Source organism: Amphiura filiformis, chromosome 18 (assembly GCF_039555335.1).
Source record: "Amphiura filiformis chromosome 18, Afil_fr2py, whole genome shotgun sequence".
Taxonomy (NCBI): domain Eukaryota; kingdom Metazoa; phylum Echinodermata; class Ophiuroidea; order Amphilepidida; family Amphiuridae; genus Amphiura; species Amphiura filiformis.
The window spans coordinates 37,733,210-37,805,298 of NC_092645.1; the positions used below are offsets into that span (position 1 = coordinate 37,733,210).

Consider the following 72,089-nt stretch of genomic DNA (forward strand, 5'->3'; position numbering starts at 1 on the left):
TTCATCAAAGACAACTATTACATTCTCTTATCAAAGACAACTTTCTTTCTTAACACTTTTATCTGTGGCTTTGTGGCTGATATCATGCAGCTCTTTTTGGTGGCCATTTTGAAAGGCGACCTCAACTGTGACCCCCGGTATCTTCCTATTATTACATTGACTTAATTTTACTGTACTGGGATCAATATTAATTCAAGATCTGGTCAATTATACCTCTTTTTAAGTGACTATTATTTTTAAGTTTAACGGTGTACTATGTTGGTCCGACATTTTGAAAAGTGCCCTCAGCTGTGACCTCCTGGCACCTTCCTATTAATATCTCGACGTAGATTTACATTACTGCTATCAATGCTTAACCAAAATCTGGTCAATCATAGAGTGGCGTAGCACCAGTTATCATATGGGAGGGGGCACGAACCAATATGGGTGGCAGTCCGTTTTTTGGCAACTTTCCTATGGGATTTTTAAAATTCAGATCGATTGGGGGCCATGTAACCCCGTGCCCCTATGACGTTACGCCACTGCAATCATACCTCATAAGTGACTATTTTAACCATAGGCTTTTCATTGGATTTTGGCGGCCATTTTGAAAAGCGTTCCCAACTGTGACCTGTTGGTACCATTCTATTAATACCTTGACTTAGTTATACATTACTTTCATCAATACAAATCCGAAATCTAGTCACTTTTATCTTTTATGCGATCTTTTTAAACGTATAGTAGCTTTTCATTGGATTTTGGCAGCCATTTTGAATAAAGCACCCTCACAGGAAGTTCTCAGGATACATGGTTTTTATTTTTACCTCATAAATTCTTGTTGCTCATGAAAAACTGGTCCAGAAAAACTGTCCGGAACGTTTGTGTTTTCCAATGGCAGCAGTGGGATGTAAATAAGGTTTGCATGTGAGAATGTTTCCTTTTATGTGTGGTAACATTTTTAACCTGGTCTAACTCTTATTTTATGGAAAAATACCTATCTTTATGGCAACACTGTTTGCCTATATTAAAATTGCCAAATTTTTTTTAAATTTATTTGGGTACAGTACTATTTGGTCCAGCCACACTGAAAAATATAACATATAAAAAGCACCACTTTGGGGGTTACAGCTCATTGAGTATTGCTATATTTCAGAAAGTCAAAAATTAAGAAAAACACCCCTATTTGAAACAATGGAATATCCCAAGTAGGACAGACTGTTTGTTAAAACAACTGTATTTTTAGAAAGCTTAGATGTTGCCAATTATGTTGTAGAAGTCACAAGGTTTACCTCTATTTTTCCTTTATATGGCGAATCCTGAAACTTGTTATTTTTTTAGCCTTGTAAAAGTGCCGAAATAGTCTAAAACCTGTCATTTTGATGTTTTGGCCGTTGCTATGGTAACGAAGGTGCAGTGATGAAATAATTTTGATTTTTGTAGGCTTTGACCAAAGTTGTATCCTGATATAAAGTAAGAAGAAATTCCATTTTTTGAAGTCTGCCAACTATTTTTGATTTTCTTTGACTGGTACGCAATACTACTCTTAATAGCATTTAAGTGTCGGGTTATATAAAGGTCATGAAAACATTTAAAAATAATTTATATAATAATAATAATAATTTAAAAAAAATACAATATTTTATAAATGTTGTCAAAATATTTTGCAAAATATTTTGTCCACACTACACATACATTTTGTGCAAAAAACATTATGTTAGAACATTTTGCATCAAGTTTTCTGACTGTTATTAAAATATTTTAGACCCTTATATAACCCGACATTTAAACGTTTTGTGTTTCTTCCATAAATAGATGTCACACCACACAAATGGACGCTTTTGGGCTATTTTAAACAGTTAACCATGAAAACTTTTATTCCCTGTTCTAGTAACAATTTCTTTTTTTTTTCGTAACTACTGGGCAATTTCTGGGTTTTTCACAAAACTTTCATGCCTAACGGAAAAAATAGTAATAATATTCTATCAGGCGGGATCTTATGCATTAAACATTTTCATTACATTTGTACTTATTTCTATGTACATCTGTCTAGTCTGGGTAAAGATAATATTTTACCAATAACATTTTCAGCTAAATATATTCATACTTTGTTTAATATGTATTTATATATTAATTTATTTTGGTTACTGCCTTGGTGTTATAGTACCCAGCAAAGATACAAACAATGTTATTCACACGTTATAATCAACTGTTAATTTTTCCCTGGGCAATTTTTGTTCTTTCACAAAACTTCCATGCCCCCCGGAAATCTAATGATCCGCCCCTAACGGTAAAAATGGTAATATTTTATCAGTCGAGATCTTATGGATTAAACATTTTCATTACATTTGCATCTTATTTATATATACATCTGTCAAGTCTGGGTAAAAATATTATTTAACCATATTATTTAACCAATAATATTTCCAGCTAAATATATTCATGCTTTAATATTCTTTTATATATCAATTTATTTTGGTTATTGCCTTGGTGTTATTAGTACCTAGCAAACATACAAACAATGTTTTTAAAACGTTATAATCACGTTTTGATTTTGGTCATCACGACGTTTTAATAACATTATAAGTGTCGGGTTATATAGAGGTCATGCAAACATTTTATATGAAAGAAACAACAATTTAAAAATGTTGTCAAAATTTTTTTTTTGCAAACATGGTTGCAGAATATTTTGTCCACCCTTACATTGTGTGAAAATAACATTATGTTAGAACGTTTTGCATCAAGTTTTCAAACACGTTTTCTGACTGTTATTAAAATGTTTTAGACCCTTATATAAGCCGACATTTAAACGTTTTGTGTTTGCTTCGGAGTTGTATTAAAATTATAATCAAGACCTTTCTTGTTGTCTGTCAAGATCAGGCCTGTAGCCAGATTTTCTTTGCGCGGGTCCAGGCTTCCAAAATGTGGACCGTTCCAAAAAAAAATCGATTGCTTCCATAAAATAGATTTCACGCCACATAAGTGGACTCTTTTGGGCTATTTTAAAAAGTTAGCCATGAAAACTTTTTTTATTCCCTGTACTAGTAACAGGTGGATGGTGAATCCTGGTTTTTATCCAGAAAAGTATACCCTTTTGCCGATTTTGTTGGAAGGGTACGTCGCACTCCGCACCCCCTGGCTACGGACCTACCCAAGAATCACACTGACCATCGTAACAATCTCTAATGTTAAGGGCTCACCTTTAGATTTTATGGGGGTGGTATGGAAGTTTGGGTAGGGGGAATAATATTGTTGCCACATATTTTTGGTTGAGGATCTTTGCTTTTACTCATGAGCATGAGTGTGGCAATTTCTATTTTTCCAGCCTAACTACTGGTCAATTATTGTTCTTTCACAAAACTTCCATGCCCCCCCGGAATGATCTGCCCATAACGGTAAGAAATGGTAATATTTTATCAGTCGAGATCTTATGCATTAAAACATTTTCATTTTCATTACATTTGCATCTTATTTATATATACATATGGCAAGTCAAATCTGGGTAAAAATATTATTTAACCAATAATATTTTCAGCTAAATATATTCATACTTTAATATTCTTTTATATATCAATTTATTTTGGTTATTGCCTTGGTGTTATTAGTACCTAGCAAACATACAAGCAATGTTTTTTTTAAACGTTATAATCGCGTTTTGATTTTGGTCATCACGACGTTTTAATAACATTTAATTGTCGGGTTATATAGAGGTCATGCAAACATTTTATATGAAAGAAACGAAACAACAGTTTAAAAATGTTGTCAAAATATTTTGCCACCTTTTCATTTTGTGCAAATAACATTATGTTAGAACGTTTTGCATCAAGTTTTCAAACACGTTTTCTGACTGTTATTAAAATGTTTTAGACCCTATATAACGCGACATTTAAACGTTTTGTGTTTGCTTCAGAGTTGAATTAAAATTATAAGACCTTTCTTGTTGTCTGTCAAGATCAGGCCTGTAGCCAGATTTTCTTTGCGCGGGTCCCGGCTTCCAAAATGTGGACCGTTCCAAAAAATCGATTGCTTCCATAAAATAGATTTCACGCCACATAAGTGGACTCTTTTGGGCTATTTTAAAAGTTAACCATGAAAACTTTTTTTATTCCCTGTACTAGTAACAGGTGGATGGTGAATCCTGACTTTTATCCAGAAAAGTGTACCCTTTTGGCGATTTTGTTGGAAGGGTACGTCGCACTCCGCACCCCCTGGCTACGGACCTACCCAAGAATCACACTGACCATCGTGACAATCGCTAATGTGAAGGGCTCACCTTTAGATTTTCTGGGGGTGGTATGGAAGTTTGGGTAGGGGGAATAATATTGTTGCCACATATTTTTGGTTGAGGATCTTTGTTTTTACTCATGAGCATGAGTGTGGCAATTTCTATTTTTCCAGCCTAACTACTGGTCAATTATTGTTCTTTCACAAAACTTCCATGCCCCCGGAATGATCTGCCCATAATGTTAAAAAATGGTAATATTTTATCAGTCGAAATCTTATGCATTAAACATTTTCATTACATTTGCATCTTATATACATTATGTCAAGTCTGGGTAAAAATATTATTTAAAGCCATATTATAACATTTGCTGAGGAAGACGCCCTCACTGAATTTTTAAAATTCCTTTTTTTACACGATTAAATTGTACTTTATTAAACCAATATACCCTGCAAAAATCAAGACTCTAAGTGCTGTAGTTTGGTCAAAATCCGTGATTTTGAATTAAAGGCTGATTCAGCGCTTTATTATTACGATGGAATTATTAGTCGAACGCATACACGATGTTCATAACACACAGTACGTCACGGCGTGTGGGACGGTGATATACACAACAAAGGGTCGTACCACAACATGACCGAAGCCGTGGTACGTATTGGCGACATGTGCGCTGGTAGTAAATTCCAATTTTCTTTGCTTTGCCGTAGTTGTTCGGCTCAAAAATAAAAGGGATATATCTGACAGTAAAAGCTAACATTTTATGGCAAAGAAATGCTAATCTATTTTGTTTGAAAATGTTATAATATTGCTTTAACCAATAATATTTTCAGCTAAATAATTCATACTTTAATATTCTTTTATATATCAATTTATTTTGGTTATTGCCTTGGTGTTATTAGTACCTAGCAAACATACAAGCAATGTTTTTTTAAACGTTATAATCGCGTTTTGATTTTAGTCATCACGACGTTTTAATAACATTTAATTGTCGGGTTATATAGAGGTCATGCTAAAATTTTATATGAAAAAAAGCAAAACAACATCTTAATAATGTTGTCAAAATATTTTTTGCAAACATGGTTGCAAAATATTTTGTCCACCCTTACATTTTGTGCAAATAACATTATGTTAGAACGTTTTGCATTAAGGTTTCAAACACGTTTCCTGACTGTTATTAAAATGTTTTAGACCCTTATATAACCCGACATTTAAACGTTTTGTTTGCTTCGGAGTTGTATTAAAATTATAATCAAGACCTTTCTTGTTGTCTGTCAAGATCAGGCCTGTAGCCAGATTTTCTTTGCGCGGGTCCATGCTTCCAAAATGTGGACATTTCCCAAAAAATCGATTGCTTCCATAAATTAGATTTCACGCCACATAAGTGGACTCTTTTGGGCTATTTTAAACAGTTAACCATGAAAACTTGGTCTTTGCTTTTTTATTCCCTGTACTAGTAATAGGTGGAGGGTGAATCTTGATTTTTATCCAGAAAAGTGTACCCTTATGGCGATTTTGTTGGAAGGGTACGTCGCAACCCGCACCCCTGGCTACGGGCCTACCCAAGAATCACACTGACCATCGTGACAATCTCTAATGTGAAGGGCTCACCTTTAGATTTTCTGGGGGTGGTATGGAAGTTTGGGTAGGGGGAATAATATTGTTGCCACATATTTTTGGTTGAGGATCTTTGTTTTTACTCATGAGCATGAGTGTGGCAATTTCTATTTTTCCAGCCTAACTACTCGTCAATTGAAGACTGTAGTGGAAGAAGTGCTCACGTGCCAAAATACTAGTTCTGAGAAAATGGGGTCTAAAGTTTTGAAATTTATCTGCTGATCACAAACTTTATTATTTTGTACTAAAACTTGCAGGAGTAATTTTATATTCACTATTATTCTTTTACAGCTATAAATTAATACACTGTTACTTATTGATTTTCTATAATCAATAATCGATATCTTGCACTTGAGTCTTTTTTTCCACTACACTGTTCTTTCTCAAAACTTCCATGCCCCCGGAATGATCTGCCCATAATGGTAAAAAATGGTAATATTTTATCAGTCGAGATCTTATGCATTAAACATTTTCATTACATTTGCATCTTATATACATCAGTCTGGGTAAAAATATTATTTAACCAATAATTTTTTCAGCTAAATATATTCATACTTTAATATTCTTTTATATATCAATTTATTTTGGTTATTGCCTTGGTGTTATTAGTACCTAGCAAACATACAGGCAATGTTTTTTTAAACGTTGTAATCGCGTTTTGATTTTGGTCATCACGACGTTTTAATAACATTTAATTGTCGGGTTATATAGAGGTCATGCTAAAATTTTATATGAAAAAAAGCGAAACAACATGTTAATAATGTTGTCAAAATATTTTTTGCAAACATGGTTGCAAAATATTTTGTCCACCCTTACATTTTGTGCAAATAACATTATGTTAGAACGTTTTGCATTAAGTTTTCAAACACGTTTCCTGACTGTTATTAAAATGTTTTAGACCCTTATATAACCCGACATTTAAACGTTTGGTGTTTGCTTCGGAGTTGTATTAAAATTATAATCAAGACCTTTCTTGTTGTCTGTCAAGCTTCCAAAATGTGGACCTTTCCCAAAAAATCGATTGCTTCCATAAATTAGATTTCACGCCACATAAGTGGACTCTTTTGGGCTATTTTAAACAGTTAACCATGACAACTTGGTCTTTGCTTTTTTATTTCCTGTACTAGTAACAGGTGGAGGGTGAATCTTGATTTTTATCCAGAAAAGTATACCCTTTTGGCGATTTTGTTGGAAGGGTACGTCGCAAACCGCACCCCCTGGATACGGGCCTACCCAAGAATCACACTGATCATCGTGACAATCTCTCATGTAAAGGGCCCACCGTTAGATTTTCTGGGGTTTTGGGTCGGGGAAATAATATTGTTGCCACATATTTTGGTTGAGGATCTTTGTATTTACTCATGAGCATGAATGTGGCAATTTCTTTTTTCCCGTCTAACTACTGGGCAATTTTTGTTCTTTCACAGAACTTTCATGCCCCACGGAAATCTAATGATCCACCCCTAACGGTAAAAAATTACTTTTGGATTTGGATCCAGAAAAGTGTTCACTTTTGGCGATTTTTGTGAAGGGCTCACCATTAAGTTTTCTGGGGTGGTATAGAAGTTTGGATCGGGTGAATAATAGTTTGCCACCGAACAGTGTACATCTGGTATATATTAAAATGCGCTTCAACTGTGTTCTCTGTATTCCTTAAATCATGTCACTTGGGGATTATTTGAAGTGCCAGCCACTTTGGATGTACACAAATATGATTTGGGATATCGTATACAGGGTGTCCCAGAAAAAATTACCGGGCCAATAAATTTGGACGTAAGTCGAGAACTAGACATCAGAATCCAAAAATTAAAAAATCAGCGTGTAGCCCATCATATTTTGCATCTTATATGCTAATTTTACTGGATTCGGTTGACTGACTGCGAGAAATTGGGCGATTACATAACGCATGCATCAATTCACTTCATTCCAAGTTTGAAAGAAAGGTCACTAAACAAAGCGCACTAGTGATTAACTGTCAGCATGTTCAATGGGCTTCATATTTTGTTCGGTGAAATCCTTTTCGTTCTTTTTAAGGGTAGACAAGGTATTGTTGGTCGAAGCAACCTAAAAATCGATATCTAGATTAATATATTATTGAAAATTAACACCTTGATGTTTTGCAAAAGTTCATTCTACAAATCGTATACTTTGCAAACTTGCTTAATTTATTGTTTTTAATGAGTTATGTACGTTTTGTTGTTTCAGCCCCCTTTACAACGTAACTCAAGAACCGCAGCACCTATAAAAGTATATATGTGATATTTTAATTCTTCTACACGCTCGCTATGAATTGAGCAATGCAGTTTTTGCCAAAGCTCACTACCATTCATAAGATATTGAAAATGAAAGCTTGTATTGAAGATGATGCTCGGTGCTTGTAAATATCTTTTTTCATTAATGTTGATATAAATGTTGCATACAGAATTATTGCATAAAGAATTCTAGCTGACTTAAAATTTCTCACATGGCACATTAATGTCTTTGGAATTGTAATGCAAATTGTAATGCAAAGTGTAAATCTTATAAAACTTCAACATTAATGTTGCATGGTATCAAAGATCACACGTAAAGCTGTAAGCACTTGATCATTGTCATTCTTGGCTCAAATGTTTTTGGATAGTTAAAATATAACATATTTGCACGCACAACCTAAAGAATTAAAGTTGGAAAGCTTCCAATTGCCGAAATCAAGGTTTTCTCGGAAAAACTGTTATTCATCTTCGTCGGATTATAAAATAGATAATGTGGACTAAATTTAATGAGATACACAAACTTTAGGAAGTGGCGAGCGAGTATGAAAAACTCGCCTGTGGATCAAACTTGGAATGAACTGCATTGATGCGCGCATTATGTAATCGTTAATTTCTTCGGCAACCAGTCAAGCGAATCAAATACATTTTTCATATGTTATGCACAACAAAATGGGCTATACGCTACATTTTAATTTTTTTGATTTTGAAGTTTATTTCTCGACTTACGTCCAATTTGATTCACTCGGTAATTTTTTATGGGACACCCTGTATCAAGAAGGCAGCCACTGTACCAAGATGGCCGCAATAAAAATTAAAACCATATTTTTTAATAATTTTAAAATTTGTGATGTGCTAAGGGGAAAAAGTGTGGTTTGCAAGATTGTACAAAAATTGTCAACTCAACACAAGAGTATGCACTATTGGATCAGCTGACATGTACAGTATTTGGATTTATAATGTTGCTGTCTGCGCTCTCGATTTCCCGGCATCACCAAGTTTGATTAATTTAAGGTATCTCTGCATCAAACATAATGAATAGAAGCCTCAGGTAGCTATTCAATTTCATCGTACACATGGGACGAACATTGGTATGTCATTTCCATAGCCGAATCCCTGCCAGCCCCATTTACAGTAGTCATATATCCTGCGATAGTTGGTATCTGGCCACCTCGGATATCATGCGGCTGTTGCTCTCGTCGTGGATTCAAGTAACCCCCATTAAGTGATGTCATTTCCATAGCAGAATTCCTGGTAGCCGTATACCCAGCGACAGTTGGTATCTGGCCACCTCGGATATCATGCGGCTGTTGCTCTCGTCGTGGATTCAAGTAACCCCTATTAAGTGATGTCATTTCCATAGCCGAATCCCTGTCAGCCCTATTTACAGTAGTATCATATATCCAGCGATTGGTATCTGGTCACCTCGGATATCATGCGGTTGTTGCTCTCGTGGTGGATATAAAGTTAAGTAAGAATTTGGTGATGTCATTTCCATAGCCGAATCCCTGTCAGTCTTATTTGCAGTAGTCATATATCCAGTATTAGTTGGTATCTGGCCACCTCGGATATCATGCATTCGTTGCTCTCGTCGTGGATCCAAGTAAGACCTAAGTGATTCATAAAAGAATATGAAATTGTATTTGAATTAACTAAATTAGATCAGGGAGTCGAAATAGGGGAATATGGTTCCACTAACCCTAACCAAAACACAAATCTACCTCTAACCCTGTGTGTTCGACCAAACAAAAACAAAATTCCAAAATCGTTACATTTGCCCTAACTCTATTATATTTATTGAGGCCGCGTTCTCACTGAAACATTTAGATGATGTAGTCAGTAGCGTTCTGAGTATTGTAGAACTGGCATACCTTTTGATGCAGATGCATACTACGGCAATGATGATAATGATTAGTAGCCCTATGCTTGCTGCCAAGGCAATGATAATGGTTGGAGACAATAAACGCTCTGATCCAATTTCCGTATCTTAAAAAAACAACAACAAAAAAACAAACAAAAAAAAACATTCGAGCAATTGAATAGTAAATGCTTAAAGCTCATAGAGACTCAAGCACAAGCAACAAGGTACATATAGGGTAATACACCAAATTGTCTGTTTCTCTTGGTGATATAGTAAGGAGGCAAGTAGAAATCCGTAGAATTTTGATGATTAGAAGATGCCACCTATCTAGGTATGTTCTACACAAGTCTAGGAACAGGAAAATCTTTGTTGCCAATTTTGGAGATGCTGCAGAGGGCGGCCATCTTGGATTTCAAAATGGCCGCCATTTTAATTATATTTTGCCCTATATCTCAGCTCGTGAGCAACATACAAGGTTAAAAATGGTGGCAATACCTATGTTTGTGATACCAATGATTCCATTAAGGCCATCATCTTACTTGTAAGTAGTTTAGTTTGGCGGCCATCTTGAATTTCAAAATGGCCGACAAGTTAAACATACTTTCAGCTATATCTTGGCTTGTGAGTAACATAGAAGGCTAAAAATGGTGGCAATATCCATGTTTGTGATACCAAGGATTCCATAAAAGCCATTAACTTACTTGTGAGTAGTTTAGTTTGTCGGCCATCTCGAAATTCAAAATGGCCGACATGTTAAACATACTTTCAGCTATATCTTGGCTTGTGAGTAACATAGAAGGCTAAAAATGGTGGCAATGCCCATGTTTATGATATTGGGCTTTTGAAAATCACCATCCCATAAGCTATAACAATGGTCCTTTTGCTGCCACTTTGAATTTTAAAATGGTAGCCCTGGTGACAGCAATTCCAAATACCAGTTGTTTAATGTCCTACACATCTATGAATAACATTACATAGTCGCAATTTAACTGATGGCATCTAGCTTGTATGGATTAACATAAAGTCGTTGCAAGTTGCTACCTCTGCTAGGCTTGTTAAACATCATCATCACCACTGTCCTCTTCATTGTCACAATCACTTTCTGCTGGGAGGAGCATTGTCACATAACTCTTTCTCTTCACAGTATGTACAGTTCACTCATTTTACACTTGTATCGTTCACTGTTACATCTGCATTTAACGGCATTTGGAGCTGGAGGCAAATGTGTCATCACTGGTGGCTTCAGAAACAGTGTCTGTCACACCAAGTTTGGACCAATGCTATAATGATGTCATGGTTGGCATTCACATTATCTAAGATCTTTCAGCATGTTTATATTACCTTTACTTGCAAATTTCTCAGTAATGTCGGCTCTAGACAACGCATGCAACCCAGGAAGAGCTGCTGCATTTGATTGCCCTAAAGCATTGTATATTGGTCCTAGTTTATGTTTCTATGGCTCACTCCCGTACTTGTTACTATTCTTGTGTCAGCTGCAAGGTTTGGATATCGACATGTTGGCAACTCACAGGTACAACAGCAGGACTGGTATTCCTAATTTCATGTAAATTATTTACAGGAACAGTAGAAAATGTGTCATAACTGGGTCCTCGGGCAAGGAAGGAACACTGAGGCAAAGTGTTAGATGAACTACCCATGGCCTCCATATGTGCCTGAAGCTGAAGGGAGTAATTCAAGGTGCATCAAGTCACTCTTGGAGGAAGTGATGAGAAGTGATCCATCTGGTGCAAAGAGAGCTCTGGGTACTACAGAGAACTCATCTCTCGAGCTTTGGATACCACTAAAAGCCTCTCAGCTCGATCAATTTACTTCCATCCCTGACTTTCACTGCAATAGCACTTGATGACCATGGGCGGAGTTTCACTATATGCATGGGTGCCCGCAAATTGAACTTGCTGCTTGTTACCGTTTCAGACACAGATGTGGCAAATATATCTTGTCCTTTTTTGTTTCTTCTCTGGAAGTCTCGCTGAATCTTCTCAGATATGATTGCTTTAGTTACGATATTTATAACTTCATCACATCACCAAAGGGTCCACAGATGCTGTGAGCGTGTTTGTCAGGGCAGTAACATTCTGTTTCTGTCGACATACTTTTGAATCTGTGAGCTCGTGATGCTGCTTTTCTCTGTAGATTTTAGACCATCCATTTACCAAGCCTCCTTTGCAATATGAGACAGCTATAATGCAACAAGAAAGAAGTTCGTGCGACATTGAGTATTTTGAGAAATGCCAACAAGGCCTCTCCGCCAAGCCTACTTTCATAATTATTCACTGAAAACTCATTTAGGTTTGATTTTATTATCAGTGCATAGCTATGGACTATAGAACTACTAGAAGACAGAGCATTATTTGTCAGTTTCTGTTTCTGGAAGAACTATAATACTTAAGATGAAGTGTACCTAGTTTTTGATTTCTATTACTTAAGACATATTGGTCCAGACACCGGCGTCTTGGTACTTGGTCCAGACACCCGGCGTCTTGCTACTGGCTGTAAGGCGCTATCCTAACCTTGCAGCTGACACAAGTATGGTAACTCTGAGTGAGCCACCATAGAAACATAAAACTAGGACCAATATACAATGATTTTGATGGCCCTTAAAAGTGCCATCAAAAGTAGCAGCCCTTCCTGGTTTTCATGCCTTGTCTGGAGCCGACATTACTGGGAAGTTTGCCGGCAAAAAGGCAATAAAACATGCTGAAAGGTCTTGGATAATTTGGATGCCAACCATGAGATCATTATAACATTGTCCCAACGTGGTATGACAGACACTGTTTTTGAAGCCACCAGTGATGCCAGGTTTTCCTCCAGCTCCAGATGCCGTCAAATGCTGATATGGTCATATTTGGTGTACCAGTGTACGATGCATGTGTAAAATGAAGTGACTGTTTTGCACCAACTTCTGTACATGATGTGAAAGAACTATGTTACAATGCTACTTCTCTTAGTCATACAGAAAGTGACTGTGACAATGAAGAGGACCTAGATACCACCAGTTAAAATTACGACTCTGTATGTTATTCATAGATGTGCAAGATATTAAACAACTGATATTTGAAATGGCTCTCACCAGGGCTGTCATTTTAAAATTCATGGTGGCAACGATAGGACCATTGTTACAGCATATGGGATGTTGATTTTGCAATGTGCCCTGAGTAATTTAATTTATTTAATTTTGTTTACAATCTGAAAGTATGTCATGAGATGGGAAACCCCCTTGTACGTGCAAGATAATGGTGTGGAAAGTCATTTTGGAATTCTCCCTTCAAATTATTGTAAACAAAGTCAGATCTATGTTTGGAACTTGGAAATCCCCAGTTCAGTGTATTAAACCATAGAGAAAAAAACCCGGAAGTGATGTAATGAGAAAGGTTAATGTGTATAATTAATTTTGGGAAATCCCAAGCTTGCATCATCTGTGAAGATGTGAATGAAGCAGAGGTCTATTCATAGATCTTGGGTTTTCTGGAGTATAAAAATGTGAGAGCTTGAGTTTGCTGATTACAGAATGTCACTGGGTCATTGTATGCCCTGGTCTCTTACAATGAGTACTTTAGTTTGGATTTAAATTCAGTCCCAAATTTTGGGGTAGAATTCCAAAATGACTTTCCACACCATTATCTTGCACGTACAAGGGGGTTTCCCATCTCATGACATACTTTCAGATTGTAAACAAAGTTAAATAATTAAATTAAATTACTCAGGGCACATCACACCAATATTATAAACATAGGTATTGACAACATTTTGAACTTGTTGCTCAACAAGCCGATATATAGGTTAAAGTATGTTTAACATGTCAGCCATTTTGAAATTCAAGATGGCCGCCGCCAAACTAAACTACATACAGCTAAATTAATGACTTTTATGGACTCCTTGGTATCACCAACATGGGTATTCCCACCATTTTTAGCCTTCTATGTTGCTCACTCTTCAAGTCCACTGTCGAATCTATTCTCCTATACAGCTATGAGGCTTTGGTTATCACATTGACGCTTCTCACCGTGCCCTGATGCGCTACTGCCTTGGAGTGCATTTTCCAGATCGCCTATCAAACGACAATCTGTATGCCCGGGCAAAAGTTGCACCCGCGACATTGACACTCACACGCAACAGGCTACGGATTGTGGGCCATGCAATAAGGAGACCGGAACTGCCACTTTCCATCATCCTCCATCCTAACAATCAGGCCACAGAAGCCTTTTGCCGTGGTGGAGCACTTCGCCGCACATATCTAGCTCAGCTCATAGGCGATCTCAACGCCATTAACTTGACAATCAAGGACGCCTTCAGAGTAGCGCAAAACCGCACAGAATGGCAGAGACTTGTGGGATCTGTTAAATAACTGTATTTCATAACTCTTTTAGTCACAACGCCTCATGTTCTTGAACTTGAGTTGCGTCACCTTAGTAGTAGTATGTTGCTCACAAGCCAAGATAAAGGTGAACGTTTGTTCAACATGTCGACCATTTTGAAATTCAAGATGGCCGCCAAACTAAACTACTTACAGGTAAGTTAATGGCTTTTATGGAATCCTTGGTATCACAAACATGGGTATTGCCACCATTTTTAACCTTGTATGTTGCTCACGAGCTGAGATATAGGGCAAAATATAGTAAAAATGGCGGCCATTTTGAAATTTTAAGATTTTCCTGTTCCTAAACATGTGTAGAAAATATTCAGATAGGTGGCATCTTCTAATCATCAAAATTCTACGGACTCCTAGTTATGACACTTTGCCACCCCACTAATATTGAGATAAGGGTCAATAAACAAAATGTAAACAATAAGAGTCTTGAAAAATAAGGAGCAAATGCAAATGCAGATGCGTTATTCATTAATTATAGTCCGGTATATACGGGAATTTATTGATGACCCCCTACCCTCAGTACTCTACCAAACTAACCTTTTTAGCTTCCTTGTATGGTCCAATAACACATTCCAGATGTTAACAAAAATTATTCCCGGCACGCCGGCCATATTCACGGTTAAAGGACAACGTATTGGTTAAATTTCGAAGTTGTTCAAATCTTGTCAACAAGCACACCAAATTATTCCTCTCATTGCAAGCATTCAGAAAAATATCAATATTGTTGTGTCACATACGTAAAGATATGCGATAAATTTAAAGTGAAACTATTACGAAGTACCACTTTCGTTTGTGTCGCATAAATGACACGCAACTGGTTTAACACGTTTTTAATGGGTCATGCAAACATGCCACATAACATCTTAATGCCTTTTCCTACTTGGACAATAATTATTGTTCTTCATGCTTTTTTTATATTATATATAAAAGGCATCGTATTTTGGCCTCTGACATGGCAGTTACGTATTTCAATAGATTATATCTTCAGCTACTTCTCTACATGTATATACATAACATGGAAAAGTCTATGTTTTGCTAAATAACTACGAACGACCGACTTTTTCCACCCGTCTACTTTATAAACTGCCCGTCCGAAAGACGAGTGGACGGGTCTTCAATAATCGGACTTTTACTTCCGGAAAAGATGTTTAAATTTGGTTTATATTAACTGTGTATACATCTTCTTTTAATTAAATTTTGTCTTTAAATAGTAAGTACATCGCATGAAGAAAACTTTTGATTTTGTGATTTTGTACACATAAAATAAAGGGCATCTGAAAACAAACCACCACAAAAGGAAGTATGGTACATACAATTTTATTAATTGTGATGATTTTGAGTAAATAGTTAGGCATTGTTTTAAGGCAACTGGTAGTATCTGATAAGGTATGCGTATTATTTAAAACCTTAAATCAATAAAACAATATCATGTTTTTGCACCATATCTCAACAACATCAATTTATCCCATATTTCCTTTTGTCGTGGTAGGGCAGCAGAGTCCTGAACAAGACTAGAAAATTGATTGAATATCTGCGAAATAGAAACAAAATTTTACATTTTCCGGTACTTAAAAACGTACGTAAAACACACCTGTTAGCACAACGATAATAAAAGTGCATGACGCTATGTTCCCTGCTGCATCTGCAATGTTATATACAACATTGGTTGTACCGAGATTGAACATGTCTCCGGAAGTGTGCGACCTGTTTACAGTTAAGAGGGAAGATGGTGTAACATCGTCTAGAGCGGTTGGTTCAATCCAAAGCGCTGTAGCTGAAGTAGTGCCTTGTGGGACATCGACTGTATTATCTTGCGGACAGAAAGTCACCTTTGGAGGTGTCGTATCAGGTACCACTGCTAACAAAATAGAGACAAATGAAAACTTGAATATAGGTAATGTTGGAAATGCTACGATAATTAAGTGGTGCATGTATATATTGATAGGGGAGACGATTGTTATCCAATGGAGGTGTTTGATAGACTTTTGATAGGTGAGAGGTTCGTCAGCCAGCTAACAATTTGATAGACTTTTGATATAATCAGATTGAAAGTGTTTGATAGACTTTTGATAGGGGAGAGGATCGTTATCCAGTGGAGGTGTTTGATAGACTTTTGACAGGTGAGAGGTTCGTCAGCCAGCTAAAAATGTGATAGACTTTTGATATATAGAAGATTGAAAGTGTTTGATAGACTTTTGATAGGGGAGAGGATCATTATCCAGTGGAGGTGTTTGATAGACTTTTGATAATATAAAAGAGTGGAAGTGTTTGATAGACTTTTGATAGGGGAGAGGTTCGATATAATAGCCAGCTAACAATTTGATAGAGGAGGGTACATGCAGCTGCAAGCTGAATGACTTTTGATAGAGATGCATGACTGAAATATATTATATTTGATATGGTTTTGATAGGAGAGTGATAATCCACCTAAACATTTCATATACTTTTGATAGAGATCAGCTGAAAATCACATGCATCAATTTATTATATTCTATCAAATTCTATTAAATTGGGACACATTTGATAGAGTTTGATAGATTTATATCAAATTTCTATTAAGTATGGACTTTCCTTGTTTTTTTGCTAGAGTTTTGATAGATCCTATCAAAACTCTATCAAACGGTCTATCAAATCATGTCCCAATTTTGTAGAATTCCATTTGATAGAGTTTTGATATGTATCAAACCTCTATCAAATTTCGACCAGGGTATACTAATCAAGCCAACCACCTACTGCCAGGAACGATACTACTGCAACCCTCTATATTTTGTCTATACTATAATCTGTTATATTTGGTATTAATGTATAGCTAGTATCCCATATCCTGTGTATACCTTAAACAGTACATATATATTCCCCACGCAATTCCACTATGACGTAATAATGCGAGCGCGTGTACAAATCTATAGACAAACTTGACCCTTGACAGGAAACATTATATACTGCTCCAAGAAAGTATCCTTACACTTGGAAAAATAATCACAATTTCAAAACTAAACCATATTGGAGTAACTTTGTTTTTTTAATAGATGCACTATCTAATCCGGCACATTTTGACACCCCACTGAATCCAATGTGACTTCAAGTAGCAAAGTTACAAGCATTTGATTAGACGAAGGTCCAGTTTTAAAAGTGATACACTGGCCTATTCAAAACACCACGGACTATAGACATACTATAGAAAACTGAAACAAAGGGCTGACAAATAAAATGCAAGTTATGAAAATTACAGAGAAGTAAAAACTCAAATAAATATTGCTTTAAATAAGGCTTCATTGAAGAAACTGTGTAGTCTCTTTGTTGCGCTTGTTGGGATCTTTTTGCGCCGTGTATAGGCCAATTTGTCACTTTTAAAACTGGACCTTCGTCTATTCAATTGCCCCAAATTTACCCCAATATGGTTCAGTTTTGAAATTGTGATTATTTTTTCCAAGTGTAAGGATACTTTCTTGGCACAGTATACTTGTTTATAATAATAGACAAACCAATTTCACGCATTCCTACACCTTAAAGGCAGCCATAGCCGGGTCCCCGTTGGGTCTATCCCACCTGAAATGTGAATTGATGCGGCCTTGGCGGGAAGTTTTTAAACTGTACTCCATCCTACGTGTTACACATAGACAAAGGTCAAAGTTATTTATAATCTGAAAATACATGCTGTTACAATATTACAATGTTACCATGGTTACACCAATTATTGTTAACACCAAAAGTCTGGTTTTCCTCTCAGAACACAAGGAAAGTGTCAAATGAACACCAGCAGAGCCAAAGTAACATCCAGCAGTGTTAAAATTGGAAAGTGAATCTGGGAAAGTGTTAAATTAACACCAAACACGAGTCAAATTTGCAGTTAACACCCAACAGTGTAAACCTTGAAAATATTAGATTAACACCAGCAAAGTCATATTGAGGTATTAAAATACCTCACAGTGTCGAAGAGACTCCCAGAACACTTGCTCGGTGTTAAAATTAACACCCTTGGTATTACTTTTGACGTCGGAGTTTTTGCAGTGATTTCAGATTTAATAGTATGATGTTAATGCTGCGACCCACCCCAACACACCCCACCCTATTAGAAGAATGGTGACAAGCTTACCACACCAGTCTTGATTCTCATCTGACCAATCACCACAATCATTGAAACCATTACATCTCCATTCTGGGTATATACAAACTGCATTGTCTACTCCGGGGCATCTCTCCGAACCATTGGGACAGTCAACAAACGGTTCTGCATCATAAAAGCAAAATAAAGGGTTCAAATTCCATTTGAATTAGGGAAGTGAGCAAAAAGTTGTTTTATCGTTCAAAACTGGTTAAAATACAATTCACATAAAAGGTGCATATAAATGGAACAGGAAAATAGATTATACCAACATAGCAATATTATATATACATTACTACATTAATTGAATACATGCAGGTTAGAAAAGTGTAGAGAAAAATATTGCTCACACACCCCTAACAAATTGCACAAAAAAGATTGGACCAAAGAAAATAGTGAAACAATCTGATTCACGCATGTGATGACAATGGAGAGATTGCGATTTCCAAACGTAGGTATCGGACGTACGTTGATCTATTCACAACCACTCTCTAGTATCGAAGCGAGGTCACATATTTAGCCAGTTTTGAAGATTTTCCACGTCCGAAATAAACGTAGATACATCGTTAAAAATGCACACAATTTGTCCATTTTACAATATGTTAAAGACAGTAAATGACAATGAACATACGAAGGAAAATCTAATTACTATTTTGATCCTCTTTGTTGTAACAAATCATTATAATAAAGGTGCAGGGATGTGTTGAAAATCGACTGAATTTATACACGATGTCCATACGCAGAGATTTACATTGAAATGTGGGTGATACTTTGCGTACAAAAAATTACATTGCGATTTCCCATTTTGGATTCCAACGTAGTATAAAACGCAGATGCTACGTTGAATATGCTGATGTTACCTCATGTCGAAGCACATGCAACGCGCCCAATTTTCAGGACGAAAAAGTCTCATTTTGAAATTAAAGTCATAATATATGGATATAGTAATCTTTAATCTACCATACTATTATGTTTTTGGGCAACTATAAATTGGGGAGCACAAAAATACAATTAAGTTTAAGCAGCATGTTAAGTCAAATTTTAGTCAAAATCAAAAGCGGGCTGTTTGAATTAGGCAGAGACCTTGCTTACTGTTAATTCTTCAATCACTATGCCCTATATCGACCTAGATCAGATTTATAGTCTTTATTCCAGCTGACTTGTTCTCCTTCGTGACGAATGAGCACAATCCAGTTTGGAACCAAAACTAGCAATATTTAACACCGTATTAACGTACGTAAAAACGTACGTGAAAACGTACGGTCCATGTGCTGCGTTTGGAACATCGCAATCTTTCTAATGTCTGTTCTATGCCTCCAGTGAGGGACATATATTTTTTCGATTGTTTTCAACTTTCTAATACAATCCCTTTTAAATACCAATTTGGAGGGTGTATATAAAAAATGGCAAACACGCAAGAAATGTTTACCTAAACAAATTCTACACTGCAAGAACTCTGGTGTTAAATTTGCAACACTGATAGAGATGGTGTTACGGGTTCTGGTGTTAATCACGGTGTTGTATTAACCATGTTAACACCACCGGGTACTCTGCAAAAAATTGTTATGTTAAAAATATTGTAATTGTACTTGGCCGGACTGCTTCCAGGTCAAAGTTATTTATAATCTGAAAATACATGCTGTTACAATATTACAATGTTACCATGGTTACACCAATTATTGTTAACACCAAACACTAGTGGAAATTTATGATGAGAATTCTTTCAAAACGATGAGAATTGGGCAAAACTATGAGAATCGAACATTTTCTCATTTCTATGAAATTTTCTCATCCAAATGAATGAGAAATGTTAATTAACGTGTCAACCAACTGTCACATTGTTTTAAATGAGGAATTCATTTCTATAAAACTTTCTCATCCAAATGAATGAGAAATACTAATTAACATGTCAACAAGCTTTCACAAATGGTTGTTTTACACTGAAATTAATGTGAGCTTCATTTTCTAATACAAAATTATTATGATTACTTTGTTTTGATGAATCCACTACACTGCAGGAGAGCCGTTGTTAGCCGTGCTAATTTATTTATAAATTATGTATAACAAGAATGACGCAATAACGGTCTACCAACATAATATAACTTAAAAGGTAATATATTTATTTTACATAAATGATAGACCGTGGCAATTTGGCTTAAATGGAGGAATAATAACTTATAAACATATCGCACACAAAAAAGGTGTGTAAAGTGACCGTGTATAATCAAAATATATTTTAGATAAAATGCTGTATACGATTAAAACATTAACTTGTGGAATACATCAAAAGAGATGAATTCCACAAGTTAATAAGAATACACTGGAAATTTGATTAATTATGGGTTTATTACTCAGAAAATCAAAATTGCAAATGAGAAACATGTAATAATGACTCAGGCACTTTGGTTATGAGGGTGACGTTATGCATATTTCGCACCCTCGGTTCCAAAAAGCCGTTCATATGAAGTTCACCATAGGATATTTTATTTGTATAATTTCCAACCTATTTAAATTTTTTTATCCCCTCCCTCCCCACCAACCAATGTTGGAGCAAACATAGAGCACATTAAAAAATGCGGCGTTTGTTATACAACATTGAATAAGGGGAGCGGGGAGAGTCATTAAACTATGGAAGCATCCCAGCAAATTATCACTTGATTGTAGTTATATATAGCACACAAGGGTGACGGTTGAAACTTAAATTCCTCATTTAAAACAATGTGACAGGTGGTTGACACGTTAATTAACATTTCTCATTCATTTGGATGAGAACATTTCATAGAAATGAGAAAAGTCTCAATTCTCATACTGTTGTCCAATTCTCATCGCTTTGAAAGAATTCTCATTATAAATTTTCTACTAGTGAAAGTCTGGTTTTCCTCTCAGAACACAAGGAAAGTATCAAATGAATACCAGCAGAGCCAAAGTAACACCCAGCAGTGTTAAAATTGGAAAGTGAATCTGGGAAAGTGTTAAATTAACACCAAACATAAGTCAAATCTGCAGTTAACACCCAACAGTGTAAACCTTGAAAGTATTAGATTAACACCAGCAAAGTCATATTGAGGTATTAAAATACCTCACAGTGTCGAAGAGACTCCCAGAACACTTTCTCGGTGTTAAAATTAACACCCTTATGTATTACTTTTGACGTCGGAGTTTTGCAGTGTTTTCAGATTTAATAGTTAGGGATTCAATCATATTTCACCGTTGTTCATCACCGTTTAACAACGATGCGGTTTTGCGTGGTTTACTTCGCGAACAGCTTTAGCTGCCCGAAAAAAAACTCACGCAGGCGAGTTGTTAAACGGTGATGAACAGTGAAACATGATTGAATCCTTTCAACGTAACAAAAGAAGCTAAAGATCGTATACCGTAATTCACGATTATTACACGGGGAAATGTCAGTTAATCATTGTCACTAAGCCTTGTCAAAAACTTCGATGATTTCTCTGTTAATATCATCAATAAAACTACAGAATAAAACGGCAAAATTTAGCCGCTATCTGAAAATACTGAATTCAACTTGTAAGCTTGCATACGCACAAAGGTTCCAGGCATGACGAATTTTACGCGCTCTCGCGTAACGCGTAGTCTCGCTCGCGTTCGCGTATACGCTACAGTAAAAGTGTGGATTCATCACGGATTAACAACGGTTGGCTCCTGTACAAAGGTATAGGAAGAGTTGTTGAATATGATTTTAATGCTGCGACTGATCATATTTAACCACACCCAGCAAACAAAGAACGTTTTACAGACAACGTTACATACATTGTTAAACGTTTAAACTAAAAACAACAATTATACACAACATTTAGGGTTAGGAGCAGTGTACCTCCTAATAATAATACATTAATAATATAGGAAATGTGTCAAGGAAAAATCTTCACTCTGACCCGTCTTAATGAATCGAATATTTTTTGTGGGAGCTGAGAGTGCACCAGACATATCGAATTGCATTCTGAATACTAGGAATGTCCTTCTGATATCAAATAATTTTGAAATTCGTGATATTTACAAAAGCACACTTTAGCTGGGATGAAAAGCCGACAATCCTTGAATTATTAATGTTTCTCATTTGCAATTTTGATTTTCTGAGTAATAAATCCATAGTTAATAAAATGTCCAGCCGCATTCTTCATTAACTTGTGGAAAACATCAAAAGAGATGAGTTGTGGGAGTATTCACCCTTCTGTATAACTTTTTTTTGAAATTCCGAGTAACGACCCTTGGAGTAATGAAACTCTGGAGTAATAAACATTCGGAATAAATATCCATTGGAATAAAGGTCCTTTGGAATAATGATGCTTAATTAAAAAAAATAATCAACCTTAACTTTCAGAGCATAGACTACATTTACTTTTTAAATGCTATACTGGAACTTTTATCTTGTATGCCCGAAGAACATGCTCACGAAAAAAATGTAGGGGTTACTGATTTTCAGTCAGTTTGTTTAGACGTACCACAGGTAGGATGTATAGGATATTCATCAGTTCCATCTCGGCAGTCATTGTCCCCATCACATAACCAGGAAACAGGGACACAATTATTATTATTACATGTATGTAGATTTGGTGGACATGTAAAGTCAGCTGAGCCTGCATGTAAGAAAAGAAATTGTATTTGGATATTACTGGGCTAGATTATGTGTGCACTCATCCTGTGCATTATTATACCTTAATAACAGTGGCGTATCCGGCACTTTTTTCAGAGGGTGGGCAAGGGGAGGGGGGGGAGACAAATTTTAAGGGGGGGCAAACAAGTACAAAAAATGCCTAAAAATCTTAAATATCGCGGCGGACACCATTCTGCAGGGGGAAAGACTTTTAACAGGGAGAGGGTGCAGCTGCCCCCATTTGCCATTCCCCTCTTGGCTACGCCACTGCTTAATAAATCCCTCAAGTATAACCCCACTCTAGAAGATTTTGCACCAAAAAGAGAACAAGTGAAGGGGTTTATGGATTATGGCTCCATTCCATATATGTCGATGTATAAATCATTGATTGTGAACTTTTTGGTTCGATCTGTTAGAACATTTCACAATGGCATCTTTATTAATTTTGTCTAGAATGCTGCAATGGTCACTATCCAGTATTGCTAGGTATATGTTTCTTGCCATTTATTGTGACTTACTGATTAGTACTGTGGACATATCATACTTTTCTCAGCCTTATACAAAGTATTACCTAGGTATTTATGTCCTCATCCCATGTTATCATTCCTTCCTTCCTCAACGGACTAAAATCCATTGCACCAGGTTCAAAGTTGTGGATTTTGCACATTTTGTTGCACATTCCTACATAAATTCTTTATCGTTTATCACTCTTAACTCTTAGGCGTAGGTCCATGTAGTGGTTGTATGTATGCAGGGTGTGTGGCGTGGAGAGGATACTTTCATGTTGTGGGGTACTTCATTGTTGAAGTATTATAGGTATGTGCCGCCCAAGTGGGTCTGTTTTTCTCTTGAAATATCTGGACATCAGGGTAGATTTTTCACTGAAAATTCGCAGATTTGGTCACTGTTTCCAAACAAGGCTGGTGTTGGCAACATCATACCATGATAAATGGCCAGGGTTAGGTATCCCCGTGCTCAGAATGTACGGTACATTTCAGCATCAATACCCTTGTCGCCCCTCCTTATTTCCTCCTTCCCCTTTGAACATTTTGAACTCACCACAATAGTTTATTGGTTCATCGGATTCATCACGGCAGTCCGGAACACCATTACAATAGTAGTGGCCTGGTATACACTGAATATTGTCAGCACAACGATACCAATATTCTGGACATATAGTGCTTACTGTAGAATAATCAAAATTCAAAGGTCCCAATGCGGGGATTTAAAATTTGTTTTATCATGTTGTAATGTACCTCAAAAATTGTCCTCTCATTGCTAGGAATAAAACAGTTAATTATCATATTGCACTGGGGTGCTTAGTTCAGGAGTTATGAGTAAATTAAGTTAAATGTCAAATATCTCACTCACATGGGTCATATTTTCAAAATGCACCGATTTACCCGCAACTTCCTCCTCTTGGCACACGAAATAAAGTCTGCACAAAAAGTAACTCAGCTGTTATAAATACGCCTATAGATTCAGAACTACTAATTGTTTTCACAATAATTCAACGTAGAGAGAAGGATGATTTATTTACACGCATTATGATACCCCATTCGTCAAATGTCGTTCAATATTAACAACACAGTAGTGCTTTTATAGAAAAATACCAGAATTTAAAAGTTGCAGTTTACAGCGATCAATGGTTATAATGCCAGCACTGTAAACACGTAAAGCCCGCCATCATCTTCGCGCTTACTTCAAATCAATACAAATAACTGCAACTTTTTAATTCGGGTATTTTTTCTTTCAAAACACTGCTGTATTGTACAAATGGGGTATCAAAATACGCATAAATAAACCATCCTTTATGTTGAAATATTGTGAAAACAATTGTTAGTTCTGAATCTATAGGCGTATTTATAACAGCTGAGTTACTTTTCATGTTCACTGTCACTTACTCATCAGCAAAGTGCGACCTTTTGTCAATCACCTACGGTACCCAATTTCGGCATACTATATAACAAACTCATCATGATGATTGACAGAGAATACTGTAAATGTAGCTTGTACCGTTTTCTTGTGGCATCCTTCAGAAGTGAGCGGTCCGTTTACCAATATTTTCGGTCAAATCTCCATTCAATTAACACGGGGAGTTGGCTAGCTATGCCTTGCCCTCACTCATATTTTACCAAAGTGCAAATATTTCTGAACATCTAACCTAGCTGTAATTTTAGGTCATGTTAGAGAAATATATTTGCTAGAAGTTTGGAGAATACTTTAAATATTGGCCGGTTATTTTTCATACAGTGACGTTCACTAGGCAATTGCCTATACTTCTAATATACACTATTTGTAAAGGTCACACCTCAATTGTGAGAGCACTGTGTATTGTGTAATACCCAATACACAATGTGTATAGGAAAACGGACATTAACTGCAGTATGGATAATGCCAATCATATATCCAAAGAAACGAAACTTTTTCCCGTTTTCCCTCCTAAGAAAAATCATGCACATGCGGCGGAAATGCCACCCCTTATATCAAGTCATGGGACCCATACCATTTTATATTCCTCTTATGTTTCAGGTTTATTTGTCTCAATATTTGAGTGCAAATACCACTAGATCATATCCGCTCAGGACACGTCTTAAGCTTGTGTTTGTGTATGCGGCTGTGGGTTTTTAGCACAACAAGGTCTAATAAAGGTATATGAAACAAATTAAATTGCCAGAAAAAATAACGGATCAAAAATTGGAAGAAAATTATAACCGTCATACTTTAACCATTGTTATTAAACAGGACCATTTTTGTACCACGAACTACGAAAGGAGAAGGGGTGAATGTTGTTGTAACCGCTAGACATATTTTTCTATAGCAAACATTATATTCTTTTATATTTGATAACAGTGTACAGCTATGGGCTTTCACTATCTAGAGATACCAAACTAAGTACATAGGCAATAATAGGCACATATTATTGCACTCATGCATAAACACACATTTCCTGCGTTGTATGATATCCATTGAATGATTCACGATGTGAACATTTTAACATGACGATAATGGATTTCCTGACCCGAGATATATGTATTTCCTTGTAAAATTTTGCACAAATGAGTTGTAAACTTGAAGAATTGAACGACTTGCGAACAATGGCGGCTATTGATGCAGAAATTCATGGTTTATTTCATATTCTGAAATGCAGACCCAAAACAGCCATTTCGGCACTGATGATGATTTGAAGTAAATAGCACGAGCATTTCAGGCCCCACTTAGTTATTTTACAAAATCATTCTGTGTGATTTTTTTGTTTTACGTTTATTAAAAAGAAACAAATTTCATGTTTACAAGAATATCCCACGTTTAGAGGCATGGCACATTAAAGTAGGGTACACTTGCTTTTAAAAATGCTCTACTGGAAACTAGGGCTAGTAAATACTGAAGAGCTTGCTCAAAGAAACGACAATTTGTATCGACTTACTACAGGTGGGATGTATAGGATATTCATCACTTCCATCTCCGCAGTCATTGAACCCATCACATAACCAGGAAACAGGGACACAATTATTATTATTACAGGTATGCAGATTTGGTGGACATGTAAAGTCAGCTGAGCCTGCATGTAAGAATGGAAATCACGGATAAACGGTTCACATGTATTAGGATATTTCTGGGCTAGATGATAGTTGTGTAGTGGTTGTGTGGGGGTGGAAGGTAGGGTTGCGTGGAGGTGTGTTTGAACAACAGCAATAAGCTAAACCCAATACACGATACAACCCATGTACTAGGCCTTTTTTTTTGAATATTTGTATATTATATTCGAATATTTCTTATAATATTATTTGTTATATATCTTTTTGTTCCATGTGAAAGGGGCATGGTTAGGTACATCCGGGCCCTTGTAATATAATTTACGGAATATTTCAGCATCATTACTCTTGCCGTCACCACCATCTTCCCTCTTCCTCTTAGAACAGTTTGTACTCACTACAATCGGATTCATCGCGGCAGTTCAGATAAATATCACAATAGTAAAGGCTTGGTATACAGCGAATATTGTCAGAACAACTATACCAATGATCTGGACATGTAGTGCTTACTGTAGAATAATCAAAATATAAAATAGTCACAGCATGAGGGTGTACATATTTCGTCGGTCGCATGGTTTATTATACATTGGTATATTGAACGTTTCGTTCTGTTTTGTACGCATTTGTAGTGCATACATAAAAAGGTGCAGAGTTAATGTGTGCCAATAATCCTCCGCATTTTTAAAGGCGGCAAAAAACTGCTTGCTCTTCATGTTCCTCCTATTTTACCCTCGCTCGGGAGCTAATATTGTTATACACAGTCCTTAATGTCCAATATGAACAAAAAATTGCGTTAGTAAATCTTCGATCTTCGTGCATGTTAATATGCCGCAAATTATAGGTCGGATTTCAGTCACCTAAATGTTTAGCCGGTGTTGTTTGTTTTTGTATATGTGCCATTAGCCAACAATGTCTTAAAATGGGAAAAATTACTGAATATATGCGCTTCAGGTTTACTGATGGGTCCAATGTGCAAAGAAAACAGTAGCGATGCACACACTTTCTGTATTCTTGGAGCCACCTACCTATCCAATCAAACGTGAGCCTTCTAGATTTGTTGGTACTGTCAATCATAGCATCTACCTTGGTCTGCTTTAAAGGTCAAATGTATTGTTATCCTTTTGATTTGTCACAATGCACCCCAACCACACACACACACTCAGACATAAACGTTGTATACATTTAAGAATTGTTACAAACTTACGACACCAGTCTTGATTCTCATCTGACCAATCACCACAATCATTGAAACCATCACATCTCCCAGCTGGGTAGAAACAAGCTGCATTGCCTACTCCTGGACATCTTTCATAACCAACGGGACAATCAACAAATGGTTCTGCATCCAAAACAGCAAAATCAAGCGTTTAAATTCCACAAGAAACATGGGAGTGAGCAAAACGTCTCACATAAAAGAACAAGAACAAAACAATAAAGGACAGAAAAAATTAACCCTAGAACTACGTTACAGCAAAAAGTACCTTAAGTCGGGTCCTACTTGTATCTCATTGCCAGTCAAGCACACCAATCAATAATCAATAATCCGATTGTTAAAGAGTACAATAATACATTAACTATGTCTGTAGAATTGTTATAGACCTATTGACTGATTTGATTGGACTGAGGTGGGTAACAAAGCATTGTTTATTGACTAGAGTTGATTCTAGAACTAAAGGATGTTTTTAAGTGGCTGCTATTTAAATATCTATTACCAGCAACAAACCAAATGAGATACATGTACAACCCTACATAAGGTACCTTTCGCTGTAACGGGTCACTAGACATGTGTAAACATTATGCCAAAAAATCAGGTTTGAAAACAATCAACCAATTTCATATTATAAGATTGTACATTATGGGTTTAATTCTTTAAGACTAGTTGAGCACATTCAACTGCACTCAAACCTTGGTTATTCGCATGGACGCTCGAACAGTTATTGGTAATTCTGTGTCGATTGACAAATGTTAAAAAATTGAACAAGAAGAAAGTAAAAATAAATAGGGTTAGACGTATATGACGAGAAAAATATGGTAAACCATGATACCTGTGGAGAGAAATGTATTAAATTATATCCATATCGCTCAATACATTACCACAAATGAATAGGGAAAGATAAACAATACTTATATATCTGTACATTTGATCAAATTCTCATAAATTGAAATATTCATCATCAGAAAAGTTCGCATTATGTGTGTGCATAAATTAGCATAATTACATAATTCAGGGGGCTATGCCACTAAGTAAGATAATCATGCTTATAAACAAAGCTGTTTTTTACACTACCAGTCCAAGACATGACATTAACCTACACACTCTTTAAGAATTAAAATCTAATCAACTCTCATTCATGTTTTTAATTTTTTGAAGGGTGTATGAACATTTTGAAAGAAAAACTAAAATTTTCTGCAATTTCAAAAATTAGGGTTGGTGTTTATTGTTTACAGTGAAACTGTTTTCCTTAATTTATGTGTAATGCCGTGCTGACCTGGGCAGTTGAACTCATCATCTCCCTGATGACAGTCAATGATTGTGTCGCATCTATGTTCAATTGAAATACAAACGCCGTCCAGTTGACAATAGAACTCATTCACTGGGCATGGTTCTGAACAAACAAAAGATAAAAACAAAAACAAATCCAAACAAATATACTATTCCTGTGGATAAAACCATGAGTACAGCCGTGGCGTTCATCAAGTTTAATTTATGAGTTTATGTGAAAGTACAGGTAACAGCAAATTGTCGAGCAATGAGCAAACTAAACAAAGTTTCATGTGAATCCGCCAACAAATACAAAATGGCAGATGACCTGGAGTTGGTCAATGACCATGGACATATGTTTTTCATGAAGATACTCGAATGATATCAAATCAAGGTTTCCCATAATGCATTTCTTGTCGTTGCGAAGGTGCAGATTTCGCGTAATAACATAATAACATACTTAAAAAAACCCAATTTTTTGCCTGACTTAGTTTAATATCTTATGTGCATTTCGAAATTATGTAACTTAAGAATAACCAACCTTCATGACCATGATCACAACTAGATGGAAATCTGTGCTCACATAGCACGAACGCATTCTGCTGTCTGTACCATGTTAATTGTATTTGACATTAAATCTGTTTACAGCATATACAATGGCTATAGGCAATGCATGTGTGCAAGTGACATTACTGTGTTATTTAATTTGTAGCTGAAGCATCATTTTAAATAAATTTCTGTGCCATAGTGGAATTCAGTTTCAAACTGAACTAACTATTGGAATATAATCTAGAATAAACCATTAACGTGGTTCTTATTAATTGTACTGTTTCTTCCCTCTGGGTTTCTCCATGGGGTTACACGTTTGAAAAAACATTTATCTTTATCCAGCAGAGAAGATAAAGCTTGGCACGCTTTTCATTTGAAGACCTGAGCGCATGAAGACCATATTTGGCATTTTGAGATATGATCGTTTAAACTTTTTTAAATAAGATAATTTGGAAACCAAAAAAAGGCATAATATTGATACTTCTTAGGTACATGGGTATAGGCAAGAAGAATCATTTTGTATATCTACCAAGTAAATATCTGTAATATTGATCGATATTGATCGATTTATCATTTTTGGACTCGGATTGAAACACAAGCTTATAACTCAAAACTGTAATATTTAACCATATTGCTAATCTTTGTGCAAAGACGAGCAAGTTGACACCTTGTTTGTTGAATTTGAAGGTTGTTTTAAAATTTGACCTTAGTTGACCTTTAACCGGAAGTGACCCTCTAACTCATTAACCGCGCGCAAAATGCATGATAAATTATATATTTTCGTAATCGTTGTGATGAGACAAGTAATTTGACATGTCTCTTGACGACATTAGACAATTTATCATTTTTGACCCTCTTGACCCCTCACGTGACCCCTATGGAGAGGGGCCAAATGTAAACAAAAATTATCAACATTTTTGTCTTCATCCAATAACTTGTAACTCAATTTCGTAAAAAGTGGACTTACAGTCTTCTTGCGCTCAGGTCTTCATTTGTTTTTTCTTGAACTAGCCGGCTCGTGGAGGTAGTAAATTGCATACAAAAAATCCGTGAAAATGAGCAATCACAGAAAACCCAAATCATGGGTCATTTTGTGATCACCCCCAAACTAAAAATGTTAGAATAATCGAATTAAAATATTATAAATTGTGGGATAGGCTATTACGACCGGTGTTCATAGTAATTATTTAACGGGTTCGCCGTCGGACAAGTTTAGAACTGTCAAGATTTCGTCAGGAAGAGCTTTGACTTCTTCAGGACAAAGTATCTAAGAATGAGACATGTAGGCCGCCCCTTGCCTACTGATGTCTCTGAAGAGAGCCGTTCACTGAAGACTGTCCTATGTCAACAGAGAACAAGCAGACCTCCGCAATGAAGTGATATACTCTCATCGTGCATCCACTCGTTGTTAATGATCATCTGACGTCAGTCTATGATCACCGATCTCATAGGCAAGGAGCAGCCTATTTATTTATTTAATAATCACACAAAGAGGTACGGGGCAACTTACCTTGTTGTGCATTTGCATCATTTTTTCTGTTAACAAGGGGCAGTCTTCAGTAAACGGTTTTTTCAAGCCACCAAACCTTTTGCATTAGCAGATAGGTGAGGTCTGCTTGTTCTCTGTTGAAAAGGGACATTCTCCAGTGAACGGCTCTTTGCAGAGCCATCAGTAGGCAAGGGGCGGCCTACATGTCTCATTCTTAGGTACTTTGTCCTGAAGAAGACAGAGCTACTCCCGACGAAAGCTTGACAGTTCTAAAATTGTCCGATGGCGAACCCGCTAAACTAATTGGTACAATAGTGCACTCTCACCATCAATACATGTAACACCAGCGTCTTCGTGGTGTCCGCAGTCATGTATTCCCCAATCATTATGCCCACACTCATCTATGTTGTTTTCCAGTCCTGAACAAGCCACATCATCGAGCCAAATAATACCAGATCCTTGACCATAGAAAGCCTCCGATAATATTCGGGCATTAGCGTGTGGGAGACCTAGTTGGCGACATATTACCATTGCGTCATTCGTATCCCAGAAGTCATCACACACTGTTCCCCAGATACCATTGTGATATACTTCAACTCTACCTTTCGTGGTGCTTCCACCTACAAGACGGATTTGATGTGGTTCAGGTGTAACTAGAGCAATAATTGAGATACAAACAAAATAATGATAATAAACACTATGCTAAAATAGCAAGTTTGCATAATCCAAGATATCCGCAGGACGCCATCTGGAAAATTTAACTTTTGAACCACAATTGTCCTTGAATTGAGTAAATAACCCCAGAAAAGGGGTCTACCCGAAAAACTCTCTTAAATAAGGTATTACACCACATTCTAGGGCAAGTGGTTCAAGGAACTTGGATTTATGCAAATTGTATACCAGAGCTGAAAATTATTGTAAGACCCCATAGCATTACAAATAAAAAAAAATGACAGGAAAGAACATGAAATTTTTTAGGTTCGCCATTGAACATATAGAAACATCAATCAGACTATCAAAAGGAAACATTGTTATAAAGTTTGATCGCTTACCTGGAGCGCTTTCATAGTACTAACTTCGTCTTCAGCTGGATGTTAATGGCTCTGATGATTGATGGCTTGACAACCTTGGATGACAGTTTAAAAAACATCACTCAAACTCGATCGGTTCAAGAACCTTTTATGGTTTAACCTGACGTGTTTTAATACTCGACACCTAAATATCTTTGATTGCCGACCCCAGAAGTAAAAGGATTTCATCCGCGAAATATCATCCAAAAAGCACACAGATCTTTACTCAGCGAGCGGACACTGCAAACTAATTTTACTTTGGACATTTTAAAGCAAAATGAATTGGAAATCAAATTGCGCGGTTTGTTATCGGAACCTGCATAGTTGAGAGTGTCGGAGTTTATTGCCCATGCGCAGAAGCGAGAACATGGCCTGGTAAAGAATCGCCAAATTCGGAAGTTAGGACGCTTAAAAACAAAGAAAGAGAACGCCAATAATTTGTGTAAAGACGGTATTACATCGTATAAGATAAGTAAAGACAAATTGGTGGTGAATTTATCATCTAGGAAGCTCACGCAGCCGGAATGTGTTAGAATGCGGTAAGTCCAGAAAGTTTGCCTGTCAATGACATTGTAGCGGCTAAATTACGTGCTAGAGTTGTGAACATTACAAAAATTACTAAACCCTCGGTAAGCAATATAAGGCGGAGCGATCGGCGGTTGAATCGTTAAAGAAAGACACAAGCATCCAAAACTCGCAAGCTGATAAGGGAAGAGCAACTGTTGTGATAGATAATTCAGTGCACGAATAGAAAACTTTAGCTCTATTGCAAGATGAAAGTGTCTATGAGAATCTGAAAAAAGACCCCACTCAGAAATTTTAAAACAGACTTATCAAGTTACTAAACGATATCTAGCAAGATATATAGGGACTTATCCTACCGTAGCTGATGTTCCCATTATTGTATGGTCTTATAAGTAGGGATGCCCACTCTCAATACAGTTTCCACTAGAACGATTTTTCATTTACTGTGTGCGTGCACTCACACACGTATTGTCTATGGAGAAACTGGTCGATACAAGAAATCCCAGGCATGTTAAATGGCGTACATACTTGTTTTGATCCAAATGTAGGCCTATATCAGGGTGTTTCAAGAAATTCCTGATTCCACCAGAAAACATTCACCAAACTGTTTCCTGTTTGGTCAGTAAATAGAGAGGACCTTCCTGCATGAAGAGATCAACTTTTTTAATGAAAAATTTAATGAGATGAGAACTACAACAGGTTGAAGTGACACCATTCCGTGCATCAGGTGTTCAAACGCAATTATCTCCAAATTTGGAGTGAATCAGACAAGCAAACTTACATACTCATAAAATTTAACTATTTATGAAGACAAAATGTGTAGGATGTTAAGAAATTTAAGAATGTTTAAGCCTACCGCGGCCCATCTCAAATCATGCACTTCCCCGTGCACTTCTTAATACCATGTCCATTTCATAGGGAGTATAAAAACCGGGGACCATCATGGCTTCCATGCACACAGTGTATTGCTCAATGTAGTAAAGATAAACTTTGAGTTGGAGCAAATTTCTCAAAATTGGCAGTGATTAATGTTACCAAACTTATGCCATGATGAAATATAATAATTTTTGAAGATAAAATGTGCTGACCGTAAAAGATTGAACAATGTTTAAGACTACCGCCATTCATTTGAAATAATGCACTTATTGTTCATCTCCTCTATGGAGATATTTTCCATGGCGGCCATCTATGATCATGCTTGCGGTTTCACCAAACAAACCATGGGTTTTGAGGTCTTATATTTTTGTTGTATGTCAACAAAATCGATTAAATTTTCAGGATGATCTTATTTTCATGTTGTTATAAGCAAATATAATGTTCCAGATAACGCTAGTTAATAAATACATTAAGAAAAAGTACCTTAACATTGCACTTTCTGTTAGTATTCCGTTTTGGACTTTAACTTTTTAAAATGTTCTAGCAGCCCTATATAAAACCGTAACACTCAAAAGGCCATATCTCTGGAATGAAACGTCCGATTAAGATTATTTAAACGCCAAAATGTTTCTTTCATCAATTCCCAGCCAATAAGTTAGGTCTGAATCAATTTAAAAGTACTTCAATTTTTAGTGGACATGCCTATTATAAGGATACATAAAGCTGATGCACTCATAAGACCCATTGTTTCAAGCATCGGTGCTATGACTTGCGAGAATTGTTGAGGACATTATATCACCTTTGATAGGAAAGACTGAACATCGCGTCATTGATACTCAGGCCTTTGTTAATAAGATCGAAGACTTAAAAGTTGATACTGACGAGTCTATAGTGTCCTTCGATGTGTCGGCATTGATCACTTCTATTCCAGTGAAAGAAGCCCACGTTGTTGTTCGCAGTTTGTTGGAAAGTGACGAAAGCAGGATCAGCAAAAAATCTCGAGGTGGATGACGACATTAACCTAGTGAACTTTTGCTTAGGTACCACTTATTTCGTGTCTAGATGGAAATACTTGGATGCGCAATGGGCAGCCCTTGTAATCTCCTGGAGGCTTACGCGTATATGGAGTATTTTGAAAATACTCATCCAGTGCGCATGAAAAAACTTCGTATGTGGATGAATTCACTGATAACATAAATTAGCAAGAAGACAACATTAAGTTCCCCAGAAATGAAGATGAACAACTTCCTTTCCTAGACCGTGATCGTACAGGCTAGCGATGGCAAAATATTTAGAAAACCTACTCACCAGTATCTAAGTTTTGCGTCACATCACCCACTAGAACACAAATTAAGTGATCAAGACCTTCTTATATAGGAGTAAAATTGTTACGGATCCGGATGATAGAGCTGAGGAAATCGAACACATAACTGTGGTTATCGCAACTTGACTTTTACAGAGCCCAGGAAAAGTGTAGAAACCCGGCTTCACAGGACGAACCGGATAGCGAAACGTCCAAGGAGTTTACAATAACATATTTGTAAGAAACTTCTGAGCAGCTTCGCAGATCGTGTCCCCACAGCTTTTAAATCACACCGCACACTCGTGTCACCGAAAGATTTAATAGACAAATTTCAGCAATCAGGGACCGTCTATGAAATCTGCTGTCTAGATTGTTATGCTATGTACATTGGTGAAACAGGTCAAAAGTTGGAAAAATGGCTATCTGAACAAAAATCAAAGGCTGTCGGTTCATAATCTGTCCATGAGCATATCTCCAGGAGCAGTCGTCTTAGGGTATTTAAATAAAGGCGCTGAATTAAAACCCACGTGACCAGATGGGTGATGACATTAGAGCTTCCAGACTGGAAAAGTGACATTTGGCACAGCGGGTGGTCTTCCTGTGTATTTCAATTGGAAACGCGGGATGCATGTCCAAATTTGTCGGGTTTTTTTTGTTGCAAATTTGTAGTATTATTGTAGGAGTTTCCGTCGATAACTTTTCTTTTCGGTCAGTTAAAAACTTACAAAATTCACTTCTTTAAAACATACTAAATGAGCAGAATCACTCAATGTGTAATTAAGTTGCTTTATACATTTTCAGCAATTTTGATGATACATGTATTTTTCTGAAAATTCCTATCTCGTAGCATTGTAGCACATCTACTGATCACTTGGCGGTCTTGGTGTGGCAGCGCCCATGGGTCACGTGGGCATTAAATTTAGTGCCTTTAATTAAATAACCCATGGGGACTGAGGAGTAATACCGCCCATCAAATAGACTGGGAAAACTGGGAAAGGTGCTGGAAAAAGAACCTAAAGAATTTTATAGAAGAGTCCTAGAAGCCATACAAATCAGGGAAAAAAAGGAACGAACCTGAACAGATCCAGTTTGGGACAACCTTGTCATACTCAAAACCACCGGGGGAAGAAAACACATTTGACGTCATCTGCAAATGTGACGTCATCCAATGTTGTCAAGCCAGAAATCATAACAGTCATAACATCCGGCTGAGGACGCAGTTGGTACTATGAAAGCGCTCCTGGTAAGCGATCAAATTTTAAGTAGTAGTTAAAACATTCTTCTAAATTCTATTCGTGTTATAGGTTAACAATTATTGTCAAAGTTCAGTTCATTGTTATTAATTATCGTCAGATATGCTGCGGTTTTACTGATTTACCAAAATATATATAGACATTGCTCTCAATTAAAACTAATGCTGACTTGTAACCATTCATCTCTCAAACACAAAAAATGAAGAGCTTTGTTGCAAAACCCTTTACATCCACTTTTGACTTTTTGAGAAAAACAGCTTTTTTTAATTGTGCAAGTATTGCTTGTTCGATTTGATTAAATTTATGTTTGGATAAAGTGTTGATGAATAGAAACTAAAAGGATAGGTTTGGTACAATTTTAAGCCTTCCTATTTATTTTATTATTTACTTTATATGGCACCTTTTGTGGATGTAAGGGGTTTTGCAACAAAATGCATTTACACCTTTTCTAGAAACCACCTTTGCAATCAAATTTGAACCCATCTGTTTGCACTACTTTATGTAACTCGACTAATGCTTTCAAAATCAAAAAGAAAAATTGCAATATCTCATTTTCCGAGTATTTCCGAAGCTACACCTTTGGTAAATTAATTTTTTTTTTTTCAAACAGTTCCTTTTGGTGATAATAGATAAAGAACACTCCAGGCTAGTAGTATACATCAAAAAAATTAAAACAAAACAATTCTATATTCATATTTAGTTCAAATTTCAGATTTCCGAGCCGGGAAATATACGATATCTCCGGAAGGGAAGGTGATAATAATAATAATAATAATAATAATAATAATAATAATAATAATAATAATAATAATAATAATAATAATAATAATAATAATAATAATAATAATAATAATAATAATAATAATAATAATTGATACAAATACTAATATCACAGAAAAGTTATTGTACTTCATGAACCCCAGAAAAAGGAGTCTACAAAATCATGATTATAAACATATGCCAAATCTACACAAATAACGACATCAATGCGTAATGTAAGTTTGCGGTTTTTGTCATTACAATAGATAACCTTTTGACATTTAACTTGGAACTAAAATTTCTAGTTAATACATATATTTATATATGGAGCCACGGATCACGGAAGTAATTTCAATAGATATATTGTCTGTGATTTAAGGGTTGGGGTATGAACGTTTGGACAGTATTTATTTTGGGACATCAAAGCACATCAGACATATCGAATTGCATTCTGAATACGAAGAATGTCATTCTGATATCAAATAATTTTGATTTTTGAAATTCGCAATTTAATACACATTTTATGGCAAATCATTAAAATTGATATTTTGATATTTAACAGTATTTGAAGTAAACTTTATAAATCTGATGATTTATACTTAAAGTGTATGTAGGTGGGATGAAAAGCCGACGATCAATTGAAAATTTTGACCTTTCGTATTGAAGATATGGATTTTTTCCCAAAATACCAAAAAAAATTAGGTCTTTTTGGGAAAAAAATCCATATCTTCAATATGAAAGGTCAAAATTTTCAATTAACCGTCTGCTTTTCTTCCCTGCTACATACACTTTAAGAATATATCATTAGATTTATATAATTTACTTCGAGGACTGTTATATATCAAAAATTTGAAAAATATCAAATTTTTATAATTTGTCATAAAATTTGTATAATATTGTGATTTTCAAAAAATGAAAATTATTTGATATCAGAAAGACATGCTTCGTATTCAGAATGCAATTCGATAGGTCCGAGGTGCTCTCATGTCCCACAAAAAATACTGTCGAAACGCAATAAACGCTCATTTTAGATCCCTTAATTTAATTCCTATTAAATACTCATAGTGAGTCATAGATAATAATTACATAGTCCAACAGTAGGGTCTCCAAGTAATTTGTGCAAAAATTAAATAAACATCATTTTTCACCAGGTTAGCCGTCGCAAATAATAAAGAAGATAAGTAGAAAAAGTAATCCCGCCTGGGAATCGAACCCAGGACATCAGGTTTACGAGACCTGTGTCTTAACCAGATAACCATCACCCGTCATTTATGATGCCAATGCTTTGTAATTTACGTCATTCGTTAATAATTTCGATAACAATGGTCACTGAGGAGTAAATTCAATAACCTGACACTATTATACACAAGTGAATTTACTACTAAACCAGTTCAAATACAGATTTCAATTGAGATGTGTCATTGTTCTTAATTGAAAAAGTTATAGTCTGTCATTCAATTTCTTCTTGAATTATTATATTTACATATTAACACTTTCGGTGCAAACAATTTCATTTTGCCCACGTATAATGTAAAACAGACGGTTCAAAACAGACCATTACCAGAAATAATGGGTGTGTTTTTCAAGAATGCCTCAATGTAAGTAGGTATGAGGTTGATACCCTAACATATCACCAGTCCTAACAACACGCCCATTATTTCTGATAATGATCTGTTTTTCACCCTTTGTTTTGTTAATTTGACTGTTATCATACATATGGCTTAAATGCATTTTACTTGAAATTGTTAAATAAGCATGTACGCCAACACACAACATGTATACCAGAAGGAAACAGCACTGTGCTAAAATCACCTTTTAGGGTTAGATTTAATCTTACAAATCTTACCTTGTCCAAAGGCAATTCCTCCAAACAATGCCCAAAGGCAGATTGAAAATTGCAGCTCTATGACCATCTTGATCCCGCCTTCCTTAGACTTTGTCAGCCAAATATTAAGTTACAAATATGCAGTAATGTTGTTTCCTGCTTGATACAAAAATGCCAACCCAGTCTCTATTCGTGACCTATATTAGATGTAGGCCTATATGAATGTTCTTTTGAACGATACAGCTCAATTAACTATTGAATTCATGCATATCAACTGTAATTGTTGTATCCCAATATACAATAGAATAACAAAGTTCCGCGTTTCCTAGTACACTGTTAAAGTGGAGTTTGTTTTTTTATAGTTTTCTTGTATCGCAGGTCGGATGCATACATGACCTTCCGGTGTTAAATATGCACTAATATACTAAGACATATAAAGCTGATACACAAGAGGAATGACATGGGATCTATTAAGTAGATCCTAGTGCTTAATGTTATGATTATATAAGGGGTATAATTCCACACCATATGCAAGATTTTTCACGAGAGGGGAAATGTCAAAAAATGTCCTATTTATATATTATTGGCCTTCACTCAAGAACGGCAACACCTGGAACTATACTGCAACTGTACAGCACTACCAAATATAATAATAATGTTTGAATTTTACCCTCCGGTGAATTTATTTGAGGTCCGGAAATATTTTCCTTTTGTTTTCACAATGTACATGTAATTTGCCACAAATTTAACGTAATGTTTAAACATTTAACCGTGACACAGTGTCATCGCCCCGATATCTTCATGGCAGAAAATGCCATGGTAGGTTGAATCCACAGCCACGCATGGCCATTGTGTTCCCACCTGTTTAATAGTTTTTAAATGCATACTGGCTGAAGGACATCCGACTAAGGCTAATGACATTAGCCTGTGACTGACCTCTGTACGGTCAGCGAGCATACATTCGCCATTGTCATCTGCTTATAGACTGCCTCTACGATAGTCTCCTACACAACCAGTTTGTGTTAGTCGGTCTGACACTCGTCGATTCTGTATGTTCGTGATAGCCACATACAGTCTGGCCCGAGACTACCTCCACGAGGGTCTACGATGCGCTATTTGAAATCTTGAATTTTGGTCACGTTTTCAGCTCAAGACGCAAGCTACTCTCTCAAGACGCAAACTAACGACTATCATATCTGTTCAAAATATATATTCAAGTGCAAGGAACCACATCTGGTTTCTTTATACGAAATCATTTACGGGAGATATTCATCACTTTCCACCCCGGTATCCAAAGATTTATCGTCTGAATATCAATCGTGCATAGCACATTTACGTGTATCGATCCCGTGTATTCATTTCAGTGTCTCTGCCTTGTATAATGTAATTATTAACCGGGCGATGTCGATGTGCGTGAGGTCAATGTGTTAATTTTCTTTGATTAGTTTGTCACAAAATTCTGTATAATTAAAACCACAATGTACGATCTTTTAAAATGAATTTGGTCATTTTCTTCTAACCTGATTTTTGGCATATTTGTAATGTTTATACAACGGAGCAATTTTGAAATTAAGTCATAATTATTACTTTAACTCCCCCATAGATTACCAAAGTTTATCGACTAAGATAATAAGTGAGATTTCTGTCATTTTACCTTATTGGTTTGGCTTAAAATGGCCAGAAAACTTCCCTGGCCGTTATCACTAATAATGATAATATTTGTCAAAGAATAACCAAATTAAAATTTGACCGAAATCGCATATTAAGCCTTTAATCTTGAAACACCTTTCTGCCAAGAAAATACAATTGTTATAGTACTACTTGCAATCTAAATTAGGTTTAAAATTTGAACTTAAAGGTATAGTTATCAATCACTATTCGGTACCAGGTAATTTGCTCGAAGTGATTAATATTAAGAAATACACTGCAGTTTTTTAGCGAAATGACCAAAACTAGAAATTAACATGCTCATTTCATCCCACTCGCCTTAATAATTACTTAATTTGCACCCCCATATTCAAAGGCATAAACGCATGACTGTTCCAATAATTTACAATGACCCAATTTAACGGCAAATCAAGGACAATGTTCGAATGTATGCCCCCTATTTCACTGGAAATTAAAGATAATTTACATAATAATAACCCTCTTATTTTGCCATTTCAAGGACACTTTTTCATTTCGGCCCCTTTTTAAATGAAAATCGAGGAAAATTTGTCTGATGAAAATACCCTTATTTTGACAATTTCGTAACTTCAAGGATACTGTTTATAATATACAGTAAGCCAAAAAAATTAAGGTACCAGTTATGTTCACCTCCTGTTTATCCTAAACAACGGCAGATATGTCATGTAATGGAACCAACAGCCAATAGCTGCATCTTTTAGCTCGAATTTAAGATCTCATTCGTTGAAATTGTTCAAGAAATAAAGACACGACGATCCAAAAACGCAAGGAAGATGCTAATTTCAAAGTTGCAGTTTGCCACATTACATGCCCTATTGATTTGTACACAAAGCGTTCGCGAACAAGATAATTAGTGCCGTGCTTACATTGATTAGCACGAAAAACTAGCGTCGTGCTTTCATTAATTTAGAACACAAAAGTGCAACTTTTTATTTCGTATCTTCGTTAGGTTTTGGATCACCGTTTCTTTAATTCTCAACCAATTTCAACGAATAAGGTCTTAAATCAGAGCTAAGGAGTACAGGTGGCGGCTGCTTGTTCTAATTTTGTCTTCATTTATGATATACATGGGTGAACACAACTGCTACCTTAAGGGAAGCTGCACCAGGATTGTTGTGAAATAGGGGTATTTTAGTCTTTTATGTTTTTTCTAAATTAAAATCTATAGAATTTGGGCCTTTATTTGCTTTGTTTTTATTTCATTCAAATCGGACATTTGGTTCAGAAGTTGCAAGTAATCAAAGGGAACAACGTGACGCGAAAAAGTCGCGAATTGAATTCTGTCCTATACTAATACACGTAATGTATTTCTTATGTATTGTATTGTTTTCAAGGGGCGATATTCCAGCTAAAAATTAATTTCTGAATAATGTAATATGTTTATTGTGTATAAAGAGTGCTAATAATTAGTATAAATGTTATTGTTGTCAGAAACATGATTTTATAACATTTGATATGCATAATTGCTGCCTAATTAACATATTAAGTGTTTCTAGACTTAAAATGCCATTTTCTGCCATTTCGCGTCATTTTTTACCTTGCGCGTCACTTTTCTTGGTAATGGTGTATCTGTTTGAGCTTATTTTTGGCAAGTATGTTGGACATACCTGTATCTAAATATTTATAGAAGGAAATTTTGAAAAACATCTGGTAACCATGGAAACGACCCGTTTTTGTAAATTTTCCGCCAAAATGCGATAATTTACCAATTTTAATGCACCGTATCGTAACCGTACAACCTTTTTTTGGAAATTTCCCTCTATACATTTTTTAATTAGACCTAAATTTGTCAAATAAAACAAATTTCAGAAAAAAATACCAAAGAACGACTGAGAAAATGACGCGCAACGACATCATGTGAAAATCCAACATGGCCGCCGTTACCATGGCAACCGTTATAACGACGATCATTTTTTTGGCTGGAATCGCTAAGTTTGATTAATTCTCTCACACTCCTTCTCATTCCCATCATTTTTCTTTATCTTTCTATTTATTTCTCTTCATTTTTCCTCTTTCTCTCTTTCTCTCTTCCTCCAGGCCCCCTCTCATTATCCATATCCCCTCCTCCCATCTTCCTCCTTCACCCTCTTTCATCACAACACTTCCACAGCCTATGTCACTGGCATCAACAGTCAACTTGAACTGCTTCTGAAAATCAGGTGCAGTAAGTACTGGTGAACGCATGAGTATTGATTTGACTTTGTGAAAAACATTTTCACACTGTTCTGACCAAAGAATTTTGCATCTTTCTTCAACAAATCAGTCAAAGGACTTGCTATCTCTGAAAAGTTTGGACAGAACGTTCTATAATAGCCAACCATTCCTAGAAATCTCATGAGCGCCTTCTTATTTACTGGTGTGGGGTATTGCTCAATTGCTTCAACTTTGGCTTTGATAGGTTTCACCTGACCTTGACCTACAACATATCCCAAGTATGTGACTGTGGCATGGCAAAACTCACTTTTTACCAGATTGACTGTCAACTGTACTTCTGGCAGCTTCTTAAACAATTGATGGAGTTGTTCCATGTGTTGTTCCCAAGTTTGACTGTAAAATATCAAATCATCTACATACGCTTCACATCCCTCTATGTCTGCCACAATTTGATTTACCATTCTCTGAAATGTTGCTGGTGCGTTTTTTCAAACCGAATGGCATGACTTTGTATTGGTAAAGACCAAATGGTGTACAAAATGCAGATATCTCTTTGGCACGGTCTGTGAGTGGAACCTGCCAGTACCCTTTCAATAGATCAAATTTGCTAACAAATTTTGCATTCCCAATTTTGTCTATGCAATCATCAATTCTTGGAATAGGGTATGAGTCTGTCTTTGAATGAACATTTGCAGCTCTCATGTCTGCGACCAATCGGTATGAACCATCAGGCTTGGGAACAAGAATGTATGGTGAACTCCATTCACTACTACTTGGTTCTATGATATCATTGTCTAGCATGTAATTGATCTCATTTTTGAGATGTTCCATTTTCAATGGATTGACTATGTACGGATGCTGCTTGATTGGTTTTGTATCACCAATATCTACATCATGAAATGCAGCATTTGTTCTACTTGGCGTATCAGGAAATATATTGTCAAATTTGTGAATCAAATTTGCAATTTGACTTTGTTGATCTTGAGAAAGATGACCTAACTTTGAGTCCAAATTAGTGAGCACATCAGAATTGTTCAATTTTACATTATACTCTTCGTGCTCCAGCTCTTTATCCTGGTCAAATGTGACATCAGAATTGTCATCTTTACTCTTGTCTACATTGGCGATTTTGTCTACATCGGCATGTTTGTCTACATTATCAGCATGTTTTACTGTAAACACAGGTTTTGGAATGCCACTGTCACTTCTTTCAACATACTCTTTGAGCATATTTATGTGGCATAACTGCCTGCTCTTGCGTCTACCAGGAGTCTTGATAATATAATCTACTTCACCCACTTTTGACTCTACTTCACATGGGCCATGATATCTGGCTTGTAATGGGTGTCCTGGAATTGGGAACAGTACTAGAACTTTGTCACCTGGTTTGAACACTCTCTCTTTGGCATGTTTATCATACCATTGCTTCATTTTGGCCTGACCCTGTTTCACGTTGTCTTTGGCGATATCAGTTGCTCTGTGAAGCCTATGCTTAAAATTGGAGACATAATCCAATAAATTGATATCTGATTTCTCATTGAGCCACTTTTCTTTCAACAACTTTAAGGGCCCGCGCACTGTGTGTCCAAACACTAACTCAAAAGGACTAAATCCTAAAGTTTCCTGAACAGCTTCCCTAGCAGCAAACAACAACAAGTGTACTCCCTTATCCCAGTCCCTCTGAAATTCCAAACAGTATGTCCTGATCATGTTTTTCAATGTTTGGTGGAACCTTTCTAGTGCACCTTGTGATTCTGGATGGTATGCACTTGAGGTATTCTGTTCTATACCTAATTGATACATGACCTACTGAAATACTCCAGAAGTAAAGTTTGATCCTTGATCTGATTGTATGGACTTGGGGAGCCCCACAAATGTGAAGCTTTCACTATGGTCTCTATATTTCTCAATGGTATGGCTTCAGGAAAGCGTGTTTACGCGCACATAATTGTCAGAAGGTACTGATTACCTGACTTAGTCTTTGGTAGGGGGCCTATACAATCAATAATAACCCTACTAAATGGCTCATCAAAGGCTGGAATTGGCTTTAATGGAGCAGGAGGTATTTTCTGATTTGGCTTCCCTACTACTTGGCATATGTGACATGTTTTGCAATATTCAGAAACATCTTTTCTGAGAGTGGGCCACCAGAAATGTCTCAGAATTCTTTCATGAGTTTTCTTAACACCCAAATGCCCTGCCATGGGACTATCATGTGCTATGTTAATTACTTCAGTGTGGTATACTTTTGGTACCACAATCTGGTGCACTACCTTCCACTCTTCATCGGCAGGTGCATCAGGCGGGCGCCACTTTCTCATTAGCACATCATCTTGTTTGTGAAAACAGACAGAATTTTGTTCTGCTTCTTCTAGGGTCAATGCCCTCTGATTGATCTCTTTGAGTTCTGGGTCATTTTGTTGCTCCAGAATCAGCTTGTCATGACTTAATGGGTCTCTCAATGTTTCCCCAATTCGTTCTTGATCAGAGGCTGTGTCATGTTTAGGGGTATTTTTATCCCCAGGAGGAGGAAGTTTATCTTCTTTCTCATTCAACTTTGACACAAAAGTGTCTGCCAAATTGTAGCCTATGTCATCAATTTGGTTGTCCTCAATTGTTTCTAATGAGGCTTTCTTACTCATTGCCTGTGTCACTGCACATGCAGGAAATATCTCCTTTTCCTCGCTATTGTCATCCTGTAAACAGGGCTTATCTGTAACTATTGGGTCAGGAAAAACCTTCCCCCCTGCCAAATCATTTCCTAGCAACATGGACACTCCCTTGACTGACAATTCATGTCTAACTCCTATGGTTACATGACCAGAAACCAAGTCAGATGTCAAGTTAATTTTGTGGAGAGGTACATTAAGTATTTTCATCCCAATACCCTGGATCAAAGCATTACCAGCTGAACTATCCTCATTAAAGGGCAAAGTTCCTTCCAGAATCATAGACCGTGCACAGCACGTATCTCGCACAATCTTAATTGGCTTTGGATTACCATTATCACCAAGTGATACTACTCCCTCTAACACAAATGGTTCAAATTCTTCACACACCTTGTCTGTCTCACCTCCCTTTTGTGGGAATTCTTGTTTCTTGATTTGACTGACTTGTTTCTTTGACTCAAGTAACACTGCACATCCTACAGTAATACTAGCAGTTTGCTGCTGTTTTTGTGCGTCTTGTTTGGCTTTTAAGGTCCAACACGTGGTCACTGTATTTGCGTGCCTGTCTTTTTCTTCCATTTTTAGTTTTGCTAGGTTTTCCTTTTCTTCCAATTTTGTTCCAATTTTGCTACCTTTTCCTTTTCTTCTGTTTCTAATTTTTGGTGCTCAAGCGCCATCTTTTCTTGGCGTGCTTTGTCTTCCATTGCTTGTTTTTGTTTTTCAATGTCTAGCCGTTCTTGTTTTTCAAGTTTATTTTCATTCTCTAACTTGATCATTTCCAGTTTTTCTTTTTGGTCCATTTCTATTTTCTTTTGGTCCATTTCCATTTTCTTTTGGTCCATTTCCATTTTCCTCAATTCTAATTGAATTTCCAACTCTTTCAACTTAAATGCTGAGTCACCATCAATTTCTACTTCAAGTTTCTCTTCCAAATAGGATTCATCAAAAATATCTTCCCCAACCAAAACATCAATCGAGGCATTTTTGATTAATTGCTTTCTTGTAGCTTGCTTTACTTTCAAGTCATAATGTTTGGCAAATGCTAATAAATCAGGCTTCTTCAACTCATCAAACTTCTCCCAATTTATAGTTTCAAGAAACTCTTCTGCTTTGAACTCTGCCATACTGTACTGTACTTTCAAGACTCAGTATATTAATGTCAACTTTCTTACAGTGTATTTCCCGGACGAGCCCCCAATTTTGTTACGAGTCCTACTTGACTCAAAGCCAAAATCACCTTTTACCCGAACTCACACGAATGCACAACACAAATACACTGTTTGGTTAAGCCAACAAAATCTAAGTCTTTAATTGAAAGCACGTTATGATTGGTATAATATATGTGAACAAATGCACATACACAATAATCAAATATATTCACTCTTTATCTATTTTGTACTTAGCCAGCATTCTTCTTCTACGCGATCATAAAGTTCTTGCAATGTTCTGGACGACTGATGTAATATATCCTTATTCACTTGTCCTGCGAAAATCAGCGAAGTCCAGTGATCACTTGCGTTTATAAATATCCTTGCGTATGTAATCCTCACACAAAAATGGCGTCGCTTTCTCCTTGCGTTGCTTTCTCCTCCAAACTTAACTCCTTGCGCTGCTTGTTCTAAACTCAACTCCTTGCGCTGTTTTTTCCAAACTTGGTGCTATTTCCACCTTTCACACAATATCTTCAGGAAGCAGGACTGCGATGCAGTTGTCCCCACTTATTTTGACAGTTGCGTTGAATCAAAATACCAGACTTCAGCAAGTCGACAGAAGAATATATTTCCTTTCTTGGAAGAAGTACGTTCTAGATCTTCTCCGACAACACTAGCAAATAGTAGTACTTTGACTACATTAAATATTTCTGGTTTGCAATTTCCTTTCTTTAAAGGAATTGGACTGTAAGCATATTAGCTAGCTAGCCCAGATCAACACTATCAACTGTGACAATTATTTACATTTTCTTATTATATACCAAGCTTGGGAAACACCCCATTCTATTATGGGCCATTACTTCCTTCACACTTTCACAACATTGCTGCAATCTTGGGATTTCCCAAGATTAATTATACACATTCACCTTTTACATGACATCATTTCCTGAAGGGAATCCCCTGACATTACTTCCTGAGGGGAATCCCGTGACATCATCTTTACTTTTCAAACTCAGGGGATTTCCAAATATTCCAAATTAGATATGATTTAATTTGTTTTGCTCAATCTGAGAGGGGGAATTCCCCCAAAATGTCATCACTCATGTAACTTTGTAAACAAAGATAAATCATCAAATTAAATTACTCAGGGCACATCACAACATTCATTGGCAGACCAATGACATGCTTAGCTCTATTTTGGATGGAGTCAAGCTGAGCTAGTGAGGTGGGAGTTGCACCAGTCCAAGCACTGCTGGGCTGGCATATTCCATTTTTGATCGTATTATGGCCTTGTTGCCGATGGCTCTCTGTGCAGGTAGAATATAGGGCGAAGCTCTTCTGAGGAGTCCCAGTCGCTGACCGGCCTTCGTAGACAGTTAAAGTTGATCGACAATCAGGCTCGATATTACAAGGAAACATAACATCAAATTTATCGATATTAGGTCTTTATTATGTCAGTCAATGGACATTGTAATCCATTGATCACTTGTGCATAATACTTTGGTCAAATTTAATTTGTGCGCATTTTGGTGCTTTCTATTTTTTTTTTAAATCTAATTTGAATATCGGGCCTTTTCCCGTATGCCTGACCCGTGATTATTCGGTTGGCATTCTCTTAATGTAATAGCTTTTGAAGAGTATTGGGCTTTGCCTGGCTTTGGCTGAATGTTATAAATAATAATCTTTATAAGATGGAATTACACGCCATGTATGGAAGATGCCACAATTGCCCCAATTCCAAGGAATCTCCGGCTACAATCTCCAAACTAAGGCCAATCTCATTGACTTCCTATTTGGGAATAGTAACGACACTCCTTGCTTTCGCATTTCCCATTCATCATGCAAGATGAAGCTAGCATTCCATTGTATGTGTTAATCATATTTTTTTCTAATATTCTACCCAAATAATTATAGGAAAATTGTATCTTCATGTGAGGCTTTAAGCTAGGGTTGCTTCATGTTGCGTATGTTACCTTTTTGTGTCATTATTTACATAATACCGTTCAATTATCCCCACGTTTTCCTGACTCATTCTCCCTTATTTGCAATATCTTAGTTCATATTAATACAATAATAAGTCCTTTAGTTTAATTCCTTTTATTTGCTTAGTACTGTCATTTCTCCCACAACACTCGTTGCTTTCACATTTCCAATTCATCACTAGTCCAAGATTCCTTAGCGGTAGTATACAGAGTATACATATCTCTGTTAAAAGATGATAAATAAAAATAAAAATAAATAAAATATATACAAGAATAAGAAATTCAACTGATTGTCCAACAACCGTAAACAGATGCATCAGTAGGCTTGCAGATCAAATTATTTCTTATTTTGCATGACAAACCCAGCTCACGGCTTTCGCCATATTGGCTGAAGTCAGAAGTCGTTACGGACAACCGGCAGTAAAACATATACGTGACATAGAGAATAATGAGAAAAAATTGGCCCGGCACCGTCAACATCTAACATTCACCCGCCGCTGTAAAGACAATGGCATTACTCTGCCTAGCCTCAAAATCCGCTGTCCAATCAACACGGAAAAGGCAAGAAATATCATCAAAAAACCGGAGAAAGACCTAATCGGTGAGCGTATTCGTGTAGTAAATAACAAAATCAAATGTTTAGAACACACGCAAAAATCACAGAAAAATGATCTAGAAACACTGGGCATCGACCGGAAGTGTGTGAACACATTGAAGCACATTTGCACGAAGCATGAAGCGAAAATCGGTCGAAAACAACACATAATTGAGACACAAGGAGAAATTAGATCGTCTCAAAATCAAACATGAAGCCAAAAGCAAGAAAGAGAGCAACTCAGAGCCTGACCTGAGTGGTACCCAGTTGAAGAAGTGGAGAGATAAATGGGTCAAAAACATATCCGATAAACCTTTGTCGGAACCACAACAGAAACTGTTAGCCCGTGGATTGAATTTTGCTGTATCAGTAAACAAGATCCCCCATGACGAGTACATCGTGGCGTGCGACGAGTACATCGTGGCGTGCGAAACAGCATGCAAAAAATTGCCATGGGAAGAGGCACAATGTCTGAGAGCAGAGGTAGTAGGCACTTTAAAAGCAGCAAAAATCACAAAGTCCAACATAACCAAGGAAGAACGAGTGGCACTAGGTGAGCTTAAGAAATCTAAAGATCTTTTAACCATGGGTGCTGATAAAGGAAAGTGTACGGTGGTACAGACTGAATATACAGGGTGTCCCAGAATGATTTGTACCGTGTTTGCAAAAATAACTAAAAATAGAAGACGGGCAGTGTATCTAATTTTGATATCTGTATTATAATGTTGGACATGTCTCCTACTTATTCTGTTAATTTCAGCACGCTACCTTTATTTGTTTTAGCGTGGCATGGAATAATGTAAAATCGATGAAAAACCTGCTGTTCATTTTCAGCGCAAACGACTCGCATACCCTTGAAAAATGGCACAACACACTTGATCAACTCATGGATCTTTTTATGTACATTTAATGTCAATCAAACAACTTTCATTCTTTAACTGATTCGTAACGTCATAAATAATAGATGGATATCGTATATTTAGTGGAAATATGAACGGGGCACAACTAAAATACCTGCATAACCTTTTCCAAATAACTTTGTGCTGAACGCTTAGTAATTTTACAGATTTTCAAAATAGGTTGCATTGTCAAAACTTGGAATTCACCATTTTTATTCATTCTTCTATAACTTCTACTAAAAACGTCCAATCTTTAAAATCTAAAAAATCTGAGAAAGCTAAATATATGTAGAAAATGCAAAACAATATAACAAATAAGCATGCCCTTCATACCTAAAAAATTCCATCTTTTCCGGTATAGATCATTCTGGGACACCCTGTAGTTATGAACAGAAGATTAATGAGATGCTTAGCGACCAAAACACTTATGAAAAGTTAAGCAAAGACCCCACTTCTAAGTATAAATGGATGTTGGTTGAAATCATGGAAAGACTCAAATCTGAAAATATGAAGGCCAGTACAGGTTATTATACCATACGGCGGAAAATATCCCCAGACTCTACTGCACCACCAAGATCCACAAACCTGGGAATCCCATACGACCAATAGTCGACTACACGGGATCTATTGGTTATCAGACTTCCAAAGCACTTGCTGAAATCCTTGCTCCACTAGTAGGCACATTTGAACACCATGTGGTCAATTCCAAATCCCTAGCCGAGGAAATGGCAGGTGTCTACATTGATGACGGTGATATTTTTAATTCGCACGACGTAGTGTCGCTATTTACCAACACGCCAATTGAGAAATGTCTGGACATCATCAAGAGCCGACTTGAAGACGACAATACACTCAAAGAAAGAACAAAATTGAACGCAGGTGACATCATTGAACTCCTTCAATTCATCCTGACCACCACATATTTCAGTTTCCGTGGGCATATTTACCGCCAAATTTTCGGTGCTGCTATGGGTAGCCCTGTCAGCGCAATTGTTGCCAACCTTTTATGGAGTGGCTGGAGAAAGAACCCATCATGACAGCTCCGATTGATTGCAAACCAAAATTTTGCAGGAGATATGCGGATGATGTACTGGAAATCATTCAATAGGACATCACACAGAAACTTACCGATCACTTAAATACGATCGATCCAACCGGCAGCATCAAGTTTACGCACTCAGAGGCAGACCAAGGGAAAATCCCATTCTTAGGCACCCTAATTGTGCGCAAGGAAGATGGCTCTGTAAAGTTGCTCGTATACCGTAAGCAGACGCATACAGACCAGTACCTAAACTTCCAATCCCAACACCCCCTCCATCAAAAACTTGGTGTCATCAGAACACTTATGGACAGAAAAGACAACATAGTAACTGAAGAAGCTGACAAAAAGGATGAGTAAAACAAAATCAGAAATGGTCTTTCAGATTGTGGCTACCCCAAATGGGCACTAGACAGAGTGAAACAACAGATGAAGGATAAACCGCAAAAACAAAAGAAATCAAAGATCTCCACAGCGATGCGTCCAACCAACACCTTGAAAAACATCTTAGTTCACCCAAAGGACAAGGAAGACATTATGGAAACCAGTGATGCAGTTTATGACATCCCCTGCAAAGGCTGCGATAAATCGTATGTCGGCGAAACTGGTCGACCCTTTGGAGTCCGGATAAAGGAACATCAGAAAGACTCCGAAACTCTCAAAGACACTAAATTCACTAGGTCCAACAGAAAGGCTTCCACTACAGAACAACATAAATCCGCAATTACAGATCATATCGCCCAGGAAAATCACGTCATCAACTGGGAAGAGGCAAGCATTCTTGACAAAGACTCTAACGCCACATCACGTAGAATTAGAGAAGCAATACAAATACGCAGAAAGGGGGCAAAACTATCAACCGCGACGACGGGGCTTATTCGCTCAGTCACGTATATGATCCACTGCTAAAACCAACTTTCAACTACACCACATTTCGCCATACTGCATTTTAGAAACGCTTGCTGTTAGAATAAGACAATTTTTAATGCTAATTTATTGCACATTCTAGGGAAGCGTGAGGGTTTTCAAGAAAATATTTTTCCTGTCAAAACTGAAGCATCCTCTGTATAAAAGAAAATATGAATATTAACTGCACATCATATATAACGATTCGTGATACCCAATTGCGGCACATTTGATGTCGTTTACGAGGCAGAGAATTTTATTTCAATTTTATATACGCCAAAATATTTTTTAATTGAGCGATAATGGCGATAGAAAAAACCTTGAAATTTCATAAAAATGACATTAGACCCTACCAATGATTACTGTTTCGTTTTTATGGTAATCTAATCTTTTATTTCCTGAAATAAAATTAGGGTCTAATGTGGATTTATTGTATACCTGATGAAAACATCGGCGTGTATACAATGCGCTTCCAGTAGAATTGTAGACGCCACACCGACATACTTTTGGTATACAACGAGCACGTGCGAGTCAAAATCGATATAATGTATGAAAAACTATTATTGTGCGTAGGCTCATTTATTGTATATAGAACACGCAGTTATCAACAATTGAGCGCTATTAATACACATTAATGTTTTTAAACAAATACAATTCCAAAATACGGTACGTTTTCTGCCTTTGATTGTCACGTGGTATGTTGAAGTAATGAAGTTGCGATTATATTTTTACATTTTCATCATGATGCAATCAAGCCCTTACGGCCTAGCGGTCTAAGGCGCTGGTGTTAGGTCAATACTGTACAGTACTGCTCAGTGTAGCGTGGGTTCGAACCCCGCCGGCGCCTCTGCCAAAATAAATTTCTTTTTTTTTTCATATTATGTTCGGGAAATGTGGCTGGGAGAATGTATGTATGGCGAAGAGTGGTGTGACTTTCAACCATGGGAGTGAGAGTGGTGTAACTTTCAACCATGGGAGTGAGAGTGCATCCAACCTCCGCGGGAAACGCAGTGGACCAGATCACAACAGACACTTGCGATCAAGCCATCAGCCAAGATGGCGAGTGCTCAAGCCGTGAGTAATATTTCTGGGTTTGTCATGCAAAATAAGAAATAATAAGATTGTCCAACAAGTTTACGTTTTTTTCATCTGCAAGATTTCTCAAAATGGAAGACCGTGTTAAATTGTGTCACTGTATTCCTAAACTAATACTACCCAATTTTAAGAAATCTACCATCCGTGAAATATTATATATGTGTACGAAATGAGAGCAGATGACAACGTAGCAGTGTATAAACATGAAATTCATGTTTATACACTGCTACGTTGTTCATATCTTAATAACGTGCTCTCCCGGTTAAATACCTTTAAGAACCCAAGTATTTAATTATTTTAACTACCTGTGGTGGATCATATTCTTGATAGGTGTCATATGGTAGATCATCCACCGTCCTGTTGACGGAATAAGATTCAGCAGGAGCGTTTTCTCGTGCGTCTGAGTCGCTGTAATATGGCGGATAATCCCCCGCCATGTTGGCAGAATCAGGTACAGGAGGGGCCTACAGAAAGGTTAAAAATTGGTTTCATTATTTTTGTTTCAATTGCAGACTTCTCGAAATGTCATAACTGCATTATATATTCCCATACTACAAGACTTTGCTAGTATGCAAAACGAAATAACAAAAATACAAATGCGATCTTTGGCTTCCTTGGCTTAATGTTGGATTTAGAGGACTAACGTGCTCTCCCGGTTAAATACCTTTAAGAACCCAAGTATTAATATATTTTAACTACCTGTTGTGGTCTATATTCTTGATATCTGTAATATGGTTGATCATTCACCGCCCTGTTGACGGAATAAAGTACAGACGGAGCGTTTGCTGCTGTGGCTGAAACTGCGGCTGAGTCGATGTAATATGGCCGATAATCCAACGCCATGTTGTCAGAATAAGGTACACGAGGAGCCTACAGAGAGGTTGAAAATTGGTTTCATTTTTTTTTTTCAATTTCAGACTTCTCAAAATGTCATAACTGTATTATATATTACCGTACTACAAGACCTTGCTAGTATATGGCAAAACGACATAATGAAATACAAATGCGATCTTTGGCTTCCTTGGCTTCAGGTTGGATTCAGAGGACTAACGTGCTCTCCCGGTTAAATACTTTTAAGAGCCCAAGTATTTATATATTTTAACTACCTGTTGTGGTTTATATTCTTGATATCTGTAATATGGTGGATCGTTCATCGCCCTGTTGACGGAATAAAGTACAGACGGAGCGTTTGCTGCTGTGGCTGAAACTGCGGCTGAGTCGCTGTAATATGGCGGATAATCCGACGACGTGTTGCCAGAATAAAGTACACGAGGAGCCTACAGAGAGGTTGAAAATTGGTTTCATTTTTTTTCAATTACAGACTTCTCGAAATGTCTTAACTGTATTATATATTACCATACTACAAGACCTTGCTAGTATATGGCAAAACGAAATAACGAAATACAAATGCGATCTTTGGCTTCCTTGGCTTCAGGTTGGATTCAGAGGACTAACCTTTAAAAACCCAAGTATTTAAGTATTTTAACTACCTGTCGTGGTCTATATTCTTGATATCTGTAATATGGTGGAAAATCCAACGCCATGTTGACGGAATTTGGTAGAGGAGGAGCGTTTACTGCTGCGGCTGTAACTGCGGCTGAGTCGCTGTAATATGGCGGATAATCTAACGCCATGTTGACGGTATAAGGTACAAGAGGAGCCTACAGAGAGATTAAAAATTGGTTTCATTATTTTTTTAATTGCAAACTTCTCGAAATGTCATAATTGTATTATATATTTCCATACTACAAGACCTTGCTAGTATATGGCAAAACGGATCTCAACATTAATTTTACCGTATCTTACGTTGTGACATGTGGTCAACACAATAGGCCGCATGTTTACTGATGTCAAATAATTATTGTGACTATATATGTTGATACAAATAAATAGATAATTCAGATAATTCAAGGAAAAGGGTATATAAGTTCTATAAAGCAGACGCTGCGATTTCAAATCTATTTCAACAACTCTTCCTATACCTTGTACAGGAGCCAAGCGTTGTTAATCGGTGATGAATTCACAGTCCTGTAGCGTATACCGAACGCAAGGTTATGGGCGAACGCACTACGTATGAGCGCGTACAATTCGTCTTGCCTGGAACGATTGCGTAAACATGAACTCTCTTATGTTGGCGGAAGCAGCTAAATATTACCGCTTTATTCTTTAGTTGTATTGCTGATATCAACAGAGAAATACCGCGATCTTCTTGTAAGGTTGAGTGGCAATGACAAACGGACATTCCGAATTAAAAAATCATGTGAATTAGACATCTTTAGCTTGTTTCGTTGTTGAAAGGGATTCAATCATGTTCCACCGTAGTTCATCACTGATTAACAACGATGCGTCCGCGTCGTGTGAGTGTTTTACTTCGCGAGGGCAGTAAACCACGCAGACGCGCCGGACGCAAGTCCATTATTTTTCCAAGCAGGCTTAGTATATCGGTCTTAAATCAATAATCACTAGACCTAACAAAATACAAATGTGATCTTTGGCTTCCTTGGCTTAAGATTGGATTCAGAGGACTAACTAACGTGCTCTCCCGGTTGAATACCTTTAAGAACCCACATTTTAAATATTTAAACTACCTGTTGTGGTATATATTCTTGATATCTGTTATATGGTGGAAAATCCAACGCCATGTTGACGGGATAAGGTACAGGAGGAGCGTTTGCTGCTGCGGCTGTAACTACGACTGAGTTTCCTGCACCAGGTCGCAATCGCAACCAAGCTGGGATCATACCAATGGCTATTAGCAGTAGTACACCTCCTCCAACACCAAAAGCAATTCCAATTTTAGCACCGGTTGACAAAGCTAAGAACAAGCGTTAAAATAATCGGTGAAATATTAAAGTGGTATATTTATTCGTAATATCGACTAAAAATATGACTAAACCTTCCCAGTCTTATTAGATTAAGACATTTAATGTGATAAGTGTGTGAGTCTCATATCCATCGATAGAGATTGAGTGCGAGGTAACCACATTTACTTCATGTTTATGTGACGGGCAACTGTACTGTTGTTACCATGCTGTGATAAATGTAAAGAGGCCACAGGTTAAAAGTTGTTAGTGAACATCATTAAGAGTATACGATGTATTATTGGTCGAAGCAGCAGAAGAAAAGTAGTTCACAGCATCTTGCAAATGGTAGTGAGCTTTAGCAAAAAATGCATTGCTCAATCATAGCGAGCGTGTAGAAAAATTCAAAAATCACAGATATACTTTTGTAGGTCCAGTGGTTCTTGAGTTATGTTTTAAACAACGCTTAAGCTACAACACTTTTATAAAACGTACATCAAGCAAGTTTTCAAGTATATGATTTGCAGAATGAACTTTTGCAAAACATCAAAGTGTTATTTTTCAATAATATATATATTGATTCAGATAATAAAAATCGATTTTTGTTTTGGCTGCTTCGACCAACAATACCTCGTATACCACTAAACTATTTCTTTCCATTCAAATAATACGTTGGAAGAACAATAATCTCAACCAATATATAACAATTGCACCCCCCACCCCCACCGGGTCATGCCACATACTACCAGCATTAAGTATCAGGTTGAGTGGAATCGCTTGTTTTGGTAACTTTCCGTCTCTGTACAGGACACAGTCAAGTCTTTGAAGCTTCCCTCTAAAATTGTAATACAGGGATGCTACCTCTATGAGGTGAGAGCCGAGAAAAATAGGTAGAGAAGCGACACTCTCTGCAAACTGCCTATACCGTGCTATACCGCAGCTGAAGACATCTAAATACAGCAGAGTGAGCAGACAGTACATGTTGCAATGTGATTCTCTCATTTATAATTAGGATTACGTCATTGCCAGAGCTTTGTTTTGTGAGCGGTACAAAGCGTATAAGTCCGCCCACCGCTGTCAATTATTCTAATGAACAAATAAACAAGCTCTGGCAATGACGTAATCCTAATTATAAATGAAAGAATCACATTGTACATGTACTGTCTGCTGTACTAGATGTCTTCCAACAAGTGCCGGAGTGTCGCGGTCCTGGTGAGAGTTTCTTTACTTTAAATGCACAACATTGATTTCGAATATACCTGTGTTTATGGAAGAAAATATGTAAGGTTTTTATAACCTTGAACCTGCAAAACACGCACCTAACCCAGAAGGTTCATCATCATCCAAAATTAAAACAACGGCTTCTCTCGGATCACCCGCATTACCACACGTAACACTGGCAATAACAACGGTGAACATTTCATCACCCTCCTCTTTTCCATCGTCAAGGATAGGCACAGCGAATGTCTTGGTTGTCTCCCCGGCATTGAAATAAAAGAATCGTTTCATAATAGTATAATCAGTGCCTCCGATAGCTCTGCCGTTGTTGGTGACTGTTTCCACCTCTGTAACAACAATATAAATTATTTATTATTACTTGTGACTTGTGTTTCTTTAACTATTCTATCAAAAAATCAGTATCTTGTAATTCAGGATAAAGTTAGTAAATACCGCAGCTACAAATGTTGTTTTGTTTAATAAGTACGTTTTTAATACAGGGAATATTTTAAGTGCGGTAAAACATTTAGCCCTGATGTCAGACCGAGTAGTATCTTACATGTTGTTAATGTACATTTAGTCAGTTGCACGCAAGGCACGTTATAAAACTCGTGGTAACAATATCTACTGAATGAGTAGACATTCAGAGCTGGCCATATCATTGTTGCGTCCTTCGTCGCTTTTACAGGAATTTAGAGAAATTCTCATTCCATTTGCTTATAACAAGCAAAACGTAGAAGTGTTAAAAAACCTACCCACTGTGGTTGGTGTGACATCACTGTCGACTATAATCGTCAAAGACACGCTTCCGGTACTTTCTACTGCACTGTATACTGATTCACTAAATCTGACTTGACCTTCGGAATTAGTAAATATTAAATATGACAACTTTATTGAAATATCACATTATATTGTATTAAGAAAATGAACTTATGCTGGTCTATATACAAGTCAAAAACACTGATAAATGAAGAACTTATTTCCCAACCGTGTTAAATCCACAAACCCATGTTTCTGATTTACTTGTGTGATATTGCAATGGGTTGTGATGCTAGGTATTATAATTTCAGCTGGACGCACCATTACAAAGCAAACAGTGGATGGATGCACAGTAACAATACTGTGTGAGAACTTTGTTTCCCAAATGAGAACAATAGTCTGCATATTGTTATGCAGCATTGTTATGGAAATAATGGCTTGTTGATGGTACCCCATAGCAAAAAGAAAAGTCTCCCGGTGATCACCCGATGACCATTCGGTGGTCATCAGAAACCTTTCGGGTACCTTTTCCAGAGTCATCCAAAAGTGCCCGCTAGCGGATACATTGCGGATACCTACTTAAGTTATCCAAAGGTTTTCGGGTAGACATCCGGAAGTCTCCCAAAAACTCAAATATTTCAAATGAGTTACCCAGAAGGTTCCCAGAAACTTAGATTCTTTGCAGGAGTTACCTGGTGGTTATCCGCTTTTAATTTGGCCTTGAAATAGCATAAAGCATCTTAAGAATGCATTGTGGGTGGGTATATGGTCAAAGGTCACTGAATGAATTCAAAATGGAGTAGCTAGCTGTTGGCAGTTGGAATATATTTGTGCAGAATATTCAAGTTATTTGTGGTCCAAAATGTATGGATTTACATGTAGGACATTACAAGAATTTTACTAATTAATCTGGAACATGCTGTAGGAATTATAAAACATTGTATGAAATGATCAGATTTGTATATTAATGCATTCTTTATACATGTACCTAATATATGACACATTTGAATGTTTTTAGTTATATATCTTTTCTAGTAAATCATACATGATTTTGACAGTAAATTAATGTTAATCAAATTACTAATCATCAGATTATGTGTCAATTAACTGATATAAGCTTATTTATGTTAATTGTTGTAAATATACATTATAATATTAGATATAAAAATTATAGGATGTCAGTGATGTGATCACATTTAGGTACTGTAATACATGTATATTATGCTGATATCATAACAATTTGGTTGTACATTAATTGAAAGGTATGCAACTTGTAAAGGTGTGAACCAAATTAAATCAGAAGAATATGTTTGTACAATAACTACAATCAGTGTACAATTACATTGTACACTTTCAAGTTCTTATAGCAAGATAGCACTAGCTCAACTGCCATGACTACAGAGTTGTATTTCTCCAAAAACTACAATTCTAATAAGCTAAATTGCCTAATAAATTTGTGCATACTCATGTATTTGTATTTCTGCATTCCCCAAAAGGTCAACAGGAAGTCTCCAAAGAGGTCACCAGGTATATCGTCACCAAAAGTTATCCGCTAGGTCCCCGAAAAGTTATCGGGTAGTTATCCGCTAGTTCCCCCAAAAAGTCACCGGGTAGTCATCCGGTACCTATTACCTGAAAGGTATCCACTATGGTTTCCAAAAAAGTTATCGGGTAGTCACCCGCTACCTATCTAATTTACACGTAACATTTGCTGGTGTCTACCCGGTGACTATCGGGAAGTTATCCGAAAAGGTCTCATTTTTTGATATGGGTACAACTCATATTTGTTATACGTCAAATTTGTCAAAGTAATTGTGATTGTATCACACAAGTAAATGAGACACATGGAGTTGGAGACTTAACACAGTTTGGAAATAAGCTCTTCAATACATTACTTTTACATGGAATCTTCTGCAAGGAAGGTACACTATGTATATATCTGGACTTCTGTTTGTGGGTGGGGGTGTGTGTGTGGGGGGTCGGGACTAGTTTGAAAACTCGTAACGCCATATGGAAGTACTAAAGAAAGTGAGTTTACCGTTTTGCTCTTGGATCGTTACAGTCGCTACTGACTGACTCACTTCACCGACACCAGAGAGTTTACTCAACGTCAAGGAAAACGTCTCTGGTCCTTCATTCTCCATATCATTGTTGATATTAAATGTAGCCACCTGTCGTCGTTGATTGCCTAGGAACGTAATAAGAGCTTCTTGTGTGGTATAGTCATCAGGGTAAACAGCGCCATCGTCTCCTGTACCAGCTGTAGTGGTTATTCCTGACGAAAAATAATTGTTTTTAGAATCGATTATTTATTAACTTGATGGGACGTGAAACGTGTTCGGCCATTTGAAAGTCCGTCCAGGAGAAAAGATTTCCACACTTTTACGATTTATTAGTTGTAAGGGCAATTAAACTACAAAGAATAAATAAGTTTAAATAATAATGATCTTACTCAATGTGGTTCTTTGTGTCAAACTCCCGCTCCCGGTTCTTATTATGGTAACCTCTAAATCCTCACACGATTCACCTACAGTATAAGAGCTCTCTTCAAATTGGAATCCTTGACCTGTCAATATGAAATGGGTACGGGAAAAAATAAGGTGCAGAAGAAGGAGCAGGAGGAGGAGAAAGAGGGGGAGGAGAATTAGTTATTCTAGCATTATGTCATAAACCAATTCTGCGGGTTATATGATTTGGAGTATTAAGGGAGTGTAATACCATGATTTTCATCAGTACCGGTCTTCATAAACTCAACATTAGTCAAAGGTTATCGCAATTTGGAATAGTCTATAGGCAGTGGACTTCGGTTGTATATATAAATGCGCATATATAAATGCGCACGTGACCAGATGGCCAGTGCCATGTTCGTGTTACCTCACTGTCAATCACTGAAATTGCGACCACAGTTCCAGGTGGTACTTGCATTCTCTAAATTCAGTAAATTTTCATCGTCAACCGTGTAATTGAATGGGATTATTTTGAAATTTTAAAACGCTTGAAATATCACAAACAAATAGGCCTATGTTGATAAATAATATAAATACAAGCTAAAACCGTTGGGGTTCGATAATGAACCCCACAAAATTAACCGACTATATTAGAAAATGCCATACGGCCGGGCGGTTTCACAAGTTGCCGGCTCGATCATGTCATCCGCCGCCTGCACAGTTCTGACCGTAAAGCCAATCATGTCCCCTTTCATACTTTCATGCCGTTGCGACAAGAGGCATGACTTATCAGCCATTCACAAGTCTTGATTGTGTCTGTTTGTCTACAATGCGCGTGTGTCACGCCGCTCGGCGGCAAGCAGCATAATAGTATGAAACCAGCACTACGTCATAGATATGGCCAATTGGCACGCCCGTTTAGCATGGAAATTATGAAATATAAGTTTGTAAATCAGCTATATCTAGCTTTTCCGTAGTTATTTTTTTTTCCGTGATGGAAAACGTTAATAAAGAGTTTATCTTTCGGGTCAAGTTATTTTACCCTTTGCAATCAATGCCACTATTTTGCAAAAACAATTTTCCTTGCGACCTGTCATTTTCCCCTATACTTTTGCACGGGGAGTTTATGTACATCCGGGTACCTTATATCGTTTAATACGGTATGGCGACTTGTAGATGTCACGTGCGCATTTATATATGCGCATTTATATATACAACCGAAGTCCACTGATAGGGGTATGCTATGATAATAACTGTGACAGTAATGTTTTTGTAGCGCCAACTACTTAATATAGTAAAACGCGTACACAGTTAAATAAATGCGTCGTGGAAGATACGCAACCCCTAATAAAAATATGACTATTACACAGGACATTTATAATTTAGAGGCTCCCGTACACGAAAGGTGGAGAACAACATACAACAAAATAGATAAATCTAACTACGTCATAAGGCCAACTTACGCATTCGTTTTACTTTCCCACAGCTCTTCGTGCTCATTTTCTGTTCAATCCAACGAGAAATTTGCATTGTGGGAAAGCAACTTTGCTATCTTAGTTTGAAATGGAAAAAATAAAACTCTTTTTTTTGTATCGTTTCCACAAGTGCTGTATAGGTGTAACACACAATGGAAACTGACCTCTGCATGTACTCTGTACATCATCGGTACGTGGCACCATGCATAACACGGTGAGGTCCCATAACCACGATAACAAGTTCCTACGTGTTTTGTCATACTAACGTGCTTCTGGCCGTAGAGTTGTCGGGCTATTAATGCCCATAGTGTTTTCCGCAGTGGTTTAGCGTAAACAAATTAACCAACTATACGACGTAGCGAACTCCCCTAACTCCCTTAAAACATGCATACACCGTGTACTTTTTCAAAGCCCTTCCTCAACTGCAATATTATCACCTTTTGTGAGCTAAACCTACTAATTATAATGACGTATGTCAAAGTCAGTATTGTTAATTTGTAGTCAACTCACCATCATTGTCTAATATAGTGATGGTGATAGCTTTGCCGGTAGTATCTAACTCGCTATCGGAGTCAGTGACCTCAAGCCGGAAGGTTTCTGGATCTTCAATTTCTGTGTCATCTTTAAAAAGATCTATAGTTTCAGTGATGGTATTCACATTGACTGGAAAACGTAATGTAGAATTGTAAACGTTGAAATCGTACCCTTGTCTGGCTGTTTCTGGAAACGCGGTGAGTGCTAAAAAACAAAGTTAAGCAAAAAGCTTGTTTATTCATTAGCCCAGCATTCAGTCTTCAAAGAGGCAACACAAAGTGTCACAATGAAAAATATAGTCTTGTATCGACTGTTGTACAAAAGTCTAAATGTTAATTGTGAGTGGAATTTTAGTGACTTATGTTGGGCGCCGAGTTTTTCTACTAAAGACCTGGGAAATAACTTGTAATTTCTGGACTACAACCGATACTTGTATGTTCGAGGCACGAATTTGATCCAAAACGTTATTTTTTACGGATCTCGGTAACACACATGAAACATGTTTTCATCAAATTTGATGTGGGACCACGTAAGATAGCTATCATTTTCTGTTTCAAAAACTTGTCTTTTAAACACCATGATGGAATTGGTGTACAATTTATTTGAAAAATTGTACTCTACAAACATTTTTATGTGTCTATTTGAAAACACGAGTTTAAAACAAGCCTCAAGACTTCGACACGTCTTTGACTATAAATTCAAGGTTAGAGACCAGCTTTCAAAATTCCTTTTTGTTTACATGCTGGTTATTTATAAAACACGACTTACTGAACTCGGTTACACGATCAGTTTCATCATTACGTGTACATGTTACGGTTAAATAACGCTGGTCTTCACCAATTGATACGGTAATGTTCCCATCAACCGAACTTGTGATGCTTCCTGAAAAAAAAATATATTAGGGTTATACATGTAAAATGCTTATGACCGATAATGATATTCTTTAACCTGCAAGCAAAACATTCTTAGAAACCCCAATAAGATTAGTAAAAGTACACACACATAATCAGTACCATCTGATCATGTCGTGTAATGCAAACGGATCTTTGAGACAATTGTAGTCAACACAATGAACACCCCCATACACCCCACCACACCCCACACACACACCCACCACCACCCACACCTACATACCTCCACCCACAGCCCCCCCCCATCCCCACACACAACCCCACCCACCAAACCAAAACGTTTGTTTTGCGTCCACTCTGATATATAAAAAGAATAGCAATTGAGATACAGTAAGCCAAAAAATAAGGTACCAGTTTTCACCCCTGTATATCCTAAACAAAGATAGATATATGTCATAATTAGAACCAGCAATAGCTGCGTCCTTTAGCTCGAATTTAAGGTCTCATTCGTTGAAATCGTTCAAGGAAAAAAACACAACATCAAAAAACTCAAGGAAGATGCAAATTAAAAAGTTGCAGTTTGGTCCATTGCAACCCTATTGATGTGTACACACAACGTTCTCGAACAAAAGAAATAACGACGTGCTTCCATTGATTAGCACGTTAAAACTAGCGTCGTGCTTCCATTGATTAAAACAAAAAATTGCAACTTTTGATTTCGTTTCTTCCTTAGGTTTCAGATCACCGTTTCTTTAATTCTTAACCAATTTCAACAAATAAGGTCTTAAATCATAGCTACCGAGTACGGATAGTGGCTGCTTGTTTAATTTTGACATGTTTGTCTTTGTTTAGGATTAAACATGGGTGAACATAACTGGTACCTTAATTCTTTGGCTTACTATATTTCAGAAGGGCATCCATTAAGGCATAGCCAGTGGATTAATCATGAACACTTACCATCATCGTCAGTAATAGTTATCAGTAATTGGCTACGATCAGGATCTATTTGTACATTGGTATTTGATATGGTAATACGGAATGATTCTTCCTGCTCTATTTCCTGATCATTGATTATTTCAATGGAACAAGTCCTTGCCGCATCTCTTGTAGTCCCAGAGAATGTAAGAGTCTTGCACATGCCTGTAAAATCTGTGCCTTCTGTTGCCCCAAGATTTTGGTCATCCAATGCTGCAATTTTATCAATTATAAAAATGTTAAAAAGGGATTGTAAGCTTATTAACACCACTTAAGATCATCCTGAGTGCAATCAGCGAAATCAAAGGAAGTTTATTGACCCAATTAGAGTAGTTTATGGCGGTGATGCTGTGTGCATTTAGTTATGCACTGTTGGTCGCCGGCAAATTAAAAGTCAGTCGCCGGTTACTTCTACTGGTGACGCTTGCTGGTCACCACCAAAGTTGCCGGGGATAATGTGCAGAACCGCCTTACCTTTCAATTATCTCTGAACGCTTGTAACAAAATGAACTACTTTGGGTAACAATATGAAGTACTTGTTATTACGTTTCTTCTCAAAATCCACCATATCCATTTCCCTTTACAATTGCTTCAAGTGTATTAATTAATAACTCATACACTCTTAGTTAGCGCGAACCAATCAGAACAATCGTTAGAAAAATCCAAAACCATGCATTGATTGTGTATATTGTGTACAAGCACTCCACGTACTACCCACAGTGCTTCCACACGCGTTCGCGTTCGCGTCGTGTAGGTTTGATTAATTTGTTTGATGTATTAATATTTGGTTCTGTTTTCCATGATAGTGATAGTTTTGTTATAAAAACAGCAAAAATCACCTGTTTTTTTCTTCTCGTGTATGAAATATGTTAATGAACGCGTATTACTTGTTGCTCGAAAAATTAGACAACTCCCCTTTTCGGGGCTCGTGCATTAGACGCATCAACATCAGCGCGTGTGCATTATTTTGTCTAATTTCACGCCCAACAAGTAATACGCGTTCGTTAACCTATAAATAATGGGCGATGCAGTGTGCTTCAAGAGCGAAAAATGTGGCCAGGCAAATGACCCTTAAAATAATTGACTAGGAAACCCCGAGCGATTTTTAAAACAAAATTGTCTTGACAAAAAAAATTATATGTGTTTTTTTTTTTAAATTAAGGAATCCACAAGCAAATAAAACACCAAGCCCGCTTTCCGCGTACTTTACGAACCGCCTATTTTTGCATCACGCACCCTTTGGGTTGCATTGTGCTTCACCGTGTGCTTTTGTGCGAGACAAAATAAAGATAAATTCCGATTTCTATAATTCCAATAGGCTTTTCATCTATTGCTTTTCAACAAATCAACGCGTTTCTGAATAATGTGCACCTGTGGTAATAGTATAAATTATGGGTCGATGTAATTTTTTGAATTTTTTTTATAAAGTAGTTGCATTTGAAGCATGTTATTAAGACTACTGATTAATTATTTTAAACAAAAATCGCCAGTTCATTGGCTTATCAATATAATGTGTAACATAATCAGCAACTTCAATATGTCCTTTTACATCTAAACCCCCCGTATAGATTCGAAATTTTCTTAAAAGCAATATCCAAATTATTTAGTGTTTCTAGGATCTAAATACAGACTATAAAAATAGAAACATCAATGATTATAGGTTTTTTTTTCTGATATGTGCGTCTCCCTATAGTTCTCGGCATGGCCAACCTTGCCTATTAGGTACAAGACTTTAAAAGTCTCACCTGGAACAGATATGCTAAATCAATATTCTATTATGTATTGGAACTCGCCCATCCATGCAATTTTCACCCATTGGTTAATGGTACAGGTGCATATATCAGGCAAATAAACTATAATTTATGGTGCAATAAAGTGCTAACCCTCAACAATTATAAGTGACTTTTTTGCATTTGAAAATTGTACGAATAATTTTAACATTACACCTATCTGTTAAAGAACTTAAGTACTTTTGCTTATTTCATTAATCAAATTTTCCATCTATTCACAAGGGAAAAAATTATCTCAAAACCAATAACATGTGCTGTAGGTGGATTGACATTTTTTGAACACACCCCTATTATAATCTTAGATATATAAAATGTAAATTGCTCTCTCTACCAATCATCGGATGCTTTTGTTACCAGTAAATAAGTGGTTCACACTGATTCCCTTCAAACCCAATGCAAAGAAGAAAAGGGCCCAAAGACGATTACAATACTTTTCCCCGACATGTACACAAAATAGTATACTTTTATTCATAAACTCAGCCACAATACTTACTTATGATAACATCATTGTTTAAGTAAGGTGCAATATAGACGCCATCAACTTCCAAAGGACCTCTCCTGACCACGACATCGAAGGAGTTTACGGATTCCAATATTGTAGGTTCTGTTTGCTCGATCGAGAAGTAAGCTTCAAAAACACAAAACAATGTATTTTGTTGTTTCATATAGAATATGCAGAAGTAATGTTGCTTTGCATAGAACGAGCTGTACGCCAAATGAATTTGTTTATTATTTCATGTTGTATAAATCCCAGACTGTGCAACGTGCACTACATCATGTCGTACTTTGACATCGTTGGGGAAGCAAGCTATTAGGGGTACACTGACTTTTGATACTTTTGATACTTTTGGTATTTGATATTTTAACTCTTACTGCGTCACGATTGACACAGTGAAACAAAGGACAGAATGTCAATTGCATGTAACACCGACGTGTACTCCGTCAAGTCTGCAAATTCACAATAGTTTGCGCCCTACTTAGTAAAGTACACAAACGTCCATGGTGTATTTAGGATTGAAATAGGAAATAGACAAATACATGTACCGAATACTATTTGCTGTTATAATTAATTACCATCAGGGAAGTTGCTCAAACATTTACTGCAGATTTCCACTACTTTTAGTCAAATGAAACATAAAATATATTCTGCTGTGGTCATAGACTACACACTTAGACTTTGCATTTTATGACTCGGACGTGAAATGACTCCTTTTAAACTGTCCTTAGATCCAGAATCTGTGAACATCTCACATGCATTACGCAAATAGCGTCATAGCATCGTGTTATGCAACTTAAAACACGAGTAAGATATGCAAAAATTCAATATTAAATGATGCTAAGGTAAATTTCGAAAGACAAGTGACAGTTGTAAAAACAATTGCGCTCTTAATGCATGTAATTGTACCTTCATGTTAACGTAATATCACGCAATTGCGCCATCAATTGAATACATGAATACCAAACCCACCCATGTCTATGGAAAGTGATTTTCAGAAAAAAAAACAAAACAAAAAACTGTGTATCATTTTAATTCCTTCGGTTAGATTTACCTATTAAATAGGGCAAGTTTTACATGCAAATGAGTGAGTAAAACTGTATTAGGTTTGTCGATTAGTATTTTGGGGACTTTGTGGGGAGTCATTTTGTATGCTGGACTTGGATTAAACAACAAGTGCATTGCTTACCCTTTGCTCGAATTTTTATTTTTCTTGTTCTGTACCCATTCAGCTTCAATTTTGCATTTTTTACCACTTATTTCTTCATCACTGTTGCTATCACCGCAATTTAGCAGACCAGCCATCTTGCCCTGTTTCCGAGGGCACTATAATTTGTGTGCAAAAACCACCCAAGTCCTGGACTTGGAGTTTTTGGATTTCACATGCTCAATAGACGCACATAGAGGATGGATTTGCGTTGTTCGTTTATACATATGATAGGCACCACATAATGTGTATAAACAACAATTTTCCATGCTTAACTCAATTTGGCCAAAGTATGGACTTGGGTGGGTTTTGTATCCTGGTATTCAATTAACAAATACTAATGATTTTATTTATGGGCTGTATTCCGTTATGTTGAATTATGTTTTATAGGTAGAAATCGCGTTGAAGGTGTGTGCAGAAGAGTGTTGGTCAAATGTGCTTACTACTACTAATTTATATTTGAAGAATTTCCTCGAGCACGTTTCAACAATCAATGAGATTAAAATGTTGACCTGAGCGCAAAAAGACGTAAGTCCATTTGCCCATCAACATGTATACACTAAAGTTACGTATAGTTTCTTAGGGATTTATAATGTTAATACATGTTCCAGGGTGAAAACGTCATGAATGGTTGTGAAAGATTTGTTTTGGCCCCTGAACATGTATAAAACATTACCAAACTATACAAAACTTGAGTGTATACATGTTGAGGGGCCAAGTGGACTTACGGTCTTCTTGCACTCAGGTCTTCACTTACCATCATTGTTTAAGATGAAAACTTCAGTTCGTTTTCGCCCTTGGCTTATCTCACCATCAGCTTCTGTGATTTCCACGTAAAACGCTTCATTCAATTCAATCAGCGAGTCATCAGTTATTGGTATGGTTATTTCCGCAGTTAATTCCCCGGCTTCAAAAATAACTTCGTGGGTTCCCACCATCTCAAAGTCTTTTTCTTCAGTAGCGAATGTAGTACCCACATTTTTATTTGTGTCTGAGTTCTCCCGTCCATAAACCTGGACCGCTTTAGCATTAAAATATGATTAATGATTACGACGTTAAAATTGAAATATTTAAACAAAATCGTAATCTACTACACATAATCGCAATATATCATAATAAACTTTATGTTATGATTCAGCACTCCTCCTTACGCCATACATAAATTCTCCCAGCCACATTTCCCTAATATGAAATATAAAAAAGTAAAATTATGTTCGGCAGAGGTGGGGCTCGAACTCACGCCGCGCCGCTATCATGGATACTGTATGAGCCTAGCGCCTTATACCGCTCGGCTACCTGTTGGTATCCATCTTAAAACTTATTTGAACATAATCCCAAGTTTATGTTATATGATTCAGGATACTACCCAAATAAAAAATGGGTGATGTGTACAACCGCAAAAAGGCCTTCCATTGTCACTTACCTATTGTTCCTGTTCGTATATCATTTCCTCTTTCAAATCCTACTCTGACGTGTCCCATATTCTCCGGAACTTGATTGACAGCCTGTATTACCAAATATTCAGCTGTGTATCAAAAGTGCATTCATGTGTTAAAGTAGTTTACATAAAACGGAACAAACTCGATATCGTATAATAAAACAATATGAGTTTGGCATCACTAATTAATATCCACTATAGACGAATCCACAAGCCAAGTGATGGTCAGAATTAAGTCGGCCATGACTGGGTCCCCGGCGGACCAAACTGGTGTTGTGACTGCTCAATTGGTGGATTAAAGTTCTTAAAAGTCGATGTTATGTTGTATTGTGTTGTAAACTTTCATCATTCTATTGTCTACATGTAACGCGGGTGAAAAAATGCAGTTTAAGATCCCCGCCAAGGAAGCATCATTCTATATTTTGGGTGTGGTATACCCGACGAGGACCCAGCTATGGCTGCCATTGAGGTGTAGGAATGCGTGAAATTTGATTCATCTATAGAGAACGAACAGTAATTTCATCTGTTTCACTTAGAGTGAATCACAGAGGAAGAGAAGTTTTGCGTCTTAGTATTCAGATATATTTGATAGAGTTCCGGATGGGGTCGAAAATGGTCAAACATTATCCCACAATATTGCACCTAGTCTCCTTGTAAAGTAATTTTAAGGATTTATTTTGGATAAAGCACCCTCTTTAATGGAATATATCGTATTGTTATCATATTACACAAAAAAGAGACACATGTAGAAACGAAAAAAGGTACCATTTTGTACCAAAGGAGCAAAGTTCAACAAACCATAACCCCGCTTCTAGTTATCATTTGAAGTCAAATGATATACCATTTTAAAGCTTATGGTGTATATTTTCTAAACATGAAATAAAACAAAATTGACCGGGGAGGAATTTACGTCTCATTCGTCGTGTACAGTCACATATTATTACGCATACTCTCTAGCCACAATGTTACACAATAGATCAGGCAGAACAAAGTATGTGTTTACAAGTTTTGACCTTAGAATGTTGTCAAATGTATACTAGCTAATAATAAACCCATGAATGTGTCATCATGTCCCTTACAACCACTGTACTTAGTTTGATATGTTCCAAAATTTCAGACTGACCTTTCACCACCTAAATAGAAATTTTGCAATTATACATTCCATTTTGGCAAAATCATTTATTCATATGACAACTGTAGTGAAAAACACATTTAAAAGGTCGCATTAAATAAATAATAAATTTCGGATTTATATAGCGCCTTTTTCCAGGTAAATCTTGAAGAATTCAAAGCGCTGTAATTTCGCTGCCATAGTGAATCATCACAATCAGATCGCATCATCTAGGCCATTTGCAGCCGAAACTGGCGCAGACCTACCCGCACTTAGATTGTAACATCCACTAATTATCTGTGCAGCTCCCCAAATTCCATTGGGTGAAGGAAGTTTTTGATTACCAAACAACTACCCAGCAAACACAAAAATGTTTTTGAAACGTTTTAAACATGTTATATTTTGGGTTTTGGTTTAGATAAAAGCGTTTTAATATCGTTAAAATGTCGGGTTATATATAGGTCATGGAAACGTTTTAAAACGTTTTGTATGAAAACACACTACAACCGGGACTACAACAATATTTTTAGAATGTTTTCAAAATGTTATTGTAAAATATTTTTTGCAAACATTTTTTGCCAAATATTTTGTTAACACTTAAATAATATTATGTTAGAATATTTGCATTAGGTTATTAACACATGTTCTTAAATGTTACGAAAACGTTTGATAACCTTTATTTGTCCTTTATATAACCCGACATTAATACGTTTTCTGGCAACCTTTTCTAACCTTTGCGAATGATGTCGAAAACGTTTTGTGTTTGCTGGGTAATCACCGATTTTTTGAAAGCAGGAGGAAACCGGATATCCCGGGAAAAACCCGCGAGAGCGAGCATGGAATCGGGATAAACCAAATGCACATACAGTCCTTGGGCACGGCCGGGCTTGAACCCGGGACCTCAGTGGTGCAAGGCGAGGGAACTACCGCTGCGCCAACTCGCCCTCCCTATTATGAAAATTATATATCTGTTTTGACCTACTGTCGTCATCTTCGATGTACAACCTCGCGTTCGGTCTGGCGCAATCAACAATGGCAGATAGATCTGAACTACAAGCCGTACGTGGTAAATCAAGAACAATTTGGAAGCTCTCGGTATCTTCAACCAGATTGTCATCATTTATCGGCACTAAGATGGCTCTTGATTCTTCGCGGTTGCTGTCAAAGGTTACTGGTATCCTGTTGAAGGAAGGGTAGTCGGCATCAGCACCTTCAATAGCTCTGGAAGGAATGGCGGCGCTTGTTGCTTCCAAATACACGTCTGAGGAAAGTATTATTTGAAATGTATGTTACTCAGTCATTTACATCATCATCATCAGCAGCAGCAGCAACATCATCACCATCATCATAATCATTATCATCATCATCATCATCATCATCATCATCATCATCATCATCATCATCATCATCATCAACATCAGCATCCAACAACAACAACAACAACAACAACAACAACAACAACAACAACATGAATTCAATCAATTATTTAATCACTTGACCAATCAATTACACAATATTAATTGGGTGACATAAATGTATTATACATGTATTTTCAACAATCCTCTATGTGTTTTTGCAATAGCTCAGGCATGTAATGGTGGATTGGCGTCATATGTGATGCAATCAAGCATCAGTCGGAACTCGGAAATATTGATTTTGAGATATAGCCAAACAAAGGAACAATTTCCTTTTGTTTCCGTTTGTTTTGGAAGCTCTTTGATTACTCATATCTTTGGAACTGGTTGTTCAATTTCAATGGGATTTTCTGCAACATCAAGCTTTGTCAATGCTTTTTACAATCCTATAAGAAACTGAAACATTAATATTTCCAAGTTCCGACTGATTTTGCTTGATCGCATCACATAATATCCTACCTATGCAGCCGGGTGTGTCGATTTTTCCTTTGCGGCATATTCTAACTGGTGTCATTCCGGTACCCTCATTACCTGGAATGTCAGTCTCGCAGGGATAATACACAGCTAAATGTCAGGAAAATTAAAAAAGTATGTATCTTAACATTATTTTTGCGTTACAAAGCAAACGTTGCATGTTAACATTCAAACACAAACCAAGAGTCAGTTATTAAATGTGAGAGAGGTTACCTTAAAATTA

The 72,089-nt window shown here is 36.8% G+C and overlaps 1 protein-coding gene across 1 annotated transcript; it reads right to left on the minus strand.

Moving 5' to 3' along the window:
• Positions 1-8,780: 8,780 nt before the first annotated feature.
• LOC140139130 (uncharacterized) lies at positions 8,781-29,648 on the minus strand. The gene is made up of 10 exons (XM_072160911.1): positions 29,588-29,648; positions 29,058-29,174; positions 27,773-27,907; positions 26,460-26,594; positions 24,092-24,217; positions 22,881-23,015; positions 18,409-18,543; positions 15,904-16,170; positions 9,933-10,047; positions 8,781-9,671 (listed from the first exon to the last, which is right to left on the minus strand). Exons 1-10 carry the CDS (start codon positions 29,646-29,648, stop codon positions 9,446-9,448), a joined length of 1,452 nt encoding a protein of 483 aa, XP_072017012.1. The 3' UTR covers positions 8,781-9,445.
• Between the last annotated feature and the right edge of the window lie 42,441 nt (positions 29,649-72,089).

Excerpts from the sequence above, each read along its gene's own strand:
- LOC140139130 (XM_072160911.1), bottom strand. The coding sequence starts at position 29,648 with ATGCGTTCGTGCTATGTGAGCACAGATTTCCATCTAGTTGTGATCATG. Across the intron at positions 24,218-26,459 it reads TCCTATACATCCCACCTGTA|TAAGCACTATATGTCCAGAA; the intron begins GTAAGTCGATAC and ends ATTATTCTACAG. Across the intron at positions 16,171-18,408 it reads TGAGAATCAAGACTGGTGTG|CAGTGGTACCTGATACGACA; the intron begins GTAAGCTTGTCA and ends CTATTTTGTTAG.